This window comes from Chiloscyllium plagiosum, unplaced genomic scaffold (assembly GCF_037043375.1).
Source record: "Chiloscyllium plagiosum isolate Xiang-an unplaced genomic scaffold, Cpla_swu_hap1 HiC_scaffold_41, whole genome shotgun sequence".
Classification (NCBI taxonomy): domain Eukaryota; kingdom Metazoa; phylum Chordata; class Chondrichthyes; order Orectolobiformes; family Hemiscylliidae; genus Chiloscyllium; species Chiloscyllium plagiosum.
The window spans coordinates 15,638,234-15,710,322 of record NW_028270179.1 but is presented as its reverse complement, the minus strand read 5'-3'; the positions used below and the strand labels follow the sequence as shown (position 1 = coordinate 15,710,322).

The following is a 72,089-nucleotide window of genomic DNA, read 5'->3' as shown; positions in this document are numbered from 1 at the left end:
TGCTAGCTTGAACCTTGGAGGTAATGGAGAGGAAGACAGGGAAAAGTTACTGTCTGCAGGATTCCTAACTTCTGATCTGAAGTTTTCACCATCGCAGCTAGAAAGTCTTGGATAAACCTGACAATATTAGTGCCAATTAATTCAACAATGGTAATGCCTTTGGATGCTGTATAGGTTTCGCCCTCTGGTTTAGTGATGGTTTATGATGGCCATTGTCTGACATGTATGTGGCATGAATGTTACTTGTCACCTGTCAGCCGCAAAGATTGGCTGTTGTCCACGTCTTGCTGCATTTGGACTAATTTTGTGATCTGTGAAGCTAAGAATTGTAAAATCATGATCAAACCTCATTAAATCTTACCGTACGAAGGAGAAGGATTGCAGATCGCTGGTTTTCGAAAGTACTTGCTGCCTTTGTTCTTCGAGATGGCACTGGGTTTAGCAGGTGCTGTCTACTAACCTTGGTGCAGTGAATCTTGTAGATGGTACAAACTGCTACTATTGTGCCTCAGTAGTGGAGGGGATTGATGCTTCTGGAAGTGATAGAAATTAAATGGGCTGGTTTTGTCCTGGGTTTTTCCTGGGATGTACTCCATCACAGGCTTTGGGGAGTCACCAGATGAGTTGCTGACTGCACAATTTTAGCCTCTGACATGCTCGTGAAGACCGTGTTATTTATATCGCTTGTCCAGGACAGTTTATGTTCAATTATCATAAACAGGATGCTGATAAACACAGTGTTGGGGACTCAGAGGTGGTAACCCGATTGAAAATCAAAGGATGGTTTGATTCTTTATTGTCAGATATGTCCAGCATTTGTCTGTCGTGAACATTACTTGCCATTCTTCGACTAAACCTGGATGAATTTGAACCTGGACTGTTTCAGGGATGATGCAATCAATGAACAATCCCACATCTGATCTCATGATGGAGAGAGCAGCTGGGAATGGTTGAGCCTCGGACACACTCTTTCCTGAGGAATGGTTGTCGAGCTCACCTGGAGTTCGAATTACTGATACTGACAGCATTTTTTTGCTGGTGATAATTCTAATCAGGAGAGTACTTACCCCAAATTCTGAATAAGTATAATTTTACTCAGGTTCCTCTTCTCCCACCCTGTTAAATAGTGTGTTGATGTTAAGAGTAATTACTCTCATGGTCCCTTTGAAATTCCACTCTTTTGCACTAAGTTTGCAATGGGGTCAGGAACTGAGTGGTCACGACGGGACACTAACTAAATGACACTGAGCAGGTTATTGCTGGTTGATCACATTATCGCGAAAAGCTTTCTTCACAACTGGCTGCAATTCAAGTGCCCTGCTTTTTGTTTACAGGACATAATTGCCATTTATAACATTGTTGGTAAGTAGTAGTATTCTTAATCAAAATGATAACTTGGCAATTTCTGGAGTAAAATCAGTTTCCCGTCTCTCCAACCATTTCTTGACATTGTGTGGAGTGAATCAAACTGTCTGAAGATTAGGGTCTGTGATGCTGCGGCCCACCGAAGGAGGCCGAAATGGATCATCTGCTTAGCCCTTCTGCCTGAAGATTGTCACAAATGTATCAGCTTTATTTTTTCAATGATGAGCTGCGCTCTCCGAAAACTGGGTATTTCATTGTTGGACAGCAGTCCCCTCCTCCAATGGTATCCTTCATTGTCCACTAAATTTTATGATCACATGTTGCAGGACCTCAGTGATAAATCAGAGCAATTGATTGTGAGATAATTGAGCTCTGTCCATCAGTTGCTGCTTATGCTATTTAGCATGCAAGTAATCGTGTTTTGTTGCTGAAGACACAAAAGTTTCTCCAGGTTGTCCCCTCAATTCTGGGTCTGCCAAGTGTTACTCCCGCCATGTCCTTCTGCCCTCTTCCATGACTCAGTGTGGATCCCTGGCTTGATGGTTACTGTAGAGTGGCATGTATGTCAGGCTGTGACGTTGCAGACTATATGAGTTGTACAGAGTATTATTCTGCGGCTGCGATGTCCCACTGCATCTCACGGACATCTCGCCAAATTGTGATGATGGAACTCCTTCCACGCGTGGACTGTGCCGTAGCTGTTCTTATCTTTATAAGGGGCGGCACAGTGGCTCAGTAGTAGCATTGCTGCCTCACAGCGCCAGGGCCCTGTGTTCTATTGCTGCCTGGGGAGACTGTGTGGAATTTGCACATCCTAACAGTTGGTGCTGAGTTTTCTCCGAGTGCTCCGGTTTCCTCCCACATTCCAAAAATGTGGAGGTTAGGCGCATTCTTCAGGAATAAATTTAAGTTAGACAAATGTCGGTGGGTTAGTCTTCAGCAGATCTTTGTGGACTTGTTGGGCAGCAGGCGCTGTTCCACACTGTACGAATTCTTTAAAAATGCACATATTAAATGGGGAGGTGTATCTGAAGCAGGTGGACGGTTGACAAAATGCACATATTAAATAGGGAGGTATATCTGAAACAGATGGACGGTTGACGATAAGGTCAATTGTGTGTTTCTCTTTTTTGATTCGCTCCAAACCTGTCGCAGAGCAGTCAAGCAGCAGCAGGATCCAGAATCAATGCTGAGCACTTTACTGACGATATACCAAGGAGCTGCCCACTCCGTCTTGGACAGAATCTAACAGTGGGGGTGGTGTGTTGTCCTGTTCACAGAATCCTGTTTTACAGACAATGTATGACTGTTGCTTAATTAGTCTGTGGGAAATATATAACAGGTTAGTTCCACATTTTCTACAATTAATGTCACTTTATTTCTTATATATTTTGAAGTAAACTAAGAATCATTGTGTTCCATTTGAAAACAATTGATGTAAAGAAAAATTAGATTACCAGAGTACACATAATCCAGTGACTGTAGTAAACAGCTAATTCATGTTCAGATTAATGAGCACATTATCCTGCAGTCAGCAATCTGTTGTCAATAGACAATAGACAATAGGTGCAGGAGTAGGCCATTCTGCCCTTCGAGCCTGCACAACCATTCAATATGATCATGGCTAATCATCCTTAATCAGTATGCTGTTCCTGCCTTATCTCCATAACCCTTGATTCCACAATCCTTGAGAGCTCTATCCAACTCTTTCTGAAATGAATCCAGAGACTGGGTCTCCACTGCCCTCTGGGGAAGAGCATTCCACACAACCACGACTCTCTGGGTGAAGAAGTGTCTCCTCAGCTCTGTCCTAAATGGTCTACCCGTATTTTTTAAGCTGTGTCTGGCACTCACCCATCAGCGGAAACATGTTTCCTGCCTCCAGAGTGTCCAATCCTTTAATAATCTTATATGTCTCAATCAGATCCCCTTTTAGTCTTCTAAACTCAAGGGTATACAAGCCCAGTTGCTCCAGTCTTTCAGCATCAGGTAATCCCGCCATTCCAGGAACTGACCTCGTGAACCTACGCTGCACTCCCTCAATAGCCAGAATGTCTTTCCTCAAATTTGGCGACTAGAACTGGACACAGTACACCAGGTGTGGTCTCACTAGGGCCATGTACAGCTGCAGAAGAACCTCTTTGCTACTATACTCACTCCCTCTTGTTATGAAGGCCAGCATGCTATTAGCCTTCTTCACGACCTATTTTACCTGCATGCTTACCTTCATTAACTGGTGCACAAGAACACCCAGATCTCTCTGTACTGCCCCTTTACCTAAATTGATTCCATTTAGGTAGTAATCTACCTTCCTGTTCTTGCCACCAAAGTGGAAAACCATACAATTATCAACATTAAACTGCATCTGCCATGCGTCTGACCACTCACCTAACTTTTCCAGGTCACCCTGTAATATCCGAACATCCTCATCACATTTCACTCTGCGACCCAGCTTAGTATCATCAGCAAATTTGCTAATGTTATCGCTAATACCATCTTCTATATCAAAAACATATATTGTAAAAAGCTGCGGTCCCTGTATTGATCCCTGCGGTACCCCACTGGTCACTGTCTGAAAATGACTGAAATAAAGCCTGAGTTCAGACTCAGTGCCATTGGGCCTCACCAGTACCTCCAGTACAGTGATCATATCCAAAATCTGTCCTAAGACCTCGAAACTGGAGCTGGACCCTTATTCAGACAATCTCTCACAACAGACCATATAGAGTTATACCTGAACAACAGGGAAATGTGTGGGGCAGACTGGCTATTGGACTAGCATAGGGCTCTGTGCTGGTCCAAGTGTAATTCAAGATTTGTAAAAATCACCTCACCACAAGCATGTTTTGCAAGTTTATCTCTTCTGGTGTGCCAACTAAACTCTGGAATTCTGCACCTTGGACACGATCCTGAAGGAAGGTACTATAAAGGTGATGGAGTCTGCAGTTCATGGCGTATTTAATTGAATCCCTCATTAAACAAATCCATGTATATGAGCTCCACAACATCAGTATCTCAATAGAATTGTGCAACTACATTAGGTAGCCGACATGATCGCAGCCCAACGTCCTTGTGTATGACTCGGCATAGAAATTTCTGTGGAAATATTTGCAGCATTGTCCGAACCATTAAAAGCAAAGTCTCTTCACTGAAAGTTTGACATCCCTTGATAATATCCACTTTTCGATTGTCCTATATGTGCAATATACACGCATTTCTTCAGTATACTTTTATGACAACAATATGATGGAAACAGTGCGCAAATCAGAGTAAGGGGCTTTGAAAAGATGAGTCGCGTTACCACACCCAAGATTAAATTATGATTACATACAAGGACTTTAAAAATATACAATTATTTTCCCTTGCATTAATACAGTGTGCTAATAATCATGCACAAACATTTTCATGGTATCAATATCACTGTCTAAACATTCTAACGTCAGATATGAGTAAGTTTTCAATTGTTTCTGCCTACCTCACGGCTCAGTAATGTGGTTTGTGAATGTCAGTCTCTGTGTAACGCTACGTATGTAGGCCATGCCTCTGAAAGACTGACAGATTGTTTCAAACAGCATATCACTTTAGATGCTCACAGCAAGCAAAGTACTGACTGGGTCTAACCGGCCTGCACTCACAGAACCCAAAACTCAGTGCCCAGCACTGGCACGTTTGTACAATATTTTTCATTCTAATTTATTCATGGACTATGGGACAGTATTTATTGCCCATTCTTCTTTACCATTGAGAAGTTGGAGCTGCCACATTGAACAGCTGCAGTCCACGTGCTGTCGGCAAACTTACAATGCCATTCGGGAGGGAACTTGAAACAATGACACTGAACGAATATCAACATGTTTCCAGATACTGAGTGGATTCGATTTGAACTTGAACATGTATTCCCGGCCTTTGTCCTTCTTGATGGTCGTGGATTCAGATGTATTTCGTAAGGAGCCTTGGTAAATTTCTAAAGATCACCGTTTGGATGGCAGGCATGACTGCTTCTGAGTGTTAGTGTTTGAGGGATGAAGCTGCATTCAGCCAGGAAATTGGGGCGCATTTCAGCACACACTCATTCAAAGTGTGCCTTATATATGATGGACCGGTTTTCAAAAAACTTGAGGAAAGTTATTTCTGCAGGATTCCGAGCCCCTGACATATTCTTGTAGCCAATGATTTTATACAGTTTGACAAGTGTGGCTTTGGAAAACTACAACAGGTTAGGCAGCATCCGACGTGCAGGGGAAACTTCGTTTCAGGCATAAGCTCTTCATAGGAGTAGGTGATGAATTTATATGGTCTGTCCGGTTCTGGTTAACGGCAATCCCCAGGATATTGGTAGATAGACGTTCAGAGATGGTGGTGACGTTGAATGTTAGGGGATGATGGTCCAATTCTGTATTGTTAGAGGTGATCATTGTCTGAAACTTCTAAGTACACGCCCGCATGCAATACATGTGGGTGGCACGGTGGCACAGTGGTTAGCACTGCTGCCTCACAGCGCCAGAGACCCGGGTTCAATTCCCACCTCAGGCGACAGACTGTGTGGAGTTTGCACGTTCTCCCCGTGTCTGCGTGGGTTTCCTCCGGGTGCTCCGGTTTCCTCCCACAGTCCAAAAATGTGCAGGTCAGGCGAATTCGCCATGCTAAATTGCCAGTCGTGTTAGGTGCAGGGGTAAATGTAGGGGAATGGGTCTTGGGTGGGTTTTGCTTCGGCGGGTCGGTGTGGATTTGTTGGGCCAAAGGGCCTGTTTACACACTGTAATGTAATCTAAAAAAAATTCTCCAAGCCCTACACCTCTCTCTATCACTGTAACATTCTCCAGCACCAACACCCACTCCCTTCCCTGTAACATTGCCCAGCACCTACACCCACTCCCTATCAATGGAACATTCTCCAGCAACATCACCCCTCCCCATCAATGCCACATGTTCCGGCACATACACCCCAAGTGTTCTCTGTGACATCTCCCTATCCCTATAATATTGTCCCGCCCCTGCACCCCACCCAATCTCTCTGCCCACCTCCATCCTGCACACCACTCGCTATCTCTCAAACCACCTCCAGTTCCCGGACACATCCCTGTCGCTCGAATTAACTCCAGCCCATATACTCCCCATCAGTCGAATCACTTCCAGCACATACACAAGTTCCTATATCTCTAACCTGAGCTGTTACCCCCCTCCCCATACACTGTGAAAGAATTAAGAAAAAACTGAGTATACTGTTGGAACATGCACGTGTCTCTCTATCTCTGTAACATCTTCTCCCTTGCTTTCCGATTTCTCTAACATCGCCCAGACTATAAAACCATGATTGCCTTCTATAGATTTCACTCATCCTTATTTCTGTAACTTCGTCCAGCATCTATACAGCTCTAAAATTCTGTTACCATCTCCTTCGCGTCCCGTCCCGCTTCCAGAAAATTCCTCCAGCTTGTATTCCATTTTGTATATCCTCCACCCCCTGACTCCATCTCTGTCCCTGAAACATTTCCCAGCACCTAAATCCACCATAACCTTTAACAATCTCTAGACCCGACACCAACTCCGTGTCACTGTAAAACGCTTCAGCACCAACACACAATCCCTATCCCTATCCAGACACTCTATACAGTCAACACAGAAATTCTTGGACATCATCAGAAATACACACATAGACAAGGAAGAAACTATGGTCTCATTTGATGTAACAGCACTGTTCACCTCTATCAACAAAGCCCTAGCCAGAGAAACAGTAGCCAACCTGCTGGACATACAGAACAGACAACAAGACCGGGAACCGATCAACAAAGAGTGCATACTCAAAATACTGGACCTGTGCCTCACAACATACTTCACATTCAACAGCCAAATATATGAACAAATCAACGGCACACCCATGGGCTCACCAATCTCTGGACTCATAGCAGAAGCAGTAATGCAAAGGTTCGAACAAACAGTCTTCCTGCAAATTCAACTCAAACTCTGGCTCAGATATGTGGATGAGACCTTTGTAATCATTAAAAACACAGAAATAGAGAACACACACCGGATCATCAACACTACACACAGGAATCCGATTCACTAGAGAGGAAGAAAAGGACAACCAACTCCCATTCTGAGACGTGATGTTACAGAGAACACCGAACGGAGAATTCACCACAAAGGTATACAGGAAAGCCACACACACAGACCAAGTCCTAAACTACGAAACCAACCACCTCAATACACACAAAAGAAGTTGCATCAAGATACTGTTCAAAAGGGCCACAACAAACTGCAGTACAGCAGAACTGCAAAAATCGGAAGAAGAACACCTATGCAATGTATTTGCCAAAAACGGATCCCCCTGCAGTTTCATCAACAGATGCCTAAGGGAAAGACAACGGAATGAGGACATGCCACAACCCAAAGGACTAGCCACATTACCATACATCAAAAACATTTATGAACTGACAGCCAGACTGCTGCGACCACTAGGACTCATAAAAGCACACAAAAAAACAGCCACTCTCAGATAACAACTCACCAGGACGAAGGGCCCGATACCCAGCATGAGCAAAACCAATGCAGTGTATAAAATCCCATGCAAGGACTGCACAAAACACTACATAGGACAAACAGGAAGACAGCTAACGATCCGCATCCATGAACAACAACTCGCCACGAAACGACACGACCAGCTATCCTTAGTAGCCACACACTCAGATGACAAGCAACATGAGTTCGAATGGGACAACACTTCAATTATAGGACAAGCCAAACAGAGAACGGCCCGGGAATTCCTCGAGGCATGGCACTTATCCACAGATTCAATCAATAAGCACATCGACCTGGACCTAGTATACCGGCCACTGCAGCAGACAGGTGGAAGTGACAACCGGAAGCGGCAGAGACAAACCACCATAAATGCCAGAGGAAACATCGCGGAAGCGCTTCACAGGAGGCTCCCAAGCACTGAGGATGTCACCTAGACAGGGGACGAAACGTCTGCAACACAAATTCCCAGCTCAGCAAACAGAACCACAACAATTATACACCTTCCTATTTCTGTACCCTTCTCCAGCACTGACACTCCTCAGTACCTCAATCATCACCTCCAAGTATTTCCTTCCCTATCTCAGTAACCTCCTCCAACATCTGTATCACCCCACTTCAAGTCGTCTCCTCCAGCACCTGCATTACTCACTATCTTTGCATTCTCTACTGGCACCTGCAGTCTTCTCTATTGCTGAAACGTCCTCCAGCCTGTGTCTTACGGTCTCAAAATACTGACCAGGTGAATCAGCAGCCTCCATTTCACAAGCGGGAGTACAGAGAATGTCTTTCTGGAGCAACCAGGAAAGTAAATTAGTATTTAAACTACTGATCTGGCGAATCAGCAGCCCACACTTCACCAGTGGAGTGGGGAGAGCGTGAACTAGGGGGAAACTGGGAAGGTATATTAGAATATAAAATGCTGATCTGTTGATTCAACAGACGTATTTCATCTGTGGGAATGGGGAGAGCGTGAGCCAGGGCAGGCGGGAAGTTAGATTAGAATATAAATTACTTACCTCGTGAATCAGTGGAGCGAAGGCTGAACAGGAGCGGCAGTGGATACAGGATTGGTAGGGAAAGTGAACTAATATATTCGCAGGTGGTGATGGAGTTACGTTCAAAGCTAAAAGGCAGGATGAGCAGAGTAGCAATGTCATCATTCCCTTCGGTGTTACGAGCAAGTGAGGCTGGGGAAAAGAGAGAGAGTGCTGCTGAACACGTGACTGTAAGGCTGGTGTTAGGCGGAGGACTTCAGATATGTGAATCACTGGGATATATTCTGAAGAATGCAGGAACTGTACAAGGTGGATTGATTGCACCAGAAGTAGAGAGGTACCAAGATCCTGGGTGGGACGTTTGATCATGCTCTTCAAGAGGTTTTAAACTTGTTTGGCAGGGGGATGCGAACCGGAGGCAGTGGTTGCTTGTGAACAGGCAGATATAGCGTGTAGAGTCTGTGAAGAATGATAGATGGTTGACAGGCCAAAGTTGAAGTCAGTGTAATGGGTTAAAGCGTGTTTATTTTAATGCCAAGAAGTATCTAGAATAAGGATGACGAACTCAGAGCATGGATTAATAGTTGGAGCTATGATGTTTTGTCTATTACGGAGACTTGGATATCACAGGGGCAGGAATGTTTGTTGGATGTTCCGGGGTTCAGATGATTTAAAAGAATTAGGAAGTTAAATAAAAGCGTTGTGGGAGTGGCATTTATAATCCGGAATAGTATCACAGCTGCAGAAACAGAGATTTTCGGGAAGGGTTTTTCCACAGAGTCAGTTTGGATTGAGGTCAGAAACAGGAAAGGTGCAGTAACTTTATTCGGAGATTTCAAAAGACCAATTCCCCTCCCCCACATCCCGCTTCCCCATTGCAAAAAAAGACACAGAAGTGCAAACTGGGAGGCAGATTTGGGAAAAATGCTGTAGCAATAGGGTTGTTGTCATGGATTACTTCAACATCCCTAATATTGGGTGGAATCTCCTTAGTTCTAGTACTTTGAATAGAGCAGTTTCTTTTCAGATGTGTCCAGGAACGATTCCTGATTCGATATGTGGATTGGCCGACTAGAGGCAGACCACACCGGATTTGGTGCTTGACATTGAACCAGGCGAGATGTCAAATCTCTCGGTGGGGGAGCACTTCTGTAATTGTGATCACAACTCCCTGACCTAAAGTATAAGCATGGACAGAGATAGGAGCAGATTGCATCGGAAAGTATTTAATTGTTGGATTCTCTCAATATGCATATATTCGGATGGATTAATTATTCACTAAAAGACAGTTAGCAGACTGAAGGATTTAATAGGTCATTCTTGTGTGGGAATGTGTGCAATATGGAAGATGTAAAGATTATTGAAGATTGAACAGGCCCCCGCATGGCCAAGATCAGTATAAATGACATATGATGCGAAAACATGCAGTTATCCAATTTGTTGGAGAGATTGGTGTGCAGTATATTTCTTACATCGTAAAATGTTGGAAACTACAGATGTTCATTCAACCCAAGGTGTCCTGGTCTATCAAGAGCTGACATTAAACTTACAGGTGCAGTTTTGGAAGCCAGGGGAACGATAACTTTTGTTGTGAAAGGATTTACATGCAAAATATCTTGCTGCAGTTGAATAGAAGCTTGACAAGGGGAAGAGCTGCACTCTGTTCATCCTATCCACACCCCTCATGCTCTCAAACACCTTGATCCAGAGCTCCTCCCAACCTTCTCTGCTTCAAACAAAATCTTTTTTTTATAGTTTGAGTACTCTCTTGTCGTGTTAATTAAGAAAAGCATTACCTGATATGTCATCAGTGTTGAGTCTCATCAGACATTAACGTGGCCCCATGTAGCCTAACACTTTCCTCCTCACTGTGAACTTTCTAACTATTCTTTCTGTCATCCACAACATTGCTTACCATTCCCGCAAACTCCATCCCTCACGTTCATTTCTTTATCATTTATGAAGCTCACAAATAAGCCTTGGTTTTCCACCTGTTCATCAGATGTTATACATAGAAGAAGAATTGAGAATCGTAGTTTCTTGTCTTTCCTATTGTGATGAACTGACAGCGTGATGCAGTTGAGGCCTTTTTATGAGGAAGTCACAATTTTACTTTGGACATGAAGCTGAATTATCCTTTTATACTATGCTCCTCTATATGTTTTATTCGTAAGGCTTGCATGAAATTTACACTGAACTAGGTACAGGTGACTTGCACTGCAAATTTTTTGTTTTATATGGATCTGGATAATAATCTTCATAACATTCCCGGCAATAGTCAGAGCTGCAAGGAATTTTTCGTGAGCAGGATGGAAACAGACCCATAAGTTTGTTTGGAAGAGGAGACTAATAAGAATAATAGTTCAATTGAATTCTACATGATTGACATAGTGTCGGAGATCAATTCATATTCAAGTTTACCTTGAATTGGAAACACATGATGAGAACATACGGCTCCAGGGATTGCAGGCATAGTTAAAGATTTGTTATATGGTTTTCTAAATTTAATATAGTCATTATAGCTTACTTATATAAGATAATTAACATTCAACAACAACTACAAGATAACAAAAAGAAGCAAACAAAATCGAGATTTTCTTTCCAAATGACTTTTTAACGAACTTTCTAAGGGTGGTCTAAAATGAAATTAGAAAAGTCTGTATGTGTTTTAAAAGTTCCATTTTTTAAATTAAACTGCAAAACTCTTTTTGTTTCGAAAACCGAAGTTTCTTTTCTCAAATAAGAAGTTGTGCTTTCATTATGGATACACATACTCAGCTCTGTAGGAGACATTTTTCTTCAAGGAATTTAATGAAGAGGATTTTTTTTATTTAGTTAATTAGCTAAACGGTTGGTTTAATTTAATGATTATATGTATATGCATATATACTTGTAAATGCATCCCATTTCAACATGACATGTAATATTAGTTATAGTAACATATTAAAGCCACATATAAGGTACAGAAAAGATGACTGAAGGACTTAGAAAGTTGTTACGCAGCAAAAACAATCAGACAGATGTGAGATTCTCAGAAAAGTTAAGAAGGTCGTTGAAAAGTCTTCGGTGGCTACTCCTCTATCAAACAGATATTCAGTCTTTGCAACTGTTGAAGGTGGTAGTCCCTCTGAGGAAAATGGATTCGGCATCATTTGTTCGACACTTGGAACGATTCTTATGTTCAGCAGCGTTTGGCAAGATTTAGCAGAAACGTTGCTACAGGGGAGTCTTCTGTTAGGGGTATCAATAGGACATTCTGGGGCAGTGAGCATAAATTTAGAATAGATTGCTGGTTTGCCGGTGCGAGGTTTAAGAACGTGTCCGAACGTTTCAAACATATTGCTAAAGGTGACATCGTAAAGCCTGATCTTTTTTTACATATTGGTAGGAATGTCATGTTCAGAGAAAAGTGAAGGTGATAGATCAGAGGGAAAAGATTAAATCAGTGAATCTAAGAGGTGAGGTATACGACTAAACAAAATTTTTAGTGAAGTCCTTTATTTCTGATTTACTCCCAATACAAAACTCAACCACGGGATGGAACAAAAGGTTCTCGAGAAAAATCAACTGCTGAAAAGCTGATGTGTTGTTCAAGTATTTAGGGTTTTGGGAAATTGGGATTTCATATGGAATAGAAAAGGCCTTTTCAAAAACGATTGCTCAAATCTAAACTGGAAAGCGACAAATATCTCAGCAGGAAGATTTGCTCACTCTAGTAGGGAGACTTTATATTGATGGGGAAGGCAAGTGTCCGTATTCTAAGTGGCAATATTAATGATAGGATTGGTGGAGAAGATTCTGAATGTAAGGAGAGTACGTCAATTAGAAAGGAAAGACGAGTGAGACAGGGTATAGAGTAATTCTGGAGACCTAAACTACTTTTATTTCAATGAAAGTGGTTTTACAGGGAAGGCTGATGAACTCAGGGCTTGTTTAAAAACATGACATTGGGACACCATATCAATCACAGAGATTTGTCTGCGAGATGTTCAAGAGTGGCAATCCAATGTTCCAGGTGCTAGTTGTTATGAGAAGGAAAGAAACGGATTAATGGGTTGGGGGCTGGAGTTTTTGATTAAGGAATAAATTATTGCTAAAACTAGGCAAGCTATTGTTGAAAACTGTTCCAGTAAAAATATCAGGGTATAAAATAAAAATTAAGAAGTAACGATCACTTTGCCATGTTTGGACTATATTCTCATTTCTGAGGAATATACCGGCAGAAATTTAAAAAGAAGAAACTGAAGATCACATGGATGGGATTGTACTATATGCTCGCAACAGTAAGAAAGAAATTGAAAAACAAATATGGAGGACGATCTCAGATATATGTGAGCATAATGAGGTTATACTAATGGAGAAATTTAATTTCCTCAGCGTTGACTGGGACTAACAACATGCTAATGGTATGGATGATGAAGCATTTGATAAATGTGTTCAAGAACTTATTTCTTTATCATTATATAAATGTTCCTCCGAGAAAAGGAACAAATTTCGATCTTCATTTGACAGTAAGGCTGGACGGGTGAGTTAAGTAAAAGTAGGGCAACACTTTGGATCTTGCGATCGTGATTCCATTAATTTGAAGATGGCTATTCAATTAATAAGCCTTTCATTAAACAAACCATTTTTATAATTGCAGTACAACAAATTTTAATGGCATGAGACAGGGAGAGTGAAATGTTGATTGCAGTAGACTGTTCGCAGGGAAAAGGATCTCTGATAGGTTAAAGGCGTTCAGCAGTGTGACGACGAGAGTACAGAGACATTATATTACTTGTAGAGTGAAGGGTAAGGCTGGAAAAATTAAGGGTTTAGTTTAGAGTGATGCTGGAAAATCACAGCAGGTAGGCAGCACCTGAGGAGAAGGAAAACCAATGTTTTGGGCAAAATCCATTCATCAGGAATGAAGGCAGGGAGCCTCCAGGGAGGAGAGATAAATGGAGCGGGGGAGGGACTGTGGAGAAGGTTGAAAAGAGTATATGAGGTGAGGTATACGACTAATGGAGTTGATAGGACAGAGATGGAGTTGATAGGACAGAGAGGAGGTTGGGGGAATTCAGCAAAAAATGCATTTTGTGGACGTGTGTATGAAGGACATAGATCAGAGGGGGGTGGAGCGGATAGGTGGGAAGGGAGATCGGCAGATAGGGCAGGCTAGGAGGAGAGTGCTAAGCTGGAAGTTTAGAACTGGGGTAAGTTTGGCGGAGGGGAAATAGGAAACTGGTAAAGTCTACATTGATGCTTTTGGGCTGAAGTGTTCCGAGGCAGAAGATGAGGCGTTCTTCCTGCAGGCGTCGGATGGTGGGGGAGCGGCGGTGGAGAAGGCTCAGGATCTGCGTGTATTCGTTAGAGTGGGAGCGGGAGTTGAAACGTTGGGCCACGGGGTGGTGGGATTGATTGGTGCGGGTGTCCCGGATATGTTCCCTGAAGCGCTCTGCGAGGAGGCGTCCAGTATCCCCAATGTAGAGGAGACCACATCGGGAGCAACGGATACAATAAATGACATTGGCATATGCGCAGGCTCTGAGAAAGCAAATGTGGCTGTTGTCGCGAGTCTGTTTCAGTACATGGCTGAAGAGCTTCAGGGCAGAGGAGATGACCTGGGGGTTGCAGTGAGAGAGACAGACTCACTGAGGTTTTTGTGGAGAGAGGAGTACTTCTTCAGGGTAGGCACCCTTGCAAGAAGATTCGCAGTAAGGTTAAAACCAAGTAGGCAAAAGTGAAGTCTGCAGAGGCTGGAAACAAGAGTTTATGTAAGCGTACTGCTGGAAAAGCACAGCAGATAAGGCAGCATCCGAGGAGCAGCAAAATAGCCGATTATGGCAAAAAAAATCATTCAGCAGGAATGGCGGCAGGGAGCCTCCAGAGCGAAGAGAAAATGGGGGTGGGCTGTGGATGGGGAGAAGGTTGCAAACGTGCAATAGGTGAATGGATGTGCGGATGGAGTCCCTGCGCCACACTCCATTTATCTCCTCCTCTCTCCACAAGAATGCCAGTGAGTCTCTCTCTCACAGTAACCCCCAGGACATCTCCTCTGCCCTGAAGATCTTCAACCATGTACTTGAACAGACTCGCTAATACAAGCCACATTTGCTTCCTCAATGCCTGCGCATCAACCGAAGTCATTTATTGTATCTGTTGCTCCAGATGCAGTCTCCTCTCCATTGAGGAAACTGGGCGCTTCATCGCAGAGAGTTTTAGGTAACATCTACGGGACACCCGCACAAATCAACCCCGCTGACCTGTAGCCCTACATCTTAACTCCCCCTGCCACTCTATCGAGAACATGCAAGTCCTGGGCCTCATCCACCGACGCTCCTTCTCCACCCGAAGCCTGGAGAAAGAACGCCTCATCTTCTGCCTCGGAACACTTCAACCCCAAGGCATCAATGTGGAATCACCAGTTTCCTCATTTCCTCTCCCCAGTTCCAAACTTTCAGCTCAGCACTGTCCTCATAGCCTCTCCTCCGTGCTGATTTCACTTCCACCTCTCCGCTCCACCCACCCTTCTGACCTATAACCCTTATCCGCACCTCCATCCTCCCATTGTACTCTTTGCTAACTTCCCCCACCCTCTCCGCTGACCTATCACCTCAATCCCCACCCCCATTCACCTATTGTACTCTCTGCTACCTTCTTTCTGGACCCACCCCTCTCGTTATTTTCTCCACCCTGGAGGTTCCCTGCCTCCATTCATGATGAAGGGCGTTTGCCGGAAACATCGATTTTCCTGCTGCTCGCATGCTGCCTGTCCTGCTGTGCTTTTCCAGCACCACTGTAATCTAAACTCTGGTTTCCAGCATCTGTAGTCGTCTCTTTTGCCTGGTTAGATTAAGGAACGATGGATAAATAAAATTATTGAGGTACTAATCAAGAATAAAGGAGAATCTTAATTTCGACATAGGCAACTTGGTTCAAATGAATCTGTTAACCATTGTAAAGAGTGTGGGTGACTCTTAAGAGGATATGCCAAAAGGGGATATCAGATAGCATTAACAGATAAGAATGACAATAATCCAGGGAGTTTCCACAACTACATGAACAGCAAGAGGGGAACTAGGGAGAGGGTAGGGCCTCTGAAATTTCATGGAGGATATCTTTGTGTTAAACCCAAGAGATGGGGATCACGACCATCTTGTTAGTGATGTTTCAGACAGCGGCAAACACACACTATTGCGTGCACCTCACATTTATCCAGATTCAACTCTTTGTGCCATTTGTAAACCCATTGATCCATTTGATCAAGATCCTTTTGTAATCGTAGAAAATTTTATGCACTGTCCACTGCACCACCAATATTGGTGTCATCTGCAAACGCACTTACCATGCTTTTAAATTCTCATCCAAATCATTTATATAGATGACATACAATGAGAACCCAGAACTACCATCTGTGGAACTCTGTGGGTCACAAGCCTGCATACCGAAAAGCAACCCCACACCATTCCTCTCTGTCTCCTGCCATTAAGCTATTTGAAAGAAACCCAGCAGTTCTAGCCCCATCGAAGGAGAATTAACGGTTTTAACTCCAATATGACTTGTTCAGAACAGGTTCATATCAGATTCGGTATGTTAGCTCTGTTTCTGTCTGGCGATCCTGCTTATCTGTTGCGTTTCGGCACCATTTTGTGCTTGATGGTCAGATTTACATTATCTCTAGTATTCTGCTAGTTTTTGATTGTTCTAGATGTTGAACCTGATTATATTCGGACCATATGCTCCGGTCCTGTTGCCATTACTTGTGCCGGTGTCACTGGTATTGCACTGGAACCTGTAACTTCCTTCTTTTCCAAAAAAAAAATCCTTGTCAATATCGTCTTAAATGCGCGAACCTCAGCAAATTGATTTTGATTTAAAAGACACTAAACGAATAAACCGGAATAGACTGTTGATGATGACATTCTCTGTCCTTTGTGAATAAGCCTGTCTTCTCAGGCTCTGAAAGTTTTTAAACTATTTATCAGGATAATTAAAGTGAAGATAGTGGTCACGTAGCTTATCATGTCTGCACCAGACAGAATGAACTGTGCACTTCCTGTTACGCTGCTGCAACTCCCTGTAATCCCACAGATTTGTTGCCTGTGTCTGTTTTTTAAATTTGAATATGGTGTTCAGATATAAGCAATCTCCCTGACCCATTTAACATGGGTTTTAAAGAACAAGGTTATTGTACATGTCACATTTGTCTTTGGACTGAAGTCACAAAGTTTAAGTCTTATTGCAGGAATCCAATAAGCTGTTTTCAGATGTTTGTGACTTTACATTAAAATTCCTGAAGCACTTTGGGTGTTGAAGATACAAAATTACCTTCTAAGTGCAATAAGATCAATGTCCAGACAAATCCACAGTTCCTGTGTATGGTCAGGGCAAATATGCCCCATGAAAATCTATTGTTTGGCAATGCTTTGGAGGAGGGGAGATTAGCATAGTAAAAATCTCTTGATTGCGTGTCTTTTTTGTGGAGCTTGTGGGGGTTCAGTTGTTACAGCATTGTACATGGACAACAGAGCAGAATCATCCAGCCTGCTGAAAGGAATCATCCATCATTCTTCCTCAGAACGAACTTCACTCGAGCAATTCCTGATGGGGGATTAGACCAATTGACAAAATTGTCAATATCCATTCCACTCCAGCTTTTATTGTGAACTGAAAGTAACATACTGAAAGAAGTTAACATGAATTGTTTGTACAGTGACTGCCTTTGATGTCTGTCTCCATGGATACTAATTGTGTCACTGGAGGGTTTACCTCTTCTATTAGTAAGGGGCTTCTTTCGAAGTGTTATCTTATTGTAGCAGCAGATGCATCACCTCAGACACTAACAGCGTTCAGCAGTTGCAGTGATCGGGAGAAGAAAATTCAAAATCTTATAACTTTAGACTGGAAAGTTACAATAGCATATCAGATTCTGAAAACGATAGACTGCACTGTTAGAACAATGAACAGGAGTCTATCCGAGGGCCTTTACTATTTATCCTTGTCAAGGTTAACATTACCATTTCGAATATACGGTGTGCTGCTGATTCTACAGGCGGGTTACTATCTCATCCTCGCCATTATTGGTGTACCAGGTAAGTCTCTCCATTTCTTTCCATTTATTAATACCGATATACTATGGTGAACTTCATTGTTATTTCCATTATCTATACTTGGCAAAGACGGAAACTGTTGTGCTCAGCTTTAATTACGACCTCCATTCATTTCCCACATACTTAAGACCTCCCCCCTCAACTCGGAAACATCTGAAAACAAGACTGTTCGCACTCTCGAGATCGATTTTTGCCCTGAATTGTTTTATAACTCGGTATTCTCTCCATTAATAAACCTATCCACTATCTGATCCATAATATCCCCAGTTTTCATCTCTGTGCCAATGCTGTTGCGAAATAAACCATGATCTATGCCTTGATAAAATTCAGACATTACGGTTCCAGCTCTATTTTGAGCATCTTTCAGTTACAAATGTTTCGATCACACACTTGTTCTTGAGTCTAAAATAACCTCATGATGGGTCATTGTGTCAGAGTCGTAACACCGCTGGACATGTAATTCACAGCCATTTGAAACACTTCGTAAAGTTATTACACGAAAAGCACTGTATTAAATCCAACCAGAGGTTATTCCAGAGCATAAATTCATATGACACAGATTGGAAATGAAAGCGAACTTTACTAATGCAATCGTAACTCGACCAGCATTTTGTTTATAAGCTTTTCTATTTCACTGATGTCCTTGAAATTTAACATTATAAGGTGGTTTGGCTTAAGAGTGAATTCTGACCGACAACCATGTGTTTGGCACTGTACTGCCATAAGGAATGGCCTCACAGTAAGGGGCAATCAGTGAGGTCAACAAATGCTGCCGTTTTCATCGTTGCAAACATCCCATGCAATAACAAAATTAAAGTTTAAACAAACAAGGAATGATGCCCGCTCTCAGAAACAAAAAGATCAAGAAAGTGCCAGAGAAACTGAGCATACAAGGAAGCCTCGGGTCGATAGCAAAACACAATTGGCATTTGCAGTCCACTGACCATATGTCAGCACTGAACACAGCTGTGAAATAATTTGTTTAATGTTGGTAACAGGGATGTCTGCTGCGATGAGGAGAAGGAGTGAGTTGAACTGATAGAGAAAGAGAAATAGATGAAAAAAAAAACAAAGCGGTTCTCGAAGATCAGCTCGAATGGAACGAAAATAAACAGATTAATCTAATTTATTTTTCTCTTGTTCCCATATTGATGAATGTCATGAACATGCAGGGGAGACATCAACTTCCCGATCTCAAGTGAGTTAGTGTAATAACCGCCTTTCAGTCATTAAAAGAATGCTGGGCCAGCATTTAATTCCCTTTCCCCATTGTCCTCGAGAAGGTGTCGATGAGTTGCCTTCCTGACCCACCGCCGTCCGTGGGCTGGAAGGAGTCAGTGTTTAGGTCCGTCCAGTTTCATTTATTTGAGACTTTGTGGTGAGTCATACAACTGAGTGGTTGTTTTGGCCATTTCAAACGCCACTGGAGAGTCAAGCACATAGCACTGGGTCTGGATTCACATGTAAGTCCGACCAGGTGAAGACGGCAGATTTCCTTTCCTTCGTGAAGGACATTAGAGTGTCAGGTAGGATTCTCGGACATTTGAGAATGGTTTTATAGTATGCTTTGATACTTAATTCCTGTTACTTTAAAAATTGAATAAAAATAACCACCAATTGCCGTGGTGGGATTCGAATCTGATCTCCGCACCATGACCTGGTTAGCTGGATTAATAATCCAGATGGAAACGTGCGAGGCCATCGCTTCCCCAGCATCTCCAAGCAGCTCCATTGTCGATAGTGGATGTTGCAGTTGACATGGCTGCGTCTGAGCACAGCTGTTTGCAAGGCAAATAAATATTTGGCAAAAAAAACCATCCTTCTTAATTTTGCATTTATTAGAGGTTTGAGGATCAGAAGAGCGCTTAGCGAAAATGTCCTGAGTTATTAACAGATTTCATATCTGACAGCAAATACTCAGCACAGGGAATCGTGTGCAGTCCATCATTGCAAATTGTTTAAAGTGAAACAGTGAAGACGTCTTTATGTTGTAGTCGAGTGCTGTTCAAAAAGTACTTGGGGAACTGTGTACAGTTTGTTCGTCATTCATAAGGAAAGGTCTCCATGCCACAGTGAGACAATATAAAGGAGTTTCACGAAATTAATCCCTGCGGGAATAAGACCATGAGGAGAGTGTGCAGGAAATAACCTTTATCGATAAAAGAATAACAGGTGATTGCAATCAAAGTTGAGGGTTAAAACCAACACAAGATTATCAAAACAAAACATTGATTATGAGAAATATAACGTGTTTTCCCGTGATGCATCTTTTCAAATTTGGACAAATACTTAGAAATGAAAGGATATGGAAGAAGTGCAGAGAAATGACTTGACTGCTTATTCTCGTGAGTAACAATGGACAGGTAGGGGCTGGAAGAACACAGCGTGCCAGGCAACATTGACATTGACAACTTCAAATGACATCTCTTCCAACCCCCAACTCCCTTCCCAGCCCCTCCCCTCCCTTACATTCTGCGGACCAACCCTTCTTCCAGCTACCAACCTATCATTCTCCACATCGACTAACCGGGTGGTACCCTCAACATGATTTCACCTATCCCCACCTCACCATCTTGCCTCCTCCTCACTCGCCCTGCCTTTTTTTCCTTAGCGTCCTTACACCTACCCCTCAGTCCTGAAGAAAGGTGATACCAAGGCGTTGACTTCTCCACGTCCTGATGCTGTCCGGCTTGTTGTGTATTTCCAGCCTCCTGGGTGTCTAATTTCGATTCCAACATTTGCAGTGTTTTATTTTAATATCTTCTTGAATAATAGTCAAAACGGAGTGAATGGGCTGTTCCTCTTCTTATCTAATAGTTTTGATGAGCTTAATGGATTTCTAATACTCCTGTGAAACAAGTTTGAGAAACTCAATGAGCTCCTGTTCTTTTTTATCATTATGGAAATGTGCAGTGTCGAGCAGTACTATTACATGTATGTTACCGACACTTTCACAGGGCAAGCCTGAAAGTTGTCCAGGTTTTGATTCTTTAGAGCCTGACGGGGTTACAATTTTTTCTGATCACTGTTTGATCTTCACTGAACATCCTCAGTTCAGACTGTATGAAGGAGGGAAGGACATTAATGAAGCAGCTGAAGATGTTTTGCCGAGGAAGCTACCCTGAGGAATGTCCATAGTGATATCCAGAGTCTACAAGGATGACATTCACCAGTCACATTGTACTCTGAATGACCCAAACAGTGATTAGGTTACAAATGATTTCTGTTAAGTTGAATTTTCCTCCTTCCAATCCTGCCGTGATATCAGGAATTCCCACTCTTACGCTGTGTTCATATATTTTATTCAGGCCAAAAGGTTATGTGTGGGGAGGGTTTCCTTCTCTCAGAGGGTAGTGACAGTAGGTGCGTCTCCATCCCAGAGAGGTTGGGGAGATACATCACTGAAATGTTCATGGACTGTGCCAACGCATTTTGACATATCAGAGGCGACAAAAAATTGGGCATGGAAGAGAAATTGCGGCCGACAGAAGATCAGCCCCGATCTCACTGAATGGAAGTGAGGCTTGAGGGGTTAAATAGCCTCCTGTTATTCCAGTATACCCATACTCCAGTCATTTTGTGTCCTCATCCAGTTTCTGTGTTACTGACATGAAACGGCTGAATGGACTCATACTGTTGCTGTGTGACAAGATACTGGTGCTGGATAAAAGCAAATTACTGCGGATGCTGGAATCTAAACCCAAAGAGAACATGCTGGAAAATCTCAGCAGGTCTGTCAGTATTTCTAAGGAGAGAAAAGAGCTGACGTTTCGATTGTAACTGTCCATTTGTCAGCGCTGTAAAAAAAAGGGAGAAATAGGGTCGTATTTGTTCTCGATTGAGAGAAGGTGAGTCATGGCTCCAGAAGCAAAAGTAGCAATAAAGAGGTGATAATGACAGTGTATAGAGAGATTACAGGGAGATTAGGAGCTGTGAATGACCAAGGCTGAAGCCAGTGCTATGTGACAAAATATGTGGGGGTTGGGGGGGGGGGGGTGGGGGGAGGGGATTGGTGAAGTCGAGGCAAAATGGAGAACAGGGGAGAATGGTCGCAAAGGGGAAAGAGGAGAGGAAAAAGGTGATGAGAGTGGGGAGCGAGAGAAAGAGAGACAATCAAGAAACAAGAGGTACTAAATTGTGAAAAAATATTTTAAAACTAAATAAAATAAATGAAATAAAATTACGGAGCAGAATGAAAACAGAGGAGTTGAAATGGGATAATCATCTGAATTTGTTGATTTCAATGTTGAGACTGACAGGCTGTAACGTACCTAGTCGGAGTATGAGATGTTGTTCTTTCAGTTTGCGCTGAGCTTCACTGGAACATTGCCGCAGGCTTGGACTGACATGTGGGCATAGGAGCAGGATTGTGTGTCAAAGTGGCAAGCCACGGGAAGGTCCGGGACCTGGTTGCGTACCCAATGAATGTGCTCAGAAAAGCGATCGCCCATTCAGCGTTTTGTCTCTCCGATGAAGAGGAGACCACATTGGGAGCAACGAATGCAATGGACCAAATTGAAAGAGGTAGAAGTGAAACGCTGCTTAATCTGAAATGAGTGCTTGGGGCCTTGGATGGTGAGCATGAAAGAGGTAAAGTGGCAGGTGTTGCACCTTCTGCGGTTGCATGGGAAGGAGAGGTGTTAGATGTGATGGAGGAGGGAACTAGGTTGTCTCGGAGGGAATGATTTCTGCGGAATGCAGACAGGGGGAGGGAAGGTAAGATGTGTTTAGTGGTGGTGTCGTGTTGGAGTTGGAGAAAATGGCGGAGGATTATTCTTTGCACGTGAAGGCTGGTGCTGCATGGCCGACTTTGGTAGAGAGGCTGAATGGCCTGGTCCTGCAACTGTATATCAGGCTCCAGAGGTTGAACAGCCTCATCCTGTTCTGATGTACCTGAAATCCATATGGAATAAATCGTCAGCCCCGAGAAAAAGTTAGTACTGCAGATGCTGGAGATCGGAGGAGAAAATTTTGACGCTGGAAAGGTACAGCAGGTCAGGCAGCATCTAAGAAGCAGGAGAATCGAAACTTCGGACATTCCAGATTAAGGGCTTACGCCCAAAACGTCGATTCTTCTGCTCTTCGGATGCTGCCTGACTTGCTGTGCTTCTCCTAATTCTCACTTTCCGACGTCTAGTTCAGCAGGGCAATGGGAACCTGAGGTGTAGTTCCAGTGCACAGGAGGATGAGAGTAGGGAGAACAGGGACAGGATTTCACGGTCACAGGAATGTGGGGGCAGACAGCAAGCTGGTTTGAAGTGTGTCTACTTCAATGCCAGAAGTATCCCAAATATTTTAGGTGAGCTTGCAGCATTAATAGGGACCTGGGAATTCGATGCTGTGGCTATTTAGGAGACATGTATAGGGCAGGGTGCGGAATGAATGCTGCAGGTTCCAGGGTTTAGATCTTTTATGAAAAATAGGCAAGGCGGCAAAACAGGGGTAGGTGTGGACGTGTTTGTAAAGATTGGTATACTGGTGGCTGACAGAACTTATGACGAGGTCTCGTGTACTGAGGTAGTGTGGCCTGAGGTTAGAAAGAGAAGAGGCGAGGTCACATTGCTTGGAGTTTCTTATAGGCCTCCACAGAGTTCCGGGGATGTGGAGGAGAGGTTTGGCAACATGATTCTGGGTAGGAATGAAAGGAATAGGTTGGGCAGTATGGGGCACTTTAACTTCCCCATCATTGACTGGAAATTCTACAATTCTCGTACGTCGGATGGATCAGTGTTTTGTCCAACGTGAACAGGAGGGTTTCCCGACACAGAATGTCGAAGGGCTGAAAGAGCGGAGGTCACACTGGATCTGGTGCTTGGTAATGAACCAGGCCAGGTGTTTGACTTAGTTGTAGATCAGCACTTTGGAGATAGTGACCATAATTCAGTTACGTTTAGTTTAGCGATGGAAAGGGATAGGTACTTAACACAGGTAAGTGTCATCGATGGGCCAAGGGCAATTATAATGCAATTAGGCCAGACTTAGGATGCATAGAATTGGTTATCAAAATTCAGGGGATGCAGACAATGGCAATGTGCAGCTGGTTGAAGGAATAGATATTGCGTATCCTTCATAGGTATTTCCCTGTCAGGCAGGGAGACAGTGACAAGGCAAGGGAACCGTTGTTTCCTGCAGAAATTGCATCTCTTCTAAAGCAGAAGAATGATGCTTATGTGTTGATGAGTTAAGATGGTTCAGATGAGGCGGTGCAGAGTTACAGTTCACCAAAGAAGGATTTAAAGAGAGAGTTAAGAACAAAGAGAGGACACGAGCAGTCTTTAGCAAATAGAATAGAGGAGAACCCTAATGCTTTCTATAAGTATGTGAGGAATAAAAGGACGATTCGGGTAGGAATAGGGCCAGTCAAAGACAGCAGTGGGAAGTTGAGTGTGGGCCCTGTTGAGATCGGACAGGTGCTAAACGAACATTTCTCATCGGTGTTCATTCAGGAAAAGGAGAATATTGTTGAGGGGAAGAATGAGACAGAGATATTAGACTAGAAAGGATCGAGGTTAGTTACAAAGAGATGTTATAAATACTAGAAGGAGTGAAAGTAGATAAGTCCCCTAGGCCGGATGGGATGTATTCGAGGATTCTCTGGGAAGCTGGGGAGGAGATTGCAGAGCCTTTGGCTTTGATACTTGAGTCGTCATGTTCTACTGGTTTAGTACCAGAGGACTGGGGAACAAATGTTATGTCCTTGTTCAAGAAGGGCAGTAGAGATAACCCAGGAAATTATAGACCAGAGAGCCCTAATTCTTTTGTAGGAAATGTTTTGTAAATGATTATAAGAGATAGGATTTCTAACAATCTAGCAAGCAACAATTTGATTTCAAATATTCAACATGGTTTCGTCAAGGGCAGGCGGTGTTTCACCTGTAGGTGACCCAGCGTGTAGATGAGGGTAGGCTATTGACGTGGCATGCATGAACTTCAGTCAAGCCTTTGATAAGATTCCACATGGTAGGCCTTTGGATAAAATGTAGAGGCATGAGACTGAGGGTGATTTAGCAGTTTGGATAAGAGACTGGCTTTCTGAAAGAAGGCAGCGATGGTGGTTGATAGAACGTATTCAACCTGGAGTCCGGTAACTAATATTGTGCCACAAGGTTCTGTTTTGGGACCGCTGCTGCTTGTCATTTTTATAAATGACTTAGACGCAGGCATAGGTGGATGGATCAGTAAATTTGCAGCTGACAATAAAGTCCTTGGAGTAGTAGACAGTTCAGAAGAATGTTACAGATTGCAGGGGGACTTCGATAAACTGCAGATTTGGGCTGATAGGTGGCAAATGGAGTTCCATGCAGCTAAGTGTGAAGTGATTCTCGTTGGGAAGAAGAACAGGAAGGCAGAATACTTGGTGAATGGAAAGATTCTTGGCAGTATGGATGTGCAGAGGGATGTTGGAGTCCATGTACATAGATCCCTTGCCACCCAGGTTGTTAGTGCTATTAAGAAGGCATATGGTGTCTTCGCTGTCATTGGTAGATGTATTGAGTTCTGGAGCCGCAATATCATGCCGGAAATATTGAAAACGCTAGTGCGGCTGCACTTGGAATACTGTGGACAGTTCTCGTTGCCAAATTTCAGGAAGGATATGGAAAGCATCGAAAAAGGTGCAGAGAAGATTTAACAGGATGTTGCCTGGTCTGGATGGAAGTTCTAATGAGGAACAGCTGAGGGACTTGTGTTTGTTCTCATTGGAAAGAAGAAGGCGAGCAGGGGATTTATTAGAGACATACAAGATGAGCAGAGCATTAGATAGGGTATACTGTGAAAGTCATTTTTCCTAGGTTGATGACGTCATAACTGCAAATTGAGGCGTGATAGATTTAAGACAGATGTCAGAGGTAGGTTCTTTACTAAGAGAGTGGTAGGGGAGTGGAAACCCTACCTGCTAATGCAGTTAACTCAGCCACATTAGAGAGATTTAAACAATCCTTGGATAAACACATGGATGGTTTTTAGATTAGATTAGATTACTTACAGTGTGGGAACAGGCCCTTCGGCCCATCAAGTCCACACTTCCCCGCTAAAGCGCAACCCACCCATACCCCTACATTTACCCCTTACCTAACACTACGGGCAATTTAGCATGACCAATTCAACCTGACCTGCACATCTTTGGACTGTGGGAGAAAACCGGAGCACCCGGAAGAAACCCACACAGATACGCGGAGAACATGCAAACTCCACACAGTCAGTCGCCTGAGGCGGGAATTGAACCCGAGTCTCTGGTGCTGTGAGGCAGCAGTGCTAACCACTGTGCCACCGCGCAGTGAGAATAGTTCACAGGTCGCCGCAACATTGAGGCGACCTGTGCTAAACTGTATTGTTCTATGTTCGATGTTGTACCGCCCAACCCTCGTTAGGCTTCCAGCTCAATTCATCGAAGTAAATTTAATAATAAAAACTTGAGGCGTGAACTTTCATGGACAAAACCATGTTTACTGATCCTAATCAAGCCCTTTCATTACAAATGCATGTATTGGAGAAAGTGAGGACTGCAGATACTGGAGATCAGAGCTGAAAAATGTGTTTCTGGAAAAGCGCAGCTGGTCAGGCAGCATCCGAGGAGTAGGAGAATAGACGTTTCGGGCATAAGCCCGAAATGTCGATTCTTCTACTTCTTAGATGCTGCCGGATTTGCTGCGCTTTTCCAGCAATACATTTTTCAGCAAATGCATGTATATCCTATTCTTGAGAATCTTCTCAATTAACTCACCTACTACAGATAATCTTAGTCGTCTATATTTTCAGCTTTTTTTCCCCATCCTTCTTGAATAAGTGCACAACATGTGCTATCCACTCATCTTCCGCGATGGCTCCTGTGGTTAATGATGATCTGAATTATCAGCCAGGGACCCAGCAAATGCTTCTCTCTTCTCTTGCATTGTTCTTGTCTTTATCTAGTAAGGATCGTGAAATTTATCCATCTTCATACATTGTAGAAAGTCCAACACATTTTCGACTGTGATATGGAATGTCTCTAAGATATCACAACTAACTTCCCCAAATTTTCAACTCTTCCTGTCTTTCTCCACGGTAAACATAGAGGAGAAACATTCGTTGAGGCCCTCTCCCATCTCCTATGTATCCACACAGACATGTCCAATTTGGTTCTTAAGGGGTCCCATTCTCTCTCTTGCTATTTTCTTGCTCTAATATACGTAAGATATCTCTTGGATTGATCCTAAACTGATCCACATGGGCGACGGTGCCCTCCAGCGCATCTTCTCCATTTCACACATCTCCACTCGCAACAAGAATGGAACACCCACCCCGCCACCCCGTCGTCCACTTCCATCCAATCAAACTGCGGATGCAGCGCTTCATCCTCCGCCATGTTCGCCACTTACGAACAGACCATACCATCAGGTATATGTCTCCCTGCCCACACGTATCTGGATTCCCTCCCTGACCCCCTTCTCAGTTCCGAGCCACCCCCCCCCCCCCCCCACCAACGCGCCCTCCACTCCCAGCACCTCCCCCTTCAACCGTAAGACGTGTTACCCGTCCCTCACAGTTCTGCCCACGGCTCTAAAGGGTCCGTCACACATCTGACAGAGATGCACCTATACTTTCGCACATGTCATCTACTATGCCCGTCTCTCTCGAAGTGGTGACCTCTACATTCAGGAGACAGGACAGCAAAACGTGGAATTTTCCAGTGAACATCTCGGGAACACACGGATCAAATAACCCCACCACCCTGTGGTCAAACACTTTGAAGCCCCTCCCACTCCGCCAAAGACCTTCTCCACCACCAAACCCTAAACACCTGACACCTGGTGAAAGAACGCCTCATCTTCCACCTTAAAACTCTCCAACCATATGTAATCAATGTGGATTTCATCAGCTTTCTCATTTCTCCACTCATCATATTGTCCGAAATCCAACCCTCTAACTCAGCAATGCCCTATCGAAGAACTGCCCTCCATGGCTCTCTTTCTTCTCACATACTCTTCTCGACAACTAATCACCTTCACCCCACTGTCATCTATCTTTCGCATTTCGAGCTATCTTCTGCCCAACCCCACAACCCTCATACTTATCTCGCAGCCCCCTTGGGCCTCAAGCCTAATTCCTGTTGAAGAGCTTGTGGTTGAAACATCGATTCCTCTGCTCTTCAGATGCTGCCAAACCAGCAGTGCTCTTCCAGCACCACACTCTTTGACTCACCTCTCAGCAATGGACAAAGTGCAGTCTGCATTTGCTGGAGAGTCCGAGTCGAAAACTATGCCTCTGGAAACGCACGAGAGGTCAGGCAGCATCCAAGGAGAACAATTCTTCCCGTCTTCGGCATAGGTCTTTATCATAAATGCATTCGTGTCTTCCCATTATTTTCCATTTCATGATTCAATGGGATTAGGAACGATACTTGTTCAAGAAAGGCAGCACTGTATATAGCAGTGAAATGGAAAGCAGTTTATCAGTTGCTTGAACAGACCTTATGGAGTAGACAAGTGGAGGTGAAGTACAAACATAACGATAGATAAATCCCCCGGTCAATTTCGGGCACAGTGCAGATTTCTAGCGATTACTACAGGAAGCGAGGAAAGAGATTGTTGCGCCTTTCTCAATTATCTTTGTTTCCTCACTGACAACTGCAACAGTGCCAGATGTGTGGAGGTCGGTAAATGCCATTTCCTTGTTCAGAAAAAAAGGAATAGGAGTAATCATGAGAATAACAGATGTGTTGGTCCTACGTCAGTCATAGGCAAATTATTGGAGTGAATTCTGAGAGTCAGTATTTATAATTACTTTCAAAGCCACAGTTTGATTAGTCATAGTCAGCATGGTTTTGTGAGGGGCAGGTCATGCCTCCCAAAACTTGTTGAATTCTTTGAGGATGTGAAAAAACACATTATTGATGGCAGAGCAGTGGATGTGGTGTACATGGATTTTAGCAAGACGTTTGATAAGGTTTCCGTGGTAGGCTCATTCAGAAAGTAAGGCGGCATGGGATACAGGGAAATCTGGCTGTCTGGATTCAGAATTGGCTCGCCCATACAAGACAGGGGGTGAAGTAGACGGAAAGTATTCAGCCTGGAGGTCAGTGACCAGTGGTGTGACGCAGGGATCAGATTTGGGACCTCGACTCCTTGTACATTTGATAAGTGACTAGGATGAGGAACTGGAAGTGTGGGTAGTAAGTTTGTCGATGATACGAAGGTTAGTGGAGTTGTGGGTAGTGAAGAGGGCTATTGCAGGTTGCAATGGGACATTGACCGGATGCAGAACTGGATTGATACGTGGGAGTTGGGGTTTAAGCAGGAAAAGTTTGAAGCGATTTGTTTTGAATGGTCGAATTTGAATGCAGAATACGGGGATAAAGGCAGGATTCTTTGAGGTGTGGAGGAACGTAGGCATCTTGTGGTCCATGTACATAGATCATTCAGAGTTGCCACTCAAGTTGAGAAGGTATGAAGAAGGCCGATGTTGTTTTGGCTTTAATTAGCAGAGGGATTGTGTTTGAAAGCCGCGTTATTGTGCTGCAGTTCTTTCGAACCTTGGTTACATCTCACTTGGGATATTGTGTTCAGTTCTGACGCCTCATTATACGAAATATATAGAAGTTTTAGAAAGCGTGCTGAGGATAGTGAACAGGATACTGCCTGGACTGGTGGGCATGTCTTATGAAGAAACATTGAGGGAGCTAGTGCTTTTCACATTGGAGAAAAGAAGGATGAGACGTGACTTGAGAGCGTGTATGAGATGTTGAGAGTCATAGATAGCCAAGACTTTTTTCCAGGGCATACATGTTTACTTAGATCAGTTACAGTGTGGAAACAGGCCCTTCGGCCCAACAAGTCCACACCGCCCTGCCGAAGCGCAACCCACCCATAAACCCCAACATTTACCCCTTACCTAACACTACGGGCAATTTAGCATGGCCAATTCACCTGACCTGCACATCTTTGGACTGTGGGAGGAAACCGGAGCACCCGGAGGAAACCCACGCAGACACAGGGAGAACGTGCAAACACCACACAGTCAGTCGCCTGAGGCGGGAATTAAACCCGGGTCTCTAGCGCTGTGAGGCAGCAGATCGTGTATGAGATGTTGAGAGTCATAGATAGAGTGTATAGCCAAGACTTTTTTTCCAGGGCATACATGTCTATCAAGAGTGGGCATAACTTTAAGGTGCTTGGAAGACTTTTTATGGGAGATATCGGATTTGGTTCTTTAAGAGTTGGTGGGTGCGTGGATTGTACTACTGACAGTCCAGTCGAGTCATATACATTAGAGACATTTAAGCGATTGCTGGATAGGCACATGGAAGGTATTGCAATGAAGGATATGTATGGTAGTCTGAATTTAGGGTAGGACAAAAGGCCGGCACAACATAAAGGCCGAAGTGTCTGCACTGTGCTCTACTGTTCTATGTTTCAAGTGTCTCCCCACTTGTGGATTCTTATCAATTGGTGAACATGTGTGGGAGTGAGGTGTATGAGGTCAGGAAGCTGGCGAGGAGTGTTAGGCCGATTCTTCCAGGTATGCAGCACATTATTACAATTAACCCAGTGCCAGGCAAATATCTGCGTGTTTATCTACACTAGACAAAATCCACCAAGTTCCGCTATTAAAGTGATTCTTAGCTTGATGTTTGCTCCTGTTTTCTTCATATACATTCTGTTGGTTGATCCATGTATTAATATTTGGACATCCACAGATGTCGATTCCCCTGCTCATCGGATGCTGCCTGGCCTGCTGCTCTTTTCCAGCACCACACTTTTCAACTCTGGTCTCCAGCATCTGCAGTCCTCACTTACTCCCCGTACATTCTATAACCGACATTCTCTGGACCATTCCATCTCTGACATTATTTGTGAACGGCCAAACGTCAGTGAATTGAACAAAAGATAAGACCCAGAGGGAAGAGATCACGTTCCAGAGAGAAGGAGACTCTGTTCCAAAGCCATCTCAGACAGTTTAAGATGGGAATACGTTTTATTGTATTTCCATTTCTTCACTTGGATCAAATACAGTTTCGACTGAAAGACAGAAATTTCCAACCACCGGTTGTCTTCAAGGAACTGAGAGAGAATCCTTGACGACAGCACCGTTTTCAACCTCTGTATTAACATCTCGAACCAATGACTTGGGTCTGCTATGGAGTGATCTAGTGTGTCGGAATGTTCTGGAAACCACCTGTTCTTATGGATGTACCTCTGTGTGTTTGGGGAGGGAGGGTTTCATGTGTGCTATGACACATTTTCTGTCCATAATACAGACCTTCCCATTTGTTATTTCAGCTCCAATTATTTTAGTTAATCACTGAATGCCGTGACACATTTGAAAAATGTCACTGACTCTTCAATCAAACTGGTGACTTTGCCTCCTGTCAGATGGATAATATATTTCTTTTCCTTCCTCACAGTTAACATAGTGACGATCTATGTCTTGCTGTATAAAGATTGTGGATTGTCTCCATGTGTCAGACGTTACTTGGGGTCTATGGCAGTGGCGGATCTACTGGTTATTATCCTCGACCTGATGTTGAGACACATTCCCATTGCTTATCGGACAAAGTTTTATTTCCTGTATTCCATCCCTGTGTGTAATGTCCACGCCGTCCTGCTTTATGCAGCAACTGACTGTTCTGTCTGGTTCACCGTCACTTTCACCTTTGATCGGTTTGTGGCCATTTGTTGCCAAAAGCTGAAAAGTAAATATTGCCGTGAGAAAACGGCGGCTGTGGTTCTGGGAGCAGTGGCAGTCCTGAGCTGCTCAAAGAACATTTTCTGGTATTTTTTGCTCACCGCTCGATATCGGTTGGGAAACGACCCCTGGTTTTGTGTTGCAATAGACGGCGCTCATTCCTCCCGTTTCTGGATCACAATTGAGTTCGTCCACCAAATTCTAACCCCGGCTCTCCCATTTCTCCTGATTCTGCTGTTCAATGTGTTTACGGTCCGACACATTTTATTCACCAGCAGAGCCCGCAGGAGACTCCGCGCTCACACCAATGGGGACGCTCAGTCTGACACTGAAATGAAAAACCGAAAGATTTCCATCATTTTACTGTTTGTGATCTCGGCCAATTTCATCCTGTTATGGTCAACGTTAATGATGTATTCTATATGGAACCGAATATATTGGATTTTGGATACGCCTGTGATACCCCATCCTTTCGTTCAGGAATTGGGCTTCATGCTGCAGCTCCTCAGTTGCTGCACAAACACCGTGATTTATGCCGTGACCCAGACTAAGTTCAGACAGCAGCTGAAGAATGTGCTGAAATGTCCCTTCACTCAAATTAACCAATCAAGTAAATTCACTCATTAATCAATCCTCCGGGATTTTCTCATTTCAGTTCAGTGTGTCAGCGATGCAGCAGCCTATCCTTATTGTAACAGACTGAGGGTAGCGTTGGTTTCGCCATCCTTATCCCACGGGTGGGGGAGGGGTGTGGTTAAAGGGACACCGGGACTTATTTTAATGTTTCTCACAACTCAGTGGCCAGTGAGAAAAGGCACCATCGCCTGACTGTATCAATTACTTCAGTTTGGAAACAATAAAAATGTTCATTAAATGTGACGATCAGCACAGTCAATGATGTTCTTGTTTGTCTTTGTGTTGAAGAAGCTGAGCTGGAGAGAGACAGACTCAGCTCCAAGTCCTGGTTCTCAGGGAAGCAGAGAGAACTGAAACATGAGCTCAGGAGTTGGGTGTAACTCCCTCTGTACTTGCTTTCACCTCGAGGTTGCCCCCATTCCAACCTGGCCTTCGGCAAAGTTCATCTCTCGACTGCGTTTCCTCCACCTCCACTCAATCGCATCCTTCTCTTTCTCTCTCCCTTCAAACCCTCACTCTCAATCCTCCCCCTCACCCCCTCTCTTGAACGCTTTCCCCATTTCCTCTCCCCATCTTTCTACTCTTCATTTTCCTTTCTAACATTCTCCTCAATCTCTCTCTTCCTCTGCTCTTCTCCTTTTCCGATTCTCTTGCCCCAACTCTCTGTCTCTCACCCCGTCGCTCCACCTGCCTGAACACTTCTCACACTCCCTCCATTTCTCTCTCACTCTCCTGCTACCTCTGTCTACATCCCGCCTTTCCAACTCTCCTCCATTTTCTCCCTCCTCACATCCCCCATATCCCTCTAACCTCGCTTCCACCCCCCAACCCCGCCGAACCCACTCCTCCCCACTCTCTGGAGAAGAGGGAGAGGGAAGAACCAGCGAGAGATTGTGTGTCAGACAGAGAGGGAGGAAGCGAGATTCTGTCAGATGGAAAGGGAGGGAGACAGAGAGTTGGAGAAAGAGAGAAAGGGAGCGGGTTAGAGAGACAGAGAGAGAGAGTGAGATGGAGAGGGCTGAGAGAATTGGACGGGGTGGAGTGACAGAGTGGGAAGGGGTAAAGAGAGAGGGAGAAGGAGGTAGAGAGACGGGGTAGACAGAGAGAATGGAAGCAGGGAAGATTGAGAAAACGACAGAGTAAGGGAGTGGTGAGACATAGAGGGAGTGGGGTAGAGAGAGAAAGTGAGAGAGTTGGTGTGGTAGAGAGAGTGGGAAGGCGTAGGTAGAGACAGAGTGGGAGGAGGGAGGAGAGAGAGTGTGGGAGGGAGGCAGATAGAAGGAGTGGGATGCAGCGAGGGGGTAGGGAGTGGTAGAGAGGGAATCGGTTACTTAAGTAGAATTGGAGGGTCGTAGAGAGAATGTAGGAGGGATTTAGAGAGAGTGGGAAGGTGGAGAGAGACAGATTAGGAGGCGTGGAGAGACTGGGAGGGGGTAGAGAGAGGCAGAGTTTGAGAAGGGTAGCGAGATAATTGGAGGAGGGAAGGGAGAATGGGACGGGGTAGAGCAAGAGAGATAGTGAGAATGGGAAATATTTCTGTGGAGAGAGAGTCGGGGGTATAGAGAGAGAGGATATACAGTGTGAGAGGGGACAGAGAGAGCGAGGTTTTAGAGAGCGAGAGTAGGAGGTGGCAAAGAGAGAATGTGTGGCGGTACAGCGATTGAGAGTGAGGGGGTAGAGAGAGAGATTGGTGGGGAAGAGAGAGGTTGGGAGCGTGTAGAGAGAGGGTGGAAGTGGGGAGACAGAGGGGAGTATACAGACAGAGTGACAGTTGGAGTGGGGAGACAATGAGAGAGTGGGACTGGGGAGAGAAACGGAGGGAGTGTGCAGATAGAGGCAGAGTGGGAGGGTGTGGAGAGAGAGATTGGCAGGAGGCAGAGACAGTGGGACGGGTACAGCAAGAGAGAAGAAGAGTGTGAGAGATGTTTGCAGCGAGAGAGGGAGGGGTAAAGAGAGTGGTGTAGAGAGAGAGTGTGTAGGGATAGATTGTGATGGTGTAGGGAGAGAGAGTGGGAGGTCGTAGAGGGAGAGAGTGTGTGAGTGGGTTAGAGAGACAGAAAGTGAGGAGGTAAAGAGTGAAATAGGGACGGGGAGTTGTGGAGAGAGAGACAGGGAGAGAGGTGTATTAGAGAGAGAGGATGAGACAGACTGGGACGGGAGTGTATCACATTTTAACAGGGATTCCTGGGGAGCCTATCAATATTTATCGAAGGGTTCTTGCAAGTGTGCCAATATTTGCAGGTGTGTTCTGACGAGTGTGTCGGTGCATACAGGGTCTCCTGGCGAGTGCTTTGGTATTTACAAGGGAGTCCTGGAGAGTGTCAGTGATTACGGGGTGTCCGGGGAGCGCGATGGCATGTAAGCGCTGTGTCCCGGGGAGTGTGCTGGTATTTACAGGGCGTTTCTGAGAAGAGTATAAGCATGTGCAGGGGTTCCCAGGGAGTGTGCTTTCTTGCGAGTGTGTCAGTTTTTTACGGGGGGCGGGGGTATGCTCCGGGAGAGTATCAGCATTAGCAAGGGACTGGCAAGCAGTATGTTATTACTTGTTTGGGGTTTCCGAGGAGACTGTCGATATTTATAGGTGGATCCTGTGTGGAATGTAAGTATTTACAATGGGGCTGAGGGGGACACCATCGAAATTTATGTGGGTGGTCCAGGAGAGAGTAGCGTTATTTTCAGTGTGTTCCCAGGGAGATTGTCGGTAGTTCCATGGTGGTCATTATGCACACGGAATTTCCTGCGGTGTTTTCAGCATTTACAGGGGGCCCTGGGAAGTGTGAAGTATTTACAGTGGAGTTCCCGCGCAATGTGACGGTATTTACAGTTGTTTCCAGGGAGCATGTCAGAATTTAGAGGGGATCCCAGTGTGTGTCATTATTGGGCGACACGGTGGCTCAGTGGTTAGGACTGCTGCCTCACAACACCAGGGTCCTTTCTTTTGATTCCTGCCTGTCTGTGTGGAGTTTGCACATTCTCCCTGTGTCTGCGTGTGTGTCTTTCGGGTGCTCCGGTGTCCTCCCACAGTCCAAAGATGTGCAGCTCAGGTGAATTGGCCAGGCTGAAGTGCCCACAGAGTTAGATGCGTGAGTCAGGGGTGAATATCGGGTAGAGGAATGGGTTTAGTGGGTTTCTCTTTGGAGGAGCGGTGCGGACCTGTTGGGCAGAAAGGCCTGTTTCCACACTGTGGAGAATCTAATATAATGTTCACAGGGGAGCCCTGTGGAGTGTGTCGGTATTTGCAGGGATATCCCAGGGAGAGTGTCTGCATTTACAGCGAGCGTCCCAGAGGGTGTGTCATTATTAACAGTGGGATACCAGGGAGTGTGTCAATATTTACAGGGAGGTCCCGGGGAGAGTGTTGGTAAATACAGGGTGTCCTAGGGAGTGTGTTGGTAATTACCAGGGGGTGTCTGGGAATGAGTCAGCATTTAAAGGGTGGTTCCATGCAGCGTGTTTGTATTTATCTTGGGACCCTGAGGACATAGTCGGCATTTATAGGGGGGTTCCGGGGAGTGTACGAGTATTTCAAGTGGGTCCTGGGGAGTGTGTCAGTGTTAACATGGGGGTCCTGGAAAGTGTGTCGATATATACAGGGTACCCCGAGGAGTGTGTTGTTATTTGCAAGAGGGTCCTGGGGAATGTGGTAGTATTTGCAGGCGGTTCCCAGGGAGTGTGCCAGTATTCAAGTGGGGTTCCAGGGAGTGCGTCAGAATTTGCAGGATGGCCTCAGGGAGTGTGTCAGAATTTACAGGGTGGTCCCGGGATGTGTTTCAGTATTTACTGGGATGTGGTGCAGAATCTGTCAATATTTTCATGAGGGGTCCCGTGTATTGTGTCAATATTTACAGATGGGGTCACGGGGAGTGTGTCGGCATTATCAGGCAGACCTGGGGAGTCTGTCGGTATTTACAGGTGCGTCAAGTGGAGCTTGTCAGTATTTACATTGGGGTCCCGGGAAGCGTGTCAGTATTGACAGGTTGGTTCTGGGCACTGTGTTGATATTGACAGGGGGGTGACCCTGGCGCTGAGTCGGCATTTACAGCGGTTGTGTCCTGGGAAAGTGTCGGTATTTAAAAAGGGACCCCGGGTAGAGTGTCTGTATTTACAGAGGGGGTCCCAGGCAGTGTGTCATTATTTGCAGCGGCGTCGCGGGGAGTGTGTCGGTATTTAGAAGGGGTGTCCCTGGGGTTGAGTCAGTATTTACAGGTCCTGAGATAGTGTCGCTATTTACAGAGCGGTCCCGGGGAGAGTCCCTGCATTTATTGGGCGGGGAGGGGGTCCCAGGCAGTGTATTGTTATTTCCAGGTGGATCTTTGGGAGTTTGCCAGTATTCACAGGAGACTCCTCGGAAGTGTGTCAGTCTTTACAGGTGGTGTCCAGGGGAGTGTGTCAGTATTTACAGGACAAAACCTAGGGATAGTGTCAGCATTTACAGAGGGGCCTAGTTAGGATGTCCTTATTTGCAAGTGTGTTGTCATTTAGAGGGGGCATCGCATAGAGAGTGTCTTTAATTGCACACAGCATCCCGGGTCGTGTGCTGTGATTTGCAGGGGGATACCAGGGAGTATGTCTGTATTGGCAGGTATTTCCCAAGGTGAGTATTGGTAATTATGGGGGATGGGTCCCGTGGAGTGTGTCAGTATCTACAAGGCTTGGCGCCAGGGAGTGCGTTGGTATTTAAAGGGGGCATGCAGGGTGTGAGTCACCATTTATAGTGTGATCCTGTGGTGTGTGTCAGTGTTTACAGGGGTGTCCTGGGGAGCATGCCAGTATTTACACAGTGATCCCATGGACTGTGCCGGTATTTACAGGAGGTCTCCCGCGGAGTATTTCAGTATTTACAGGGCCCACCCGTAGAATGCATCATTATTCACAGGGGACGCCCAGCGAGTGTGTCAATGTGTACAGGGTGATGCCGGGGAGTGAGTCAGAATTCACAGTGGGCACTTGTGCTGTGCGTTAGTATTGACAGTGAGTTCCCGAGTAGAGTATCAGTATTTATAAGTGTGTCCCAAACAGTGCATCAGTATTTATGGGGGTGTGGGGTCCCAGCGAGTTTGTCGGTATCTACAAGGGTTACTGGGGTTTGTATTTATATTTACAGGGGTGTCCCAGTGGATTTTGTCGGCATATACAAGGGTGTTTCCGTGGCGTGTGCCAGTAGTTACAGGTGGGTTCACGGGGAGATCGTTTGTAATTACAGGGGGGGTCCCAGGTAATGTGTTGTTATTCACAGGGGGATCCCGGGGAGTGTGTCAGTATTCACAGGATCGTAACAGGAAGTGTATTACAACTTACTGGTATCTTCTCGGTGAGTGTGTCAGTATTTGCAGAGGATTCCGGGGAGAGTATAGGGAATTTATAGGGGTTCTTGGGGAATATGGCAATATTTGGGGCGGCAAGATGGCTCAGTGATTAGCAATGCTGCCTCACAGGGCCAGTGACACAGGTTCGAATCCTGACTGTCTGTGTGGAGTTTCTACATTCTCTCCTTGTCTGAGTAGGTTTCCTCCGGGTGCTCCAGTTCCCTCCCACCGTATAAACATGTGTAGGATTGGTGGATTGGCCAAGGTAAATTGCCTGTAGTTTTAGGCGCATTAGTCAGAGGGAAATGGATCTTGCTGCTGAGTGCGGACTTGATGGGCAGAAGGGTCTGTTTCCACACTGTAGGGGAATCTAATCTTTACAGAGGGGTTCCGGGGGACAGTGTCTGTATTTAGAGACGTGGTCTCAGGGAGGATGCCATTACTTCCTTGGGGTTGGTCCCAGGGAGTGTGTCAGTATTTGCAGGGTGTTAAAGGGGTATGTGTCAGTATCTATTGGGATGTGGCGGGGAAAGTGTCGGTATTTACAAGTGGTCCTGGAGAATGTGTCAGTGTTTTCGGGGGTCGCGTGGAGTGTATTGATATTTACAGTTGGGTCACGTGGAGTGTTTCAGTATTTAGTGGGAGTTCCAGGGCGTAGGTCAATAATTACAGGGGGGAGTGCAGGGGAGTATGTCGCTACTTGCAGGGGCGATCCCCGGGAATGTGTCATTATTTACGGGAAATGTGTCAGTCTCTGGGGGGGAAGGTAACAGGACAGTGAGACAACACTTACAAGGGTGTGCTGAAGAATGTGTCAGCATTTACAGGGCTCCTGGGGGGAGAGAGTTCATTTTTATAGGGGATGCCATGGAGTGTGTCAAGAATTACAGAGGTGGTCAGAGGGAGTGTGTAGGTATTTGCAGAGAGTTACTGGGATAAATGGCAGTATGTACAGTGGGGTCCCGGTGGAAAGTGTCGGTATTTACGAGGTGGTCATGTTGAGTGTGTCAGATGTTCTTGAGGAGGCTGCTGCACTTCCGGATTGGGATCTTGGGGACTGTGTCAGTATTAACAGACAGAATTCCAGATATTGTGTCAGTATTTACAGGGGTGTGTGGGGGAAGTGTCAGTACTTACAGGAGGGATCCGGTTGTGTGTCAATGTTTATTGGTGTGTCTCATGATGTATGTCAGTATTGACAGGGGAGTCCGACGGAGAAATTCGGTATGTAGCGCGGGGTCAGTATTTACAGGGGTTCTAGGCAGTACTTGAGTATTTACTGGGGTATACAGGGGAGTGTGTAGTTATTTACAGGTACTTTCCGGGAAGTGTGTCATTATGGACAGGGTCGTCTTTCGGGGTGTGTGCCAATATTTACAGAGGGTTTCCAGGGCACTGTGATGGCATTTAAAGGTGTGCGCCGCGGAGTGTGTCAGGAGTTACAGGAAGGTTCCCTGAGTTTTTCGGGTTTTCACAGGGCGTGCTCTCCTGCGCTGTGTGTCAGTATTCAGTGGGAAATTGCCAGGAAGCAGTCCGTATTTATAGGGTTTTCCAGGGAATGTATCCATGTTCCTGGGCAGTGTGACAGTATTTAGAGGGATGCACCGGGGCATGTGTTAGCATTTACAGGAATGTACCCCGGGCATTTTCAGTATTTACGGGGGGGATGGAGGAGTCTCCCAGGGTGTGTTAATATTCAGACGCGAATTCCCGTGCAGTGTTCGGTAGTTATTAGGGGATCAGGGGATATGTGAGTATTTTCAATGGAGTTCTTGAGCAGTGTGACAGCATTTAAAGAGGTGTACCGGGGAATGTGTCAGTATTTACTGGGGTCCTGGGCTGTGTGTCAGCATGTCCAGTGGGTTACCGCATAGACAGTTGGTATATATAGGGGAGGGCACATGGAGATTGTAAGGATTTGCAGGGGTGTCCCGGTGGAAAGTGTCAGTATTTACTGGGTGGTCTTGTGGATTGTGCCAGTTTTTGCAGTGGGGATCCCGGGGAGCATGTCAGTGTTAATATGGGGCTCCCGTGATGTGTTTCAGTATTTACAGGTGAATCGTGGGGAGTGAGTCAGTAATTACAGGGTGGGTCACAAGGACTGTGTCGGTGTTGCGAGACTGTACCTGGGAGTATGTAGTTATTCCAGGGGTGAATGCCGGGGATCGTGTTAGTATTTAAAGGGTAGTCCAAGGGAGTGTTTTGGTATTAATAGGCGGGTCCAGGGAAACGTGTCAGTTTTTACAGGGAAGTGTTGGGCATTCTGTCAGTATTTAAAAATGTGTTGCTGGAAAAGCGCAGCAGGTCAGGCAGCATCAAATGAAAAGGAGAATCAACATTTCGGGTATATGCCCTTCTTCAGTATTCCTGAAGAAGGCCCGAAACGTCGATTCTCCTGCTCCTTTGATGCTGCCTGACGTGCTGCGCTTTTGCAACAACACATTTTTAAACTCTGATCTCCAGCATCTGCAGTCCTCACTTTCTCCATTTTGTCAGTATTTACAGGGTCTCCCCAGGCAGTGTGTCAGTATTCACAGGGAGTCCTGGTGAGTGAGTTAGTACTTACAGGGTGATCCAAGGTATAGTGCCAGTATTCACAAGTGTGGTCCCGCGGAGATTGCCAGCATTTACTGAGATGTCCCGTGGAGTAACTTCGACTTTACACAGTGGTGTTGTGAATGTGCGTCCCAGCCAATACGGCAGTACTTGCAGGAGGTTCTGCGGTATGCATCAGCATTTACACGTGTGTCACGCATAAGTGGCAGAATTTAAATTGAGGGTCAAGAGTGTGTGTCGTGGTTTAATGGAATGTGGAGGAGAGTGTGCCATTGTTTACAGGTGCACTTCGGGATGTGTGTCAGTATTTGTGGCGTGTCCCAGGAAGTGCGTCTATATTTACATGAGTGGTGTGAGGAGTGTGTCAGTACTTAGAGTATTTACAGGGGTGACTTGGGGGGTGGGTAAGGTTTTACACGGCAGGTCCCAGGCACTGTATCAGTATTTACAGGAGGTTCCTGTGAAAGAGACTGTATTTATCGGGTGGGTCCCGGGGAGTATGTCAGAATTTACAGCAGGGGTCCAGAGGAGTGTGTTGGCATTTAAAGGTCGATCAAAGTTTGTGCAAAGATTTGTAGCTCGGGTGCTCGTTGTTGTGGTTCTGTTCGTCGAGCTGGAAGTTTTTGTTGCAAACGTTTCGTCCCCTGGCTAGGCCACATCATCAGTGCTTGGGAGCCTCCTGCGAAGCGCTTCTTTGATGTTTCCTTCGGTGTTTATAGTGGTCTGTCCCTGCTGCTTCCGGTTGTCAGTTTCAGCTGTCCGCTGTAGTGGTTGGTATATTGGGTCCAGGTCGATGTGTTTGTTGATGGAGTTTGTGGATGCATGCCATGCCTCGAGGAATTCCCTGGCTATTCTCTGTCTGGCTTGCCCTATGATAGTAGTGTTGTCCCAGTCGAATTCATGTTGCTTGTTGTCTGCGTGTGTGGCTACAAAGGATATCTGGTCGTGTCGTTTCGTGGCTTTTTGATGTTCATGTATGCGGATTGTTAGCTGTCTTCCTGTTTGTCCTATATAGTGTTTTGTGCAGTCTTTGCATGGGATTTTGTACACTACATTAGTTTTGCTCATGTTGGGTATCGGGTCCTTCGTTCTGGTGAATTGTTGTCTGAGCGTGGCTGTTGGTTTGTGTGCCGTTATGAATTCTAGGCGTCGCAGTAGTCTGGCTGTCAGTTCCGAGATGCTCCTGATGTATGGTAGTGTGGCTAGTACTTTTGATTGTGGTATGTCCTCGTTCCGTGGTCTTTCTCTTAGGCATCTGTTGATGAAGTTGCGCGGGTATCCGTTTTTGGCGAATACCTTGTATAGGTGTTCCTCTTCTTCTTTTTGCAGTTCTGGTGTACTACAGTGTGTTGTGGCCCTTTTGAATAATGTCCTGATGCAGCTTCGTTTGTGTATGTTGGAGTGGTTACTTTCATAGTTTAGGACTTGGTCTGTGTGTGTGGCTTTCCTGTTTACCCTTGCAGTGAAAACACTATATAGGACAAACATTGAAGACAGCTAACAATCCGCATACATGAACATCAACTAGCCACGAAACGACACGACCAGCTATTCTTAGTAGCCACACACACAGACAACAAGCAACATGAATTCGACTGGGACAACACTCCTATCATAGGGCAAACCAGACAGAGAACAGCCAGGGAATTCATAGAGGCATGGCATTCATCCACAAACTCCATCAACAAACACATCGACCTGGACCCAATATACCAACCACTAAAGCGGACAGCTGAAACTGACAACTGGAAGCGGCAGGGACAGACCACGATCAACACCGGAGGAAACATCAAAGAAGCGCTTCGCAGGAGGCTCCCAAGCACTGATGATGTGGCCTGGCCAGGGGACGAAACGTTTGCAAAAAAACGTCCAACTCGGCGAACAGAACCACAACAATTCACAGGAGTGTTCCCGAGGAATGAGTCAGTTCCTACGGTGGGGGGGGGGGGGGGGGGGGGCGGGGGAGTGGGTCACGAGGAATATGTCGGTACTGACGAGGATGAAGTTACCAGGGACTGTGTCAGTATTAATTGTTTTTTTTTTCCTGGACAGTGTGTTCGTAATTAACGGGTGATGCCGAGGTATGTATCAGTGTTTACAGGGTTGTGGCGGGGAAATTGCTCGTATTTACGGGGACGGGGTCTCATGAAGCATGTCCATATTAACAATTTACAGATACGTTTCGGGAAGTGTGTCCTTATTTACAGGAAGGGTCGTGGGGAGAATGTTGGTAATGAACAAAGACCATAGAACATTACAGCGTCGACCTGTCACACCAATCTGAAGCCCATCTAACCTACACTATTCCATGTACAACCATATGCTTGTCCAATGACGACTTTAATGTACGTAAAGTTGGCAAATTTACTAAATTGCAGGCAAAGCATTCCATACCCTTACTACTCTCTGAGTAAAGAAACTACCTCTGACATCTGTCCGATATCTGTCACCTCTCAATTGTCCGCTCGTGCTCGCAGTCACTATACTTGGAAAAAGGCTCTCTCTGTCCTCCCTATCTCACCCTGTTATTATCTTATACATCTCTATTTAGTCATCTCTCAACCTTTTTCTCTCATACGAAAACAGTCTCAAGTCCCTCAGCCTTTCTTCGTAGGATCTTTCCCCTACACCAGGCAATATCCCAGTAAATCTCCTCTGCACCCTTTCGAAACTAATTAGCTTAGCCTCTTGGTGTCAGTGATATGTTGTCACAGCGATGCTATTGGTAAATTAAGGGGATGACTCAAATTAAACTAAACTGCCTGTGAGAGCGATTTATTCCAGACTTCCAAAGAGTGTGATCTCTGGGATGATCTTAGAGAGAGACTTTACATGTCTGAGTCCACAAGAGATTTTCTGGGCCAGTTGAAATCTCAACTTTAAGACTCCCTTGCCAATTCGGCCTACTGGTCATAAGTGCGAGGTTCTAGGCTTTTCATGAATGCAATTTCTTCTTATTAATAACTAAGAACTAGGCCCAGGCCTTTTGGCCACCTTTATCCCTTGTGATCAGTCCAGCTGATGACGAGGAGCTAGGCTTCAGGCTTCAGTCACTCCAGATCCTTGACACCTCAGCCCATCCAGTGTGTGATGATGTAGTAGTCGTTGACTTGGCCTCCCAGTGTGTCATGCCCGAGGGTGGGATGGAATGTTCCTGGGGCTGCTTGACGCTTAGCAGCTTGCTGGAGGCCAAGCGCAGTGAGGTCACGATGCAGCACATTTTGGCATCCGGGCCCTGGAGGCCTGTAATGGTTCACTGCAGTTACTGGTGAAGGTTTTGCCTGGCTTTGTTCAGATCCCCACTCACTCAGGATACGGTGCAGGAGGGCAGCCAGGTGATGGCATGGTGCACGATGTTGACACAGGTGGAGAGCAGGCTCCCAAACATCCAAGTCGTTGTCAGGGCTGGGCGTGCAGGTAGCTGGAGTTGGGCATCTGGGGACCCTGAAGTGACGTCGGCGACTCCTGCTGATCCATTCGCTGGGAGGGAAGGATGATGGTTCTCAGGGGCGAGGAGGCTGCACTCACCCGTGGAACAGTCGTGGCCCCCCACGCCAATTAGACAGTGCCGAGGCCTCAGTCAAAGACCCAGCTGATTGATGAAGCAAGTGAAAATGAAGCCTGAGTGTTAATTTCCCTGAACTGAGCTTCTCAATAAGTCCTGCACTTGGATTGGCTCCTTCAGCACTAGGCCCATTATACCATTTGGTCCTATATTTCCCCTCATTTAATCCATAACTGAGTGTGAAATTGTCTAACCCAGCTCTCGCCCCTTGACACATGCTGAGCCGATATTTTCCAGCATTGTGGAGATATTGGCTAATTGCCTAACTCAGCATTAGGCCTGAGATGCAACCTGGACCTTTATCATGGCCAGGGTAGGAGTGGGATATGGCTCATTTAATCCACCACCATGAATTACATTGGCTGACGAGGACCAAGATACATCTTTACCTCTGGTGTATGGGTGGTGTAGATAATCACTGATCTGATACCGGGAGTGAAATTGGGTAATCCAGTCCTCGGCCAAAATTCGACCTGGGCTACATCTTCCTGGTCTGTTGGTTTCAACTAGCCCTCGATTAGCAGTAAATATTTGGTTCGGGACTGGATGTTCGGCCTAAGTTTCCCCACACTGTGCTTCTCGATTCATCCCACATCATCGAGTGTGAGATCAGTGTAAGGATGTGCCTAAGAATGGAGCCTGAGACTCTCCGGCTCTGTGTGCACATGCATCTGGCTGGGACGGTGAGGAACCTTGGTTCCACATTATTCCATCAGATCAATTAGCACTAGGCATACGATGAAGCCTAAGTTTACGTTTGCTTCCGTTGTGGGTTTTGGTCAGTTCAAGAAGGAAATGTCAGGAAAATGGCAGATGAGGCATATTGATCTGGGTCACCTGGTCTACTTCAAAACAGAGGACCAGTACATTTACTTCCAAGGATTACTGGTTTTTACTCTCTCTGGTTAAGAATGAGATTTGTAATCTCAGAAGTATTAAGGCAAGGTATAGGCTTGCCTGAGACAGAGCCTGCACGTAAATTACACAGTCTGTGTCTCCAGAGTTCTCACATTGGATGGAATTATTAAATTCAGTGCTCTGCTGATAATGGTACCTGAGGCCTACATTTCTCAACATGGGGCTCCAAAGCTCCCACATTAAATTATAGAATACTTATAGCGTGGAAACAGGCCCTTTGATCCAACAAATCCACACTGATCCTCTGAAGAGGATCCCACCCATAGACCCATTCCCCTAAACTCTTACTCTTTATTTCACCTGACTAAGGTGCACCTGACCCACACATCCCTGAACACTGTGGGCAATTTAGCATGGACAGTCCATCTAACCTGCACACCTTCGGACTGGGAGGAACCCGGAGCACCGGAAGGAAACACACACAGACACAGGGAGAACATGCAAATGCCACAGAAGCAGTGATCTAAGGCTGGAATCCAACCTGCCTCCCTGGCGCCATGAGGCAGCAGTGCTAACCGCTGAATCATCGTGTCACCTCACCACTGATCTACCGTGCCACATTGGGTGGAATTGTTATATTCAGAACTAGGTCCAAGATGGAGACTGAGGTCCACATTACCCCACACGGGGCTCGAACATCCCACACCAGGTGAAATTAGGAAAAGAAGTGTTAGGCCGTGGATAGAGAAATCCCGAGTCTTTGCTGTGCATCGCCAGATGGGAGGAGGATTAAGTTCCTGGCCAAACAACGATTCGAGGAATAATATCAAAGATCAAGGGCAGAGTTTAATCGCTTAAAGTCAGGAATATGAAAGGTGAAACCACAATGGTATACGACAGGACACACAACAGCCAGCGGAGACAGAGGAGAGAACATGTGGACAGTTTTGGATAGACGCAACATTAGCAGGATTGCTGTTTTGGGTAATTTTCATTTCCTGTACATTGACTGGGACTCACTGTGTGCTCGGGACTTGGATGGGGCAGAATTTGTAAGGATCATTCAAGAGGGATTCTTGACATGATATGTAAACAGTACGACCAGGGAAGGGATTATATGAAACCTGGATTTGGGAAATGAGCCCGGACAGGTGAGTGAAGTTTCAGTCGGGGTCAGGAATCGAAACTGAGTCCGTAGCGCCATTGGACAGCAGTACTCACCGTTGAATCACCGTGCCACCCCACCACTGTTCCAACGTGCCACATTGGGGGAGGGGGGGGGGGGGGAGGGGGCTTGGTGGGGGAGGTGGGGTATTTTGGGAGTAGCGACCATAATACCGTAAGATGCTCGTGGATTAGCTGCCCTCAGGTGAAGGCCTTAAATTAGAGGAAGGGGAGCTACTACAAGGCTGGAACTGGACTTTATTGATCGGAGCCGGCGGTTTGAGGGTAAATAGACATCGGAGATGTGGGAGTATTTCAAACAAAAGTTGATAAGAGTTCAGGAGTGGCACAATCCTGGGAGAGTGAGGGATGCGAATCGCAAGATGCATGAACTTCGGATGATCAGGGATGTTAAGACCATGGTCAGAAAGAAAAAGAAAGCATTCCTAAGGTTTGATTTGAAGGTGCTAGTATTGGACGATTGTGGACAATGTTAAAAATCACACACCAGGTTATAGTCCAACAGGTTTAATTGGATGCTCTAGCTTTCTGCACGCTGCTACTTCATCAGGTGGTTGTGGAGTATAAGATTGTAAGACACAGAATTAAGAGCAAATGTCCACAGCGTGATATAACTGAAGTTATATATTGGAAAAGATCTGAATTGTTTTTTAAGTTTCTTATTTTTTAGAATGGGCATGATGGTTTCAGTTCTTTCATCTGCAAATTCCAGAACTTTCTAAAAGTTACATTTTCTCGGAAACTTTCACCCTCGGTGCCACGTTGGCTCAGGTAATGCATTGGAGGTGTGAGATGCCCTGTGTGAGGCTATCTGTGCCCTAGTGTTCAGACTGATACTAATCTAAAATAAGGATCTACAGAATCTTACATGGGGTTAAGCCGTTTTTGAGCAAAATAAAATGTAATTCTGCAAGTGAAAATTCACCCCAAAAAACTAAGAGGTGTGTGTGTGTGTGTCACCTGTAGGGTCGCATAAACCTAAGGTCCCGGTTGAGGCCATCCCCCTGAGTGCGTGGCACGTAGTTATATAGTCATGTGACTCTGCCAACGTTGTCTATCTCATACACTGCAGGAATGAATGCCCTGAGGTATGGTATATTGGCGAGAACAAGCAGAGGCTACGGCAATGGTGAGTGGGCACCGCACAACAGTCAACAGACAGGAATGTTCCTTCCCAGTCTGAGAACACTTCAGCGGTCCAGGATATTCGACTTCAGACCTTCGGGTGACCATCCCCCAAGGCAGACTTTAGGACAGGCAACAACGAAAAGTGGCCGAGCAGAGGCTGATCGCCAAGGTTGGAACCCATGGGGTTGGCCTCAACCAGGGGCTTGGGTTCATGTCACACTACACGTGACCCCACGACATTAGGCACACACACACACACACACACAGAGACACATACACACACACACCTACAGACCCATTTACCCACAATTCTACAGACCCATACACTCACGCAAATCTTCTCTCATATGCAAGCTGTCTCTCAGAAGCTCACGCACACTACCACACTCACTCAAGCACCCTCTCACAGACTTATACCCCTTTACACTGACACTCACATGCATAGACAGACACGCTCTGTCTCACAGACACTCAACCACACACCCCCAAGTCCACATGCATGCGCGTGCACACACACACATATCAGTTTGTGGGGAGATTTTGTGCTTGCAGAATTACATTTCATATTGCTCAAAGATTCTTCAATGCATGTAAGATACTGTATAATCCTTTTTTAGATGAGAATCAGTCTGAACATTGGGGCACTGACAGCCTCAGGGCATCTTGCACCTTCAATGCACTATCTGGGACAATACAGCACAGAGGGTTAAAGGTCATTTGAGAATGCAACTTCAAGAAACTACTGGAATTTACCTATGAAAGGAATGATTCCAACATGCCCATTCTAAAATATGAGAGACTTATCAATAAACCAGGTCTTTTTCAAAATATAATTTCAGTTACATCACACTGGACACTTTTGCTATAAGTGCTGTGTCCTATGATCTTATACTCCCCAACACCTGATGAAGGAGCAGTGCGGAGAAAGCTAGTGCTTCCAAATAAACCTGTTGGTGTTGTGTGATTTTTAACTTTCAAAATTTAGGAGGATGGGAAATGACAAAACCCTTGAAGTAAAGAAATAAAGTAGGAATGGACTTATAAAAGGAATTAGAATGGCTAAAAGGGGCCACAAAAAGTCATTAGCAAACAGTATTAAGGAGAATCACAAAGCTTTTCACACATATATAAAATAAACAAGAATGTAGCCAGGGAAAAGTTTGGCCCACTCAAGGATAAAGGAGGGGATCAATGTGTCGAGTCAGAAGAGGTAGGTGAGGTCCTAAACGAATACTTTATGTCAGTATTCACCAAAGAGAACGAATTGGTGGAGGATGACCTCAGGGAAGGGAATGGCAAGTTTCTCAGCCAGGTTACTGTTAAAAAGGAAGAGGTGTGCGTTTAAAAACATATTAAGATAGACGAAACACCAGGTTCTGATGGGATCTGTCCCAGAGTATTGAGTGAGGCAAGAGAGCAATTTACTGCAGCATTCTATCAACAAACTCTATCAATAAACACTTTGAGTTCGACCCTATCTATCACCCCCTGAGAAAAGGAACAGGAAGTGGCTTCACCACAGAAAATAACATCACGACAGCAAATGACATCACCAACCCAAACAAATGCAAACATAGAAACATAATGCAGGAATTTTCAGCATTGCTTCACCAGAGACCTACTGAAGATGTTACCTCGTAGGGTATCGAAATATCTGGAAATGAACCTTGCAGCTCAACGACAAAACCTACCTCCAAAAAATCAACCTGAGCTACAAATCTTCTCAAATCGTATTACTAGAGCACAGCCAGATACCTTTATGTCTTTTTTAGCCACAGGTGATTTCACAGAGGTCTGTCAATAGCTCATATAGTCCATACAGGCTGTCAACCCATGTAATATCTCGTAAATTCCCCTTTGCAAATAGAACCATTCTGGCTCAAGATTGGGTACAGACAGACACTGATCTCAAACCTTTAAAGCATTGTCTGAGCTGAGATGTCACCATGTGTTAGAAAACCTTAAGTTATCTCATGGAGGTGGCTTAAAAGATGTTCTGGGATTTACTTATTAATGAATCGAAACTTGCAAACCATTCTAAAAGATGGAAGAATTAACAATCCAGTTTTGTTCAATGTATCATGACACTTTATACATTTTGTGTCCTGTGATCTTTTACTCCACAACCACCTGTTTAAGGAGCAGCGCACTGAAAGCTATTGCTTCCAATTAAACCTGTTGGTCTCTGACCCGGTGTTGTGTGAATTTTAACTTTATCCACCCCAGTCCAAAACTGGCTCCTGACATAGTCCCATCATATCAAAAGGATAGCAGGGATAATCCAGGATTTTACAGGCCTGTGAGTTTCACATCGATGGGAGGGGAATTACTTGGAAATATTCTCGGGGAAAAGATCTATGTACAGACATAGGGATGTACAGCACAGAAACAGACCCTTCGGTTCAATCAGTCCATGCCGAACAGAATGCCAACCCGATCTTTGTCTATTTATCCTATCCATGCCCCTGTTAATTTTCTTAATCTCTGTAAATTCACCCCTCAGCCTCCGACGCTCCAGGGAAAATAGCCCCAGCCTGTTCAGCCTCTCCCGATAGCTCAAAACCTCCAATCCTGGCAATATCTTTGTAAATCTTTTCTGAACTCGTTCAGGCTTCAAAATACCTTTGTGATAGAAAGGAGACCAGAATTGCATGCAATATTCCAACAGTGGCCTAACCAATGGCCTCGACAGCCGCAACATGACTTCCCAACTGCCGTACTCAATACTCTATCCAATAAACGAAAGCAGACTAAACGCCTTCTTCACTATCCTGTTACCTGCGACTCCACCTTCAAGGAGCTATGAACCTGCACTCCAAGTTTTGCTTGTTCAGCAACACTCCCTAGGAGATTACCATTAAGTGTGTAAGTCCTGCTAACTAGTCCCTGGTCCTTACTAACTATGCATCTTATGCTCACATCTAAATCATTTAAATAAATGACGAAATGTAGTGGACCCAACAACGATTTTTGTGGCACTCCACTGGTCACAGGCCTCCTGTCTCGGGCCACAGTGCGTGGTCTCATAATACTTGGTCACTTATTTAAGAACGAGATGAGGATTAATTTCTTATTATCACTGAAAACTATTGAGACTGGTTTATTAAGTGTACTGAAAGCTGAGATGGATAGATTTTAATCAGGAAGGCAATCAACGGTGAGACAGCAGAAGGCAGACTGGGTCTGGAAGTGGTGACCAGATAAAGCACATATTCAAATGATTTCGGGCACAGTGTGATGCATCTGTTTTTGTTTGACACAGGGAGAATGTCTGAAGATTTTGGAAAATGTTTGAATGGGAGTTTGACAGGCGAAGCCAGAAGTGGATGCCCATCTCTAATTATGCCGAAAATGATGTGGAGGAGCCGGTGTTGTACTTGGTGGGCAAAATGAAAATTCACACAACATCAGGTTATAGTCGAACAGTTTAATACTCCATCACACGCATGTGCATATTCTACCGAGCATGCACACATGCAAACCAACTCTCTCTCACGTACACTCACACGCACTCTTACACACACACACACACACACACACACACACACACACACACACACACACACACACACACACACACACACACACACACACACACACACACACACACACACACACACACACACACACACACATATATATATATATATATATATATATATATACACATATGTAGATACATTCTATTGTTGCTCAGAAAGCATGCAGCCCACAGAGAGTCAATTCCTACCACAATTTATAAATTCCTACTCTAGGAATTGAACCAGTCTTACTCAAGCTTGGGATGCAGACAGATTCTAACCTCATAGCTTGAATACATTGTCTGAGCTGAGATATATTTTTGTTTTATAAAACCTTAAGTTACCTCGAGAATGTGACATAAAAGTAGTTCTGGGATTTACATCTTCATGAAGCGAAACCTGCAATACTTTCTAAAAGGTGAAAGACATAATAGCAATCTCGGTTCGTTTTATGTATCATTTCAATTGCAGGCCACTGTGATAGCTTACTATAAATTCACTCTTTTAGGACCCCACTGCACTAATTACCTGAAGCGTCAGCACTCTCAAAGCTAATACTTTCAAGTAAACCTGATGGACTATAACCTGATGCTATGTGATTTTTAACTTTATCCCTGAAAAGTAATGGTGTGTTCGTCAGCGACTTGAAGTGCTGCAGACTCTGCGTCTCTGTGTCTGCCTTGAGACCACTGGATTCTGCTTCTCTTGCAGAATAAATGTGGATGTACTCCTTAAATTGGTATTCTTGCAAACGGTCCCAATGAATGCATGGTTGGTTGTAGGAGGGTGGGAGGCGGTTAACTGTTGCGAGAGGAGGTAGCACAACAATTGAGTGTGGACTGCCATTTACTGACCCTTCCATCCCTTCCTCCCTACGTTGATACACACTAACACACATGCCCCAGACTTGAAACCCACACAGAGATTCCTCACTACCTTGTGGATGATCATTGGGAGAAGGCAGCCCCGGATCCTGTTGTACACTACCTTGTGAATGATTGGGGGAGGGGAGAGGGCGGTCCCAGCTCCTGTTGCGCACTCCCTTATGGATGATGGGAGAGGGGAGAGGGCAGTACCAGCTCCTGTTGCTCACTCCCTTGTGGATGATGGGGAGGGGTTAGGGCAGGCCCACCTCCTGTTGCTCACTCCCTTGTGGATGATGGGGGAGCAGTGAGGGCAGTCCCAGCTCCTTTTGCTCACTCCATTGTTCGGGATGGATTTTCCAGAAATTGCCTGAATTGGGCGAAGACCGATCTGACTGACTGGAATGGGTGAATGGAAAAGCAAGACTATTTGAACAATGGGCTTCCCGCTTCTCTGAAACTTGTGTGGACAGCATGACGGCCAATGAGGGATGGTGGAATGAAGGGGCAATCGTGGAACTGTCAAATGAGGAAAAGAAATGGGGACTGGCTAATGACAAGAGAGGAGTGTGTTGGGACTGAAAGTGAAATTGTTCAATAATGGAGGAAAGGGTGGGAGCCTCGCTGTGGTTGGACATGCTGTGGGACATAGGTAAAGCAGTGTTACCTCTGCAACCATACTTTCTTATGCAAGATAAATGAATTAAAACCAGTGTATAATTGTTTCAGCCAAGAGCTGAATAAATAATTGATCATGCAAGGTAAATAAACTAACACCAGTGTATAAGTGTTTCAGCCAAGAATGGAAACTATATAAAGGAAATACATAATTGCTTTCATTAGCTGAAATGTGAATACATAATGAAATGTGCCTGCAAACAACGGAAGATGTTAAAGACAAACAGATAAAATGCAAAGAACATTGAGTTACGGCTGAATTGGCACGTTGCCCTCATATAGGCACTGAAATGAACCAAGTTAGTTTCAGGGTAAATTAGAGTGAGGGTCACTCAGCTTGGAGTAGGGGAGGAAGTAAACAAGGGCGGAGCACAGCTAGGCAGGCGCAGAACACAATAAGTAATGTTGAATGCCAATGAGGGAAACGGGGAAGTATCGACAGAGTCTCAAGTAAACTGCATAAATTGTGAAGTAATTTTTGGATTGAGGTGCCTCCTTGCTAGACACCCGTCTTGCAAGAACGTTTCAATAAAGTTCGCTGTTTCAGAATTTGACTCGGGCTGATATTTATTATATTGTGAGCTCTGGTTCTCACAAATTGGACGCTCAACCGGGGTGTCCATCATCACCATCATCACCAGCCGGGTAAACAGCGTCGATGGTTGGTAAGATGCATTCTGTTCCTTTTAGAATGATCCCGTGTTTCTCAGTAGTGGGTTCCCCCTTCTGGTTGACTGATCGAGATCCGATGAGCGTCTATCTGATGGCAGGAACGCATTGCTTGTTTGCTTTCAAAGATGATGTGCCTTTTCTGTGCTTGCAGATTTAAAATGAATATCTGTGGCCTGTAGCCAGAGAGCGTGTAATGACACAGAGAAACACCCGAATTGCAACGTATGTATTAAAAAGGCCGTACAGTCAGCAGGACAATCAACAGTTTTTACCAAGGCGACAGGCTTTTGAATTTAGCCAATCAATTTGAACCAGGCACTTAGATTCCAAAATCCGGTATATTTATGCCTGCTGGTTTTGACAACATGGGATCAATACTATTGGTATGTCATCATAAAAAGAAGGGCCCAGTGCCAGCTGCCATCTACTAGATATAACAGACATCAGCTCCAGACAGAAACTGTCTAGAACTCACAAATCCTCCATAACTGAGAGGAAGCCCCATCTAAATTCCAACCATAACACACACGGAACTATCTAATATTCCTGAACTTAGACTCAACACTGAAAGCAAACAGTATTCTGGAAGACTAAATTTTGGGAGAATAAGTTCCAATATCCTTGAAGAGATGGGACCTGTATTTATTGGAACAGCATGAAAAAATCATCTTGCTTAATTCGGGATTATTTAGTAATCAGAAGTGATTTATTCAGTTTGTTGATGGTTCAGATAAGTTGTTCACTGTGAGAATCAGACAAATGAATTGTTACTTTTTTTAAAGTGAGTGTCAAGAATTTATTTTATTGAGCAGAAGAAGTTGATGAAACGCAGTTGTCACTACTTCCCACACCATGTACGTTGCCGTACTGTAGACGTTGCATGACAGTAGTAATACAGGCTGCACAATTCTAAAAATATAAATATCAGTTGTACTACATTGTAGCCATTATATTTATGTCGATAGTGTGCAAGAGCAGTCTGCTGAGTGTCCAAATATCAGTCGACATGGTCGTCCTATTTCATACAATATTTCTACTTCCCTGTTATTGTCCCTGGCTTCCAGTACAATGGAGGTGGAGTCAGGTTTCTGAGCCCAGGGTCGTCTGCTACATCGGGTTTGCTTCTCGTGTCTTCACATTTCTCTCCTCTTTTTGTCTTTTTATAATCTTCTCATACATTTTCCTTGCCTTTGGGCGAAGAGCTCTGACACAGCGATAGCATCTGTGATGGAAAGTAAGCCCAGCAGCGTGGAATTGTGCAGGCTCAGCAGCCCGGACTGGTGATGGTGGCTTCTGCAATGTAGAGACACTCTGAACGCAGATTCCTGGAGGCGGTGGCGGAGGCGAATTTGGCGGCCTCAAAAGAGGCTGCATGTCAGACGGATGCCCGAAATGGTGTCGCAGAAATATAGAGGATAACAGCAGGAGGAGGCTACTCAGCCCTTTGAGCCTGCACTCAAATTAATTACGACCATGGATGATCGTCCAACTCAATAGCCTCATCCTACTTTTACCCATTCACAACGGGTTTGTCATGCATAATGTCCCCTTCAGAAATCCATGTTGACTCTGTTTGATCCAATCACTGCATTCGAAATTCTCCTGGCGGAGTTTGTGCCCGTCCTGAACCTGTCAGCACAGGTTGGGTCTGCATTGGTAGAGCCCAGCGTGGACTAATAGTCGCAAAGGCTTCAGTGGAGGCAAGATTGCGTGGAATAGCTGTAATGTTCGTTCCAGTTGCGGTGGCAGGGAAGCACTCGTGCGTGGCCACAAGGAACTCATGATAGACCAGTAAATTTGGACACTTTCTTTAGCCCAAAGTTGTGCAGGTCGGGTGAATTGACCATGGTCTTTACTCAGAGAGTGGTAAGGGTATGGAATGCTTCACCTGTAACGGTCGTAGATTTGCCGACTTTAAGTACTTCTAAGTCGTCATTGGACAAGCATATGGACGTACATGGAATATTGTAGGTTAGATGGGCTTCAGATTGGTATGACAGGTCGGCGCAACATCGAGAGCCGAAGGGCCTGTACTGCGCTGTAATGTTTTATCTATGAATAAATTGCCCATAGTGTTCAGGCTTGTGCAGACTAACTGCAATTATCCGCGAAATGTAGGGTCATGGGATAATAGGTCTGGAAATTCTGAGAGTGTCGGTGTAGACTTGTTGGTCACAATCGCCTGTTACAACAGCGCAAGGGCTCTTCCACTCCTGTCAGTTTTTTTCATCATTTTTTCTGCCTTTCTATTCGAAGTTTTCATTTATGTTAATTTGCTTCAAGATAGCACTCGAGAGTGGCGACCATATAAAATATTTTTCATGATATTTGGTCATGATATCTGCGTGACAATACATTATACAATGAATATTTAAACAAATTTTAGACAGCATTTCCACATTTAAATCTTCCTGTCATTTTCAAAACAATTCTCACTTCCTCACGATCATTTCATTTCAGATGCTATTCGATTACCCAGATCGTGCTGTTGCTTTATACCGTACTCCCACTTCCACATGTTCCAAATATTTTGGAAGGAGTTCCTTATTCCGCATTTCTCTATTGTTTTGGCGATAATCAAACTGCTACATGTTCCAAGTTATTTTGGACACGATTCGCACTTACACATATTCACTGTTACTTTCAACACAATTTGTATTTCCATGCGTCCCTGACTTTTCAGAAAACATTCCTGCTTTCATACGTCCCTGTTTGTAAACGACTATTGCCACTTCCACAAATTGTCTGTTAGTTTAAGCAGCACCCCACTCTCACACGTTCTCTGCCATTTAATACAGCATTCCCAGTTCCTTATGTTGCTGTTATTTTTGACTGTGTTGGAGAGAGATTTTAAAGAGCATTCTTGTGTCTTGTGTTTAGAATTCGATCTTTATTCAGAGCTCCTTATCAACCCAATCTGAGAAAGGTCATTGAAATCACAATGCAATGCACTTTGCACACTCCCTAACGACTAAGAAAGGGATTTTTACACATATCGCATTAAGATGATTGTATGTAACATTGATATCAGTGCTTGACAATTCTCTTTCTACAGTTGTGTACCACAACAAGACATTTGCCAGCTGCACCGTACCTGCGTGGGTGATGTTTGTCAACTTATGCAGCTTTGATTGATCATTTTCGCGAAGAGATTCATTCACACTGCAGTACATAAAATAATTCCATATATAAAGCAAAGAATGCGCATGCTGGAGATCTGAAATCAAAATTCCTCTGATGAAAACTCGCCAGAATTGACATATTAACTTTTTTCTCCCCGCAGATGTTGTGAGACTTGCTGAGTTTCATTAACAATTTCAATCGTTGCAAGTCCAGTTGTCTGCTTATTACATGCACGGAACTTGTACTGCAGTTCTCACCTCGATACAACAATCCCACATACATTTGCTGATCTTTTCCTTTTCTGAGCTCCACTCAAACTGATACTGTCATGGCAGAATCAACCAGGATGTTCAGTTCAGGCAATCTCGATGATGAGATTTTCTCACTTCTTCTTGTTCGTTCTTTTGAAGGAGAATGGTGAAGTTCTCATCAGGCCATTCCTTGCTCTCACTGAGTGGAGAGGACAATGATATCCTACTATGCTGTGAATTCCACCGGAAGCTGACACGGTTAAGGCTAGGCTATCTCCCAGGTAGATTGTTCAGAAGGCATATGGTGTGTTAGTGTGTATTAGTAGACGGATTCAGTTTCGTTTCGACGAGTTCACGCTTCATCTGTGCAAGACACTGGTAAGGCCCTTATTGCAGCATTGCATACATTTCTGTTCACCACATTACAGGAAGGACGTGAAAATCTGGAAAGGTTTCAGAGCAGATTACAAGGATGCTGCGTGTTATGGAAGGATGGTCTGACATGGAAGGTCTGAGGGAACTGTGGTTGTTTCCCTTTGAATGATGAAGGTTAATAGGTGATTTGATCGAAACGTGTAAGATAATCAGAGGGTCAGATTGGGTGGGCATTGAGAGAGCTTCTTTCCTCCGATGGTGAAGGCTAACACGAGGGGAAGTAGCTTTAAATTGAGAGCTGATTGATTTAGGACAGCATTCCGGAGTAGTTTCTTTATTCAGAGCGTGGTAGGGGCGCAGAACGCCCTGCCTGCAGCAGTCGTAGATTTTTCTATGTTAAGGACATTCAAATGGGCATTGGACATATATATGGAAAATAATGAAATAGTGCAGGTTAGATGGGCATCAGAATAATGTCTCAGGTAGGCGCAACATTGAGGGCCGAAGGGCCTTTAATGCGCTGGAGCGTTTAATGCTCTTTGTTCTGTGTATGGGATTTTCTTCCATCAGATGGTATGGACCTGGAATATTTCAGTATGTTGGGTGGTAACGCTGTTTAAAGACGTGTATTCAAGACTAAGACATACTTTTTAAAATCAGTATGGGATTCAAGGGGTATGGGAATGAGGTAAGAAGGCAATACTCAGGAGTATTGGCAAAGACAGGTTTTCATTTACTGACCGAGCAGAATTGATGCGATAAGTGGCCTAGTTTCATTCTGGGTCTTATGGTTTTAGTTCAAAAGATATGCTTGTGCGGAGATGTGTGATCTGCTGCGTCGTGTTTGGATTGTTCAAAGCACGAGTCTGAGTCCTACATTGTAGGACATCAACTCTGGAGGACAGATCAACCGGGAAACCAAGGTGCAAAGGGTCGGAACAAAAGGGCTGATTGCCCTGTTGGTCGCCGGGCACTGTTCTTACTCTCGTCATGGTTCTGGTCCGAACACTGTAACATCTTCTCCCATTATTTCCCACCTAATCAGTCCTCCCGCATCCACCGTCTCAGAAGCGGCCATATTCAAGTGACACGAGCATCATTTCAGTTGTAAAATATACTTTTAAATTGCCGAAATGATGAGTGTGAACTTAAGGCATATGCTCTGGCTCATCTTTGCTTGAGATCACCGCAGCCTGTGGCAGAGACCGAGGCATTTTTCAGCCAAATGTGATTATGAGAGCAAAGGCTAGCAAGGTTGCATCTTCTGCCCTGGCCTTGTAATCACTGCTTGGAATGACGCAGTTGCAAATAATTGCTGACATTGCAATCACATAATTAATTTGACTGGAGACGTTAGTTTCTAAAAAATGCAGATACTTATGCATCATTTCAAATAAGCGAGGTGCATTACATTCGGCAGAGATGAACACGGATAGTGGTAATTTCTTCATTCATATGTACGGAAATTAACACGAAGTAAACTGAATATAGAATCCTCAATCAATTGTACTTCACTTGAGTCTATCCGCGTAGAAATCCATCATTGTCGAACTCACTTCCTGCTGAACGTTGCCCAGCATATATTTTCCACCGAATACCAAATCAATTCTCATCATCTCAAGTAAGTCATTCCATTTTCTGCATTCCCTGACTTATTCTGTTGTGGTTTCACGATCACTGCCGCATGCAACTAAGAATGCAGCACTCACACAAGTTTCAATTGTTCCGTGTACAAACAATATTAAAGCTTAATGGTCTCTATTTCAATACCACACATAATTCCCAAACAACAGGATAATGTTAACGACTGCTCAATGCTTTCAAATTTACATTATCTTACTGATGTGGAATTACGCTTGTCCAGGACATGTGCACATGCTAAGTACAGCATCGTTCTTCCTTGGCAGCTTTTAAATTCACAAACCTGATTAATGTTTCATGAGTTGTCATTGGCTTTTACATATAAATCAATAAAACCTCGTTTATCATACTTCTTGAGAATTATGTTATGATTTCATCTGCATCACACCGCCAAATCCATTCACTTTAAATTAAATTAATTTTATACGTTATTCCCTGATTCCAGACTCACGGGTACTGTCCCAAGTCGATTATGAAACTGGAGAAGTTGCAGAGAAAATTTGCAAGAGTGCTGCCCAAATTTTTCGTGGCTAGTGTGGGGGGTGGGGAGGACGTGTTGTGGCCGTGATTGAGTTACATCGAGAGGCTGGATAGGCTGGGATATTGTTCACTAGTGCACAGGGTGTTAGTGAATAACAAAGGTCCTTTCTGAGGAAAGAACTGTTCAAAACAAGAAAGCATAATTTTAAAGCGAGAGAAGAAAGAATTAGAAGGGATCTGAAGGGCAAACGTTTCGTACAAACTGCGGTTCGTATGTCGAATATACTGCCAGAGGAAGTGCTAGAAGCAGGCACAGCTACAATTAAAAGGTAGAGGCACAAGTGCATAAAGAGAAAAGAGGAGGAGGGAGATGGAAATAATGCCGGCAAAAGGGGTTAGTTCAGTTGGGAAACTTGGTCGGCATGGACGCATTGGATGAGCGTTTCTGTTCTGTGCTGTAGTGCTCCATGGATAAGCTGACATCACATCAAAATATCTTGGGTATGAGGGAATGATTCGATACTCTGAGCAATTCCGACATTGCAGAACCTTTACTTAACTACTCACATACAATGGCGTCCTTCGTGGTTAACACTTTTGCCTCCCAGCACCAAAGACACGGGTTCAACTCTATCATTGCGTGATGGTCTGTATGGAATTTTCACATTCTTCCCGCGTTCTCATGGGATTCCTCCTGGCGCTACAGTTTCCTCGGCATTCTAAAGATATGCAGATTATTTGGATTATCTTTGCCAAATTGCGTCACAGCGTCCAAAGATGTGCAGGCTTGTGGTTTAGCCATGTGCAATGCACAGTTATTGATATAGGGTGGGTGTGGAGAGGAGACGGAGGTTGGAGAGAGTTGTGAGGAAGCGAGTACTCCATGTGGGGTTGCGAGGATGGAGAACCTCTGTTGCACACTCTTTGGAAGTTTGGTGTAGATACACTGGGCTGAATGACTTATTTCTGCATTGTAGGGAATCCATGATTACTCTGAGAAATCATAAATATTCTGACCTTCATATGATTGGAATCTTAATAATCTTCAGTTCTCTGACTTTAGAGAAAAACTGAGGGCCACAGCATTTATCTGGCTTAGTTCTGCTTCAGCTGTGCACATTTCCAAATAAATACCAGTATGCACTGCCAGTTACGAATATCTACGCGAATCCAAATAAGAATCGGTTTCCTCTACCAGCTCTCTCTCTGTCAAAGCAACTCTAATGGCAATTGTGATGCTATCCCAGGGAAATTGGGGAAGCTCCAGCTGCTCCATTCGTTATGTGGTTGCCATGGTAATGGTGTATGTACTGACAATTTTCACGAATGTTATGCTGAACAGAGACAATAGTTATTAATTCACATTACTTTTTTTTTTTAACTGACCTCTTTGCCTAAAGGTTGCTACCACCTGGTTCACATTGAAATAGAATGTTCCTCGGATGATGCCTGACTTGTGGTTCTATTCCAGCGCCAATCTCTCGACTCTGATCTCCAGCATGTGCAGTCCTCACTTTCTCCGAATGGACTTTTCAATCTGTGTCTTCATCACCTTCATTTTTGTTTGATATGTTGCAAGACGCTGATATCTAAATATTGCACCCAAAAAGCTGCTGCAGTGCCTCTTGCAATATATGGTATTTTTCTTAGTTTAAGAAACATTCTCATCTTCTTTTGATTTAAGCTCAATCTGATAAATAACAATGTTAGACTGGAGTGTTCTATAGGTGAAACCATTTTGCAACCTAGGATGGGATGCATTTAGAATGTTGGATAAAGCTTCAACGACATTCCTAAAATGAGCTTTAATTATGTTGTTGAACGTTTCCTTCGACACATTTTAGTGTGCTATTCTAGTTGGTAAGGAACTGACTGGTCAGAGCAAGGGTCAGAATCAAAATGACTCATAGTTGGAAATCAGACAGAAGTTTCTGATTATACTCTGCACCATATTGTGCAGTTTTATGCTGTCATGTTTTTGTGTGTATTCTCTTTGCTTATAGTGTAAAGAAAACTTAAATGATGAATATGACTACATTTTTGAGATAGTTGCATAAATACTGGTGATTTTATTCTTATGTACTGTCACATTAATTGTGTTGCAACTCAAAGGATTCACTATGAACTTTGTAGTGGTGAGTACTATAGGACAGGTAAATTTTCACAAACCAGCAATAAAAAGACAAGATCAAGAGCCGACATCGTTCTACAAAATCAATAGAAAAGTTTGTTTCAGGGAAGAATGTGACATACATAGAAATTAGAAATCATAATTGTGTACCTGCAGGATATTTCATGACAACGAATGAAGTCAAACTCTGACAGAAAGGGCGAGGTGATTCAACAACAATAAGAACAAAAAGATTTAAACATATAATCTCGAGATTTCCGCATTTCAGAAAACAAAAATGACATTTGCCACCAAATGATTTGGCAGCCCTTAACTTCCAAATTTCAGTGCAATTCAAATACAGCATTGTTGTTGTTGTTTCAGAGTTACACCACTCCGCTCACCGTGTTTGCAGCAGCTATCTGAATGGTCATTATGACACAGTATCAAACTTACCAACAACTGACAATCTCCCAGCACCATCCTACATCTCATCCGCTTTATCCTCGACCACAACTTCTTCACCTTTGACAAAAAGTACTTCATCCAGGCATATGGAACATCTATGGGGACTAGATTTGCACCCCAGTATGCCAACATCTTCATGCACAGGTACGTACAAGACTTCTTCTCTACGCAGGACCTCCAACCAACATTATACAACAGGACCATTGACGACAATTTATTCCTCTGGACCTATGGTGAGGAGTCATTGACAAAACTACATAATGATATCCACAAGCTTCATCCCACCATCAAAGTCACCATGGACTACACTCTACTATCTGTCTCATTCTTCGACACATGCATCTCCATCAAGTTTAGACACTTCAGCACCACACTCTAGCTCAAAGCCACAGAAAAATTCACAATGCTGCACTTCTCCAGCTTCCACCCAAAACTTATTAGAATAGCCATCCCCTGTGGGAAAGCACTGTGCATACACCGGATCTGTTCAGATGAGGAGTAACGTATGGGCATCTGGAAGTACTCAGGGATGCCCTCATAATAACGGGGTACGATGCTCAACTCATCGACCGCCAGTTCCGACGGGCCATAGCAAGGAACTGTAATGACCTCCTCAGGAGACAGACAGTGCAGCAACTGACAGGGTACTCTTCGCTGTCCAGTACTTCCCAGGAGCCGGGAAACTACGCCATGTTCTTCGTGACCCGCAACACATTATCAACGTGAATGAGCACCTCGCCAAGACCTTTCCCACAGCTCCACTGCTCGCCTTCAAAGAGCCGCCAAACCTCCAACAGATCAACGCCCGGCGTGCAGGAAAGCTTGATACAACTTTGTCAGAGTAGGCGCTGCAAGAGGTGTCAGAGTGTGGGCATACATACCACCATTACATGTGGGGACACCTCCCACTATTTATGAGGCAGGTACTTTTGCGATTCAGCCAACGTTGTCTACCTCATACGTTGCTGGGAAGGATGCCCTGAGGCATGAAACATTGGTGAAACCGAGCAAAGGCTACGGCACTGTATGAATGGGCACCAAAAAACAATCAACAGACAGGAGTGTTCCCTCCCAGTTGGAGAACACTTCAGCGTTCCAGGACATTCAACCTCGGACCTTCTGGTGCCCATCATCCAAGGCGAACTTCGGGACAGGCAGCAGCAAAACGTGGCAGAGCACAGGCTGTTAGCTAAGATCGGTACCCATAGGGAGGGAATAAACTGGGACCAAGGTTTCACATCACACTACAGGTGACCTGCATTGTATGATATACACAGAGACACTCCTATGCACAGTCACGTACACAGACACTACACATAGTCCTACAGACACACACTCCCACACTCACACATTTCATCCTCTCACAGATTTGGACGACTTTACACTCACACACACATACATATTCACGCTCTCTCACAGACACTTACAAACAGACACCCCAGACACACGCACACAGGCACTCCTATGCACAGACATGTACACAGACACTCATACAGTTGTACAGACACACACACTCCCACATGCATCCACTCACAGACTTAAACACTTTACACTCACACACATATACACTCTCTCACACAGACATGCAAATCCCGCACCCGAGATACGCACACACTCCTACAGACACACACACTCCAACATTCACTCACACATGCACCCTCTCACAGACTTAGATTACTTTGCACTCACACACACATATATACGCACTCTATCACAGCCACTCACAAACACCCACTCCAGATACACACATAAACAAACACACACACAATACCAACATGCACACATACATATATACGTATGTGGGGTGAATTTGTACTTGCAGAGTAACATCGTACTTTGCTCAAAAACTGCATGAATCCATGTAAGAATCTATTAACTCACTTTTTAGATTAAAATCAGTTTAAACGTTTTGGTACAGACAGGGAACACAGGAGGCTAGCATCTTCAATATCTCAGCATCTTATCTGCGCTGACACCAATTGTTTCAGTTAATCTGAGAATGTGGCTTTTAAAAAAAGAAGTGAAACTATCATAGTCATTCTAACAGATGAGAGACTTAGGAAACAATCAAGGTAGTTTTCAATGTATAATTTCTGATACATCACACCGTAAACTTTTGCTATAAATTCTGTGTCTTACAATTGTGTACTCCACAAACACCTGGTGAAGGCGTGGCGCTCCTAAAGCTAGTGCTTCCAATTAAACCTGTTGGACAATAACCCGGTGTTGTGTGACTTTTAATTTTGTACACCCTCGTCCAACACCAGCATCTCCAAATAATGGCTGACACAGCAATTAGCTATCTTTCGCCGGAAACTTGCCTCGTGTATAAGGGCCTAAATATATTCTTGAAGCAGCTTTGAATACTGAAGAAGGAAACTTAACCAGGGACAGATTCATTGCAAATCTACCCAAGGAGTTAACTTATAAAACACGTGGTCAGTAAAGGAGCGTATGTTCAGTCTGTTGGAGCATTCGCAAACTGATTCAACGGTTGCATAATAATATTTGAGAATTGTTTTGCAGTGGGAATTGTGTGCATTGGGGGAGCATGTGATTTACTTCGTTTTTCCCGGAAAAGATAAAATGTTCTGACTGGAGAGGTTGGTGGAGAAATCCCCCCTCTTAGAACCAAGTTCTTGTGAGTTTAGGTGGAGGAGAAGTCAGCAATTGCACATGGTGGGTGGAAAAAATAAACAGGAGGGTGATGTTTAACTTTTTGCAGTTTAGGCCCTATTGTCAAGTGTGTGGGATCTCTGCAAGGCTGAAGTGCCAAGATGACTGTGTCTCTGAGTCATACAAGACAGGAATCTACAAATAGAGACATACTGGAACTCTGTTGTCATTGAACTTGGAGTTCCCATGCTGATGTCCTGAGGAAGAAAGTCCAAAATCCGCCATTGTGAGGTGCAGCTCCCTGAACTGTTGCCCCGAGCATCCCTTCTCCACAAATACTGCAGGATCTGTTCAAACGTTCTAATATTTCTACATTATGCCATTCCCTAGTATACTCATTTTATTGTATTCTGTAAACCCTCTAAAAGTTTTTGTAATTGTGAACTGACTGGGCTAGCCCTCAGTTGTGATTGTGAATCAGATTGTCTCATATAATATCAGTCATGTTCTAAAAATCCGTCAGAAATGCAGTTACATCTTTGTAAAAACCTGGTGGACTAAATTTCCAACCGTTTAACGAGGTAAAAAGTCCTTTACTCTTTCTAGAAATTTCTGCTGCGTCAATCTGATATTTTCAGCAATAGAATAGATTTATCCACACAAACTAAGCACAAACTGGCTTGTTTCCATAATACTGAAATCAAAAGTAAACTTGAACAACTCTGTCAGAGTCCTTAATTCCGGCCAATAAATGTCCTCGCAGTCCTTAACAATGAAGATTGCAAAGTAGTGAAGTGCATGCATGCACACATTAATTGACGACGTAAATCGGGCCCATTTGGCCAAGACAGGGATGGAACCAAGGTCAGGGGACACTTTGTTCAATGAAGCACAAGTCGTAATATCGTTTAATGATGTTTTCCCTTCGATGTCTGACCGTGCTTACAATCGTAAAGTAGAGATTCAGACATTAATTCATCGGATTTTGGTTGGCATTTTTGCAAACTGTCTTTTGTGTTGTTAAGTGCACCAGATTGTGCGCATTTCTGTCAATCTCAGGTAGTGCCAGCGAATATAAAGTTCCTTCTGCATTATCCAGCGCCTGCTTCTCTACTTGACTAAGAATTCTCCCTGTCTCTCACTGTCAGATTCATTAATGTCTTGGAGTGTGGGATTCTGTTTCTGTACATGCCCTGATTGCGGGATTCATTATGTCTCTGAATCTTACCGGCTGTCAGTGCGTATGATAGAGTTTATTTCAAAGTCTCTGGTATTGTACGCGAGGTTGAGATTCACTCAGCATTCAGGTCCCTGGTATTCTTTGCACGCCTGATGGATTATATCCATTTATTTCATTTTCTTTGGGATGGAACTTGGAATTCTTTCTCCAATACTTTAATACAAATAAAAGAATTGAAGAAGTAGAATTTGGGTCTGTCAGTGACAGGATAATGAATAGTTGCCAACTAAAAGTAAACAAAAAGAAAGAAAATGGAAGCAGACGTTATAATTGGTTTACTCTGTCATGTCCCTGTCACTGTTTACAAGATACTCCATGACGGTCAGATTAAGCGTGAATTCTGCCCGATATCTCAACATTAACTCGAAATAGCGGTGACTCTCGGTTCAATATGATCTTGCTCCAGCAATTGGTCGGGAATTCAAGTGTATCAGTTCTTGCATTTACAGAAATTCCGATTCAAGCAAGTGTGAAAACGCTCACGGAGATGTCCTCTGGAATTTGAAGCGGCGTGCCCTTCCTCTCAGGCTATTGTATTGGGTTGCGATCTCTGATTAAAACAGAAACTTCCCGTGTCTGTCGACAGTGGGCAATCGTTACGGCCATGACCAGTCTCCTCAACCTGACAGATTTCCAGATCAAAATTTAATTCCAATGTCGTGTTTTCATTGTTTAAAAGAAATCATTTAACTTGCTTGTCCAGTGAAGTGAATCTTAGATGACCACATTACAGACCCCTGTTCCTAACCAATCTGGGAACGAGAAGCATTCTTTTCAATTCTGGCATAAAGGTCACATTTCGAACAGCCTACTTGGAAATGAAGGTGTGGTCCAGTCTCTTCAGGAATATAAGACGACCTGTGGGACTGAGGAGCTGCGAGCACACTTCAGTTCTCTCGGAATCTGGAAGGCTGGCAGGCTGGCAGGGAACTGGAACTCTGTGTTCAGAGATTTCACTTCAATTCCTGTCTGCAAATTATCTCTTTACTCAGTCAAGCTTGACAAGTCTGTCGAATTGCAGAAACACTCTTGAGCTTTAATTTACTCCGATCTACATCACACGATATTACTTTATCAGCGTGCGTGTGGGGGCAAGGGTAGGTCTGACTGCCTGTGTGATATTTAAAGCGATGATATGCCTCCTTTTGGGGGTTTCTGAAACTACTTCACACCGGCGGAAGATTTTTTCGGAAAACATAGTCTTGAACACATGTACACAAACAAAAACATCACACAATTATGCACACACAGACCACAAACACTGACGCACACAGAAAAACAAACATTCACACAATTGCACACACAGACACGCACACACACACAGACACAGACACACACAGGCACACATACACACACGAGAAGTAAGGTGTAAGGTCGGAGACACCGCAGTCGGCAGCATGCCCATGAGCTGAAGTGCTGATACTCCTTCTGCAAGAAGTAAACAATTTGTCTTTGGGCATTCTTCGTAACACCGTGCATTTATCCGGCGACAGTATGCAGGCATTCTTGCGTGACGCCTTTTTTTGAGAAGCTGAGATGAATTTCTTGCCATTTCTGTAAACTTGTAATTTTTTCTGATGAACTCTTACGGATTTTAAGCGAGACCTCAGCGAAAACTCCTGGTAGGGACACAATGGTAGAGGAGGGTCAGCATTGCCCATGTCCGGCTTACTCTGTTAATACTCCCTTGGATTACATTGCAAAGGACAGACAGAAACTGCTTTCTGTCAACAAAAGCTTTTTTTTTTGGAAGAATGAAGGAATCGTGAAAACGGAGAAATTCCCAATCTTTTCTGCATTCTTATTATCGTGTAATGTCATGGGGGCTCAGCAGAGAGCACCATTGAATCATTTCCAACACAACAGTGACAAACAGAGACGGGGGGGGGAAGGGTGAGAGACATGGACCAGCACGCCAATGGATTAATCTCCAAAACAACAGTGATGTGCCTCAGGGATCAGTTCTGGGCCCATTTCTCTTTCTTGTCAATATCAATAATTTGGGTAAGAATATATTAGGCATGACTAATAAGGCCACTCATCACTCTCTTGTGAAGAGGAAGAAAAAGACTTATGTTTCAATGAGATGTAAATGCTAAATTCGGGCACTTGTGATTTACAAATTAGTAAAGAAAGAACTAAAGAAAGAGGCAAGAAGAACCAGGAGGAGACATGAAAAGTTGTTGGCGGATATAATCAAGGAAAGCCCTAAAGCTTTCTCTCAGTCTTCGAGGAATAAAAGAATGACGGGAAAAAGACTTGGGCCAATCAAGAACAGTGGTGGGAAGTTCTGTGTGGAGTCCAAGGAGACACGGGAAGCGCTAAATGAATATTTTCTGTCAGTATTCACACCAGACAAAGATAATGTTATCGAGGAGAATACTGAGACAGAGTCTACGAGACAGAATAAATTAAGGTTCACAAGGAGGACATGTTAGCAATCCTAGCAAATGTAAAAAAAATTAAGTCCGCTCGGCCGGATGGGATTTATCCTAGGAATCATTGGGAAGTCAGGAACGATATTCGCTTCAATCTTTATGTCATCATTTTCCACAGGAATAGTGCCAGATTATTGGAGACTAGAAAATGTTCTTCCCCTGTTGAAGGAGGGGAGGCGAGACAACGCTGGGAATGAGAGACCAGTGAGCCTGACTTCGATTGTGGTTAATTTGTTGGAAAAGGTTATAAGAGAGAGGATCCAAAATGAATAAACTGATTCGGGATAGTCAACACGGCTTTGCCTCACAAACCTGATTGAATTCTTTGAGAATGTAACAAAATAGGTGGATGAGGGAAAAGCGGTCAATGTGGTGCATATAAATTGCAATCATCGTTTAATCAGGTGCCCCACTGTAGGCTATTGTGCAAATACAGAGGTATGTGATTGGGAGTGATTTAGCAGTCTGGATCATACATTGGCGAGCTGAAAGAAGACAGAGAGTGGAGGTTCATGGGAATTGTTCATCCTGGAGTTCACTTATGAGCGGTATACCTCAAGGATCTGTTTTACGTCCGCTGCTGCTTGTCGTTTTATAAACGTTCTGCATGACGGCCAGGAAGGATGGGTTGATAAATATGGTAATGACACTAACTTTGGAAGAGATGTGGAGAGTGAAAAAGGATGTTGTTGGTTTAAGATACTATCAGGTCTGCTGCCGAGCAGGGCTGAGAGTTGGCAAATGGATTTTAATGTGGAAATGTGTCAGGTGTTCAACGTTAGAAGGAGCGACTGCAATGCAGAGTTCTCGGCTTATTGTGAGATACTTTGTACTGTAGATGAGTAGGGAGATCATGGTGATCATGTACATAGATCCGGGAAAGTTGACACACATGCCCATGCAGTTGTCAAACAGGCATATGGTTTGCTGCTTTTATGAGCAGAGGAATTGAGATTCGGAACCATGAGGTCATGCTGCAGTTGTACACTACCATTTTGCAGCCGCACTTTGATTATTGTGTACAGTTCTTGGCACCTCATTATAGGAAATATGTAGAAGCTTTCGAAAGAATTCAGAGGAGATGTCCAAGGATGTTTCCTGGTATGGAGCGAAGGTCTTACGAGGAAAGATTGATGCACCTGAGGCTGTTTTCGTTGGTGCGAAGAATTGAGGTGGACCTGATGGAGACTTACAAGATGATCAGAGGGTTGAATCAGGTGGACAGCGAGGGCCTTTTTTTCTCGGGGAGTGTTGGCTAGCACGAGGGAGCATTGCTTTAAATTGAAGGTTGACAGATATAGGACAAATGTCTGAGTTAGTTTCTCAGATAATAGTAGAGGTGTGGAATGCACTGCATGCAGCAGTATCAGGTTCGCCAAATTTAAGGGCATTGAAATTGTCGTTGCGTTTTCTTATGGACAAAAACGGAATATTGGAGGTTAGATGGTTTTCAGATGAGCTTCACAGGTCGGCACAACATTGACGGCCGAAAGGCCTGTACTGTTCTTTGTTCAAAGTTTTGTGACACTAAAAAAAAGTGTATGGTAGACGTTGAGGAAGATTGTCAGAAATGGAAGCAGCACTTTGATATCTTGGGAAGTGGGTCGAGAAATGGCAAATGAGGTTTAGTATCGATAAGTGTGGTCTTACATTTTGGAAAGTCAAATCAAGGTCTGGGTTTCATGCTGAATTGTCGGGCCTTAAGGAGCGGTTGCTAAAGGGGGACATTGGATTTCAAGTGCACGGTTCTCTGAAAGTGGAGTAACAGGTAGCCAGGGCAGTGCAGCGGGCTTTTGGAACATTCGCCTTCTGCAGTCAGGGCATTGATATTGAAGTTGGGACGTCACGTTATACGGGACATTGGTGAGGACGCACTTCGAGTATTGCGTTCGGTTTTGGTCTCCTTTCTATAGGAAGAATGGCATTAATCTGGAAAGAGTGCAGCAAAATTTTACAAGGATGCTGCCAAGTCTCAATGGTCCGTGTTATCGGGAGAGGTTGGATAAGCTGGGGCTATTTTTCATTCGAGCTTACGAGACTCAGTGGGTGTCTAATAGATCATGAGAGGCATGGGTGGCGTGAATGCAAACAGTCCTTTTCTCAGGGTTTGAGAATAGAGGAAAGGAATATTCAAATTTGATGTTGGAAGGGAAAGAATAAAAAGGAAGTCAGGTAAACCTTTCTTACACATGGGATTGTTTGCATATAGAATGAGCTGCCAGTGGACGTAGTTGAGGCAGGCACATTAACAGCAGTTAAAAGTCATTTGGACAAATACATGGATGGAAAAGGATTAGAAGCATATTAGCCATGTCTAAGGGAAATGGGGTTAGCGTGGATGGACATTTTGTTCAGCATGGACCAGACTGGATCAAAGGGCCTATCTGCATACTTTAGGACTCTATGACTCGAGCATAGAAAACCCATTCCACAGAGATGCACAATAAAACAAAATAATCGATACATACACGAATACATACACAGAATCACAGACATAGACGCACCCAGAAACACAGACAAAGACACATGCAAAAAACCGTAAATGCACACCGAAGGATGAACACAGAGGCTGAAACTCGCACACCAAAACACACCACATGCCTCACACACACGTCAAATGGAAGGTTCATGGCAACAGCTACATATACAAACGTACACACCACATGCAAATAGGGACAGAGAGGCCTACATATCAACATATACAACAACACATAATACTTAAGGAGTCATACACACACACACACACACACACAGAGATATAGCCAGGTCGTGCACAAATGATTTTCAGATTCAGAATACCGTCGAAAAATGTGACTTTATTATCTTTACTTGGGATCAAAAGTAGGAAGACAAATTACATTTTTAATGGCTGTAAATTTGGAGAAGAGTTGGTTCAACAACAGTGTTGTATCTGTGTTTTCAAGAGGAGATTCGTATGTTCTGTGTGGGGTTTGTGTGTTCCGTATGTAGTCCATGAGTTAACTTTTGGGTCCATGCATTCAGGATGAGATCGATGTTTTCAATGTTCGCACACAGGAAAACTACCTCCTGAAACCCATATATTCCCCAACAATGCCCCCTAACCTTACCGAATCTGTAGGTCTCAAAGGGGTAGAAGGCCGAAACTCCATATGTCTCACCATGGCTCTACCACAAAACGCATGTGAACTTATACACAGGCGAGTGAACAATGCAGTTTAAATATATCCTGGAAACTTGTGGCCGGGGAATAGCGAGTGGGTATTGGCGTAGATTAGAGGTCATGGGAACGACACCTTCGCACAAAAGCCTAAATTGGGTAGGGCCACTGTTGGACGTTGGGAAACTGTCCTGTTGGAAAACATCTCCCCATCACGGAGCTCGCATCTCCCCATCACGGAGCTCGCATCTCCCCATCACGGAGCTCGCATCTCCCCATCACGGAGCTCTGTTGATGTTGCAGTTTGTGGCCCGGGTTTGTCGTGAATGGCAAAAGGGTATGCTACAGTTCCAAAAGTGACATCTGTTTACTAACAGGCCAAACGCCTTCGGAATATTTGAAGAAGGTAGACCTGGGCGTGACTTTTGTTTTAGGCAGATGTTTTATGAAGATTCCAGCAGTGCTGTAGCAGATCAAACCACTCGGATTGATCCACAGCAAAACTTATTTAAACACTACGGTTGAAACATGACTAAACAAAAAGAGAATTTAAAATAACTTCACGTATTTAGAAAACCAAACGGCTCCGACACAGCTTAACGCAGGAGCTATTCCAATTTCCGCATCCTCCCATAAACACACCATTTACCAACAGATAATTCAATCTACGGTTCATTTAGGCAGGAGATATTTCCGAGATGAATGTGACAATAAACAGCTTTTGAAGTACGGAAACTCTTTTCCTTGTAGCTGCCTCCCTGTTAGCAATGATTTTCAAACAACCTGCCAATACTAATGCAAAAGAAAAACAAAACATCATGAATTGGAAGAACTGGCCTCTCTCTTCCTATTATTGAAGGTAGCCATCCCCAGGCATATCAGAACCCCAGTCTTTACCAACCCTTTTCAACATAACCAAGGACAATGTTATCTTGTTAAAGTGGCAGCATTCTCAGCAAAGCAGCATCATTCCTGAACATGATAAAGGGAAAACGCATTGCTGACACTATCCATCAGCTCAACTCCCCCACCCTCAGTCGCTCTGAAAGAGGCTTTCATGAAACCAATTACCACTCAGGTTATCCTTTCATGCCTTCACCACTTATGCCCACTCATAATCTTCCGAGTTGACCCCCATCTCACTCCTTCAGTAATTGTTACCGCTTGAACTTCAGTGGTGTTACCATAACTATTATTCCCTGCCAACTTTCAAAGCCCTGAGGTTTGCCATTGTGAGAGAATCTAAACATTGCCCATTGATGTTCAATGGTGTCACCATTATTGTACACCTCGCAAGCACCCTCCCCCGCCTCCCATTTGTCAACTATTTACATTCAGCTGCTTCAAATTGAGCCAGAAACTAAATTGGAGCAGCTAGCTCAATGCACTGGCGAAATAGCGAGTCAGAGTCTAGGAATCCTGCAAAGCCTTTCTCAGCTCCTTACGCTCCAGCTCCTCATCTCCACCTCCACTCCCCACAACGTTGGTTCATCATCGACAAGGCACAAGTGAATAGTGTCAAACCCGCCTGTCTGGATTTTTGCAGCTGCTATTACACTCAAGAATCTCGACGGTATCCATGACAATAAAGCCCACTTGATTCGCAA

General features: G+C 44.4%; 1 pseudogene; it reads left to right on the top strand.

Annotated features, from left to right (window-relative positions):
- Positions 1–38,757: 38,757 nt before the first annotated feature.
- LOC148138162 (uncharacterized) lies at positions 38,758–62,238 on the top strand (annotated as a pseudogene).
- The last annotated feature ends 9,851 nt before the right edge of the window (positions 62,239–72,089 follow it).